General features: G+C 35.6%; 5 protein-coding genes across 5 annotated transcripts; 1 reads left to right on the forward strand and 4 right to left on the reverse strand.

The window, feature by feature from the left end:
- Positions 1 to 25082: 25082 nt before the first annotated feature.
- Positions 25083 to 26648, forward strand: LOC112005389 (protein SODIUM POTASSIUM ROOT DEFECTIVE 2). Its single transcript, XM_065773386.1, has 3 exons — positions 25083 to 25678; positions 25902 to 25977; positions 26277 to 26648. Exons 1-3 carry the CDS (start codon positions 25217 to 25219, stop codon positions 26438 to 26440), a joined length of 702 nt encoding a protein of 233 aa, XP_065629458.1. The 5' UTR covers positions 25083 to 25216; the 3' UTR covers positions 26441 to 26648.
- A 5948-nt stretch (positions 26649 to 32596) lies between these two features.
- Positions 32597 to 38514, reverse strand: LOC136067471 (pentatricopeptide repeat-containing protein At1g07740, mitochondrial-like). Its single transcript, XM_065773387.1, has 2 exons — positions 36473 to 38514; positions 32597 to 33088 (listed from the first exon to the last, which is right to left on the reverse strand). The coding sequence occupies exon 1, from the start codon at positions 38451 to 38453 to the stop codon at positions 37587 to 37589; it is 867 nt and encodes a 288-aa protein (XP_065629459.1). The 5' UTR covers positions 38454 to 38514; the 3' UTR covers positions 32597 to 33088; positions 36473 to 37586.
- LOC111994424 (pentatricopeptide repeat-containing protein At1g07740, mitochondrial) lies at positions 33638 to 35302 on the reverse strand. The gene has a single exon (XM_024026299.2). The coding sequence runs from the start codon at positions 35188 to 35190 to the stop codon at positions 33763 to 33765; it is 1428 nt and encodes a 475-aa protein (XP_023882067.2). The 5' UTR covers positions 35191 to 35302; the 3' UTR covers positions 33638 to 33762.
- Positions 38515 to 43018: 4504 nt separating the features above from the next.
- LOC136067481 (uncharacterized) lies at positions 43019 to 45448 on the reverse strand. The gene has a single exon (XM_065773417.1). The coding sequence runs from the start codon at positions 45446 to 45448 to the stop codon at positions 43019 to 43021; it is 2430 nt and encodes an 809-aa protein (XP_065629489.1).
- Positions 45449 to 64284: 18836 nt separating this feature from the next.
- On the reverse strand, positions 64285 to 68642 carry LOC111994448 (DNA repair protein RAD51 homolog 4). Its single transcript, XM_065773388.1, is given in 13 exon segments — positions 64285 to 64642; positions 64792 to 64941; positions 65606 to 65676; positions 66832 to 66922; positions 67009 to 67122; positions 67245 to 67306; positions 67309 to 67338; positions 67341 to 67377; positions 67683 to 67720; positions 67723 to 67763; positions 67901 to 68016; positions 68158 to 68237; positions 68485 to 68642. Coding segments are annotated over 13 exon segments (957 nt in total). The 5' UTR covers positions 68573 to 68642; the 3' UTR covers positions 64285 to 64603.
- Between the last annotated feature and the right edge of the window lie 2376 nt (positions 68643 to 71018).

Raw genomic sequence — 71018 nt, forward strand, 5'->3', positions numbered from 1 at the left:
GAGCAGATTACAAACATTTTTTAGGCTGATGCTAGAATGATTATTGATTATGCTAATTTAGATGATGTGGTGACATTTGACACTACATATGGTACTAATAAAGAGTTAAGACCGTTAGGGGTGTTTACCGGTTTCAATCATCATAGAGGGTTAACGGTTTTTGGGGCTGCTCTTTTATATGATGAAACGGTGAATTCATTTAAGTGGCTTTTTGAAAGCTTTCTAGTTACACATGCAAGAAAAAGATCTAAAACAATTTTTACAGATCAAAATCCTGCAATGGCAAAGGCATTGAATGAGGTAATGCCTAACACTTATCATGGATTATGCACTTGGCACATAATGCAAAATGGGATAAAACATTTGAGGAATTTGATGAAAGATGGTTCTTCTTTTCTTCAAGTTTTTAAAACTTGTATGTTTGAGTTTAATGATGAAATTGAGTTTGAAAAAACATGGGTGGACATGATTGATACTTATGCTATTCATGATCGTAGTTGGTTGGATAGTATTTAGAAATTGAAAGGAAAATGGGTAAAGTGTTACATGAAGAATCAATTTACATTTGGAGTACGAAATAACCCAACTCAGTGAAAGTTTGAATAGAGATTTGAAAGATTAATTGAAATAGCAAAGGTAATGAATGAGGTAATGTCTAACACTTATCATGGATTATGTACTTGGCACATAATGCAAAATGGGATAAAACATTTGGGACACTTATGCTATTCATGATCGTAGTTGGTTGGATAGTATCTAGAAATTGAAAGGAAAATGGGTAAAGTGTTACATGAAGAATTAATTTACATTGGGAATGCGAAATACCCAACTCAGTAAAAGTTTGAATAGAGATTTGAAAGATTACTTGAAAACTAATTTGGATGTAGTAGAATTTTTTGCACATTTTGATTGGGTGATTGAGCAAAAACAAGAAAAAGAGTTACAAGCTAAATTTAATGCTAGCCAAAAATTTCCTCAGTTGGGCTTAAAAAATTCTTCCTTGTTGAAGCAAGTAGTACAAGTGTACACACCGACAATATTTTGAATGCTTCATGATCAGTATGACTTGGCATCAACAGCAAGAATAAAAAATTGCCAAGAGGACTTGTTAGTGCATACATACACTGTTGAGTTTCTGCATAAGCCTGGTGAGTACATAGTATCTTATGACACTGCAGATAAGACATTTTCATGTAGTTGTAGAAAGTTTGAAATAGTTGGGATTTTATGTTGCCATGTTCTGAAAGTCTTTGACTCCTTTGATATAGAGACAATTCCTGATTTGTACATTTTGAAAAGATGGACAAGAGATTGTTAAACAGGTAACATGTTAACTTACATAGTAATTAGATAATTTCTTAAAACTCTCTTATAATCATTATGATTACTTAGGCACCATAACTCCATTATTGTCTCAAGTATCAAATCATGCAAATGTTGGTCAGGTAAAATGTAAACATTGTCATATTTTGAATAAAATAACTTTTTACTTGTTTATAATTATAATTTATAAGTAATTAGATGATTTTGTAAACTGTTTCTCTTATAATCATTGTGATTACATAGACACCATTAACTCCATCATTGTCTCAAGTATCAAATTATGCGAATGTCTGTTAGGTAACATGTAAATTTACTTGTTTATAATTTTTATGTTTTGTAGTCATAAGTAGCTAGAATATTTCTTAAATTTTTACTCTTATAATCATTGTGATTACATTGGCAGCATTCATTACTACCACCTTCACTCCATTGTTGTCTCAAGTATCAAATCTTGTGAATATTGGTCAAGTAAAAAATAAATGTTTTCTTACATGTTTATCAAATAATATTATATATATATATATATATATACAGGGAAATGAAGTTAGGTTCAATTCTGCGCTAACTCCATGTGTTGAAAATACAAATGCTTGCATGCAAACACATAACTTTTTTGGTATGTAAAAGAATAATAAATAGTAAGTTCAATTATAGTGAAATTTTCTCATGTTTGTTAAGTTCAAAATGTAACTTGATTTTGTTGACATTTCTTTTAGGCTAATATTGATTTTGTAGTATGAAGGACAACATTTTTTTGCAGTTTGTCTAATAGTATATTGCAGTGGACATGGCTTGGACAACATTTTTTGGCAGGTTGTCTGAGAGTATATTGCATAATGGACATGACATGGACAACATTTTTTGACAGGTTATTTGAGAGTATATTGCATAGTGGACATGGCTAATATTGCACAGTGGATAGTATTTTTTGGACAGTTTTTTGAACAACGTTTCTGACAACTTAAAAACTGATTGCACATGTAGCAAATTTTTTGTAACTAAAGAAGCTACTCAAACATGTTAAACATGTTAGATTGTACAAGTGCATGTTTGAGTAACTTCTAGTTAGACATTAATTATATATACAAGTGATTAATATTTTTAAATGCAATGGCATGTACTAAACTGTTGTTCATTTTTTGAATGCAAGTAATTAAGGTTGCTAATGGTTATATAGTCAAGTTTTCAACTTTTCGTAAGGTTGCTAATAGTGGGTCAGCTATGTCATATGGCTTTTGTTGAAGAGAAAAGATCCTTATGAAAATTTTATAAATTTGGCCATTGATAACGAACTACGTTATGCATCAAAAGATGACCTTTTGTGGAAACATGCGAGTTTTTGAACCTTGAGTCAAAATTTCAATTGTTTATTGAAATATTGATGACACATGAAATTAATAAAATAACAATGCAAAGACATTGGAAGTGTCTATTTGGGGTGCATTTGATATTCTCAAAGAATTGGATTGATCCCATTTGTATTTCATTTCTCTACTATAAGGCTAAGTTACATACTTTATAAATGGTGTCATTGCAGAAATAGGAGCCATAATGGTAGTAAACATTGTAAGTCTTGTCATTCTGTAAAATCTTAGTAATGAGCATGAGCATGCAATGGAAACCAATCCACTTTGAAAATTATGAGAACACAATGAGCTTATCAAAATTCTTAAGTATAACATGGTGCAGTGGTTTCTTTCCATCAGATGTTAAAAAATGCTTATATAAAAGGCACAACCAGAGCACATAAAAGCTAATAATTTCTTCTCAAAGACAAGCTAATAATTATGGTTCTCATACCATCTAGTAATAACAAAAGGAAATAACCATTTATGCTAGTAGTAGGGCCACCAGATTCACTTGTTATAAACAACAAAAATTCATTGAAATTTTTATCCACGACCAAATGAATAAAACCCAAAACAAAAAGGCTTTATAGCTTAGCTAAATTGGCTTCACAATATAAATATCTGATTTCAGTGTTTCAAGAAAGCCAAAATAGCTACATCTTGATTATGACCCCAACTAAAATAGATATGAGTCATGTTCTTTATATCTGAAATTTCATGAAAAATTTCTCGAAAAAAAAAACCATGAACAAAGCTAGCTTCATGGTCTTCACTAATCCCTCCAGCACCCGCCTTTTTTCGCTCTCAGTGATCAAAAGAAGAATAGCATACCTATAATCATGCCATTCAACCTAACAAAAGAACAAAAGAGTGATTTCATTGATAAACATATACCAAAATTTCCAATTAGTAGCAAGCATGGGTAAAGCCATAAGATCATTATCATTACTAGTTATGTAAGTTTGTTGAGGGTTTAGCTTAGGAACTTCCATCTTAAGAACTCAGCTAAGGGACCAAAATTAAAAGTGAAATACACAGCAAATCATATAGTCCAAATGTTCATGAGATGCATTTAATTTGAGATGACTAATTTCCTAAATGTGAGAGAGACAGAATTTGATTGAAATTTCAGCTTGCCTCTTATTCATTCCTTGTTGTATTTAAATACACTTCTGATAACAATAACAACCAATTCAAATAATTCAATCAATTCAAACAGTTGTAACAATTGGCTAAGTAAGATAACAACAATATCCCACAACCAACCTAATCACCTAATCTCTCTAACACAGATTGAAAGAATGCAGCTGAAAGATACTTTGAAAATATGTCATAACATAAGTTATGAGATTTCGGCCAGTCACATTTTGTATAAAAACCAAATTTTTTAACAGCAAATATGATATTATTGTTATTATATAATTTGTTTTCTGCTAAAACAGAGCAAATATGATATCAAGAATCAAAAGAAGACAAAGGTAGAACTTAGAAGAAAGCATAGAACTTAGAAGAAAGCAGAATAGGGACACGAAAGATACTTAAACTGGCAAATAGTTTTAAATCTGTAATAGGCAAACCAGTTATTATTTATTTATTTATTTATCTATTTATTTTTTAATCACAATAAAATGCCATTACCTTACAAAACTTGCATTGATAAATATTGATGTAATTGTAACAAAAGAAATTTTAAAATTTAATTATAAAAATGATAAGTACCTTTCGAACCCTTGTAACAGATAAACCTTTGCTAACAAGTGTATCTGCAATCTACCCTCCGAAATTTGCAGAGAATGCCATTGTAAGCCAGGGCAAAACACAAACAAGCCCCGAGTTTGTAAGATTGAACTTCAGGACCTAGGGAGGGATGAAAGGAAATATATTTATCCTACCAACACCATCAGTATTCTTTGTAAATATCAATAACACAGTGCAGAAACGAGTGTCTTGTGCTATGTAGAGGGGTTTTCTCTCTGTTTTTAGTTAAAGAAACTGTAGTAATCCCAATCAAGATGGATGATCATTAGATTAAAGAAACTGTGGATTAGAATAAACATTAGGCATAACAATGGCTAAGATGGGTGATAATTCTAACACTTCATAGATAAAAAGTAAAACAGATTTTATGGCACATCCACTCCAATTCCATGCCAAAGAAATAAAACCTACTTGTATGATAGACAAAACAACAGCATTTCCTTTTCTTTTTTTAATAGAAGAGCAGCATTTCCATTTGAGTATATATTGAAATGAGAATATCAAAGAATCACTACAAGACAAAGCAAAAGCACTTGTGAAATCAACTAAAAGACTAATTTTAAAATCATTGTAACAGGAATCATAAGCAAACAGCTTATACAACACAAAGCTTAAATAGAGCTGAATACAGGTTTCCTAAAACTTAAAGCTCAAATGACTTGAAACAATCTCAGGAAACCACTTTTAGACAAAATGGCTGTTATAACTATGGTATCAATAATGCTTCTACATTGAAGATGAAAAAACGCAATCTTATGAAACTTAATTTACCTTATCACAACAGAAACTTTCCGAAGGTAGCCGCTGTTCAATTTGTCCGTAAAAAACTAAACAACCAACTACAAGAAAAAGATCTAGGAATTATATTGTGGAAGGATAATCTTGCCAGTTTAAAGTCACAGCTTTTAATAAAATTAAACCTTACACAGGTTTCCAGCTAGGAAGCACGGGTGCGTTTTGAGACTCGGGTGCGGGTGCGGGTACGGGTGCGGGACTCGACAATTTTTGAAAAAGGTGGGTGCGGGTGCGGCGGGACTCGGCGATTAAAAAATTATTAAAATTATTTTTATTTATATTTTTAATATATTACTAAGTATATTTTTTCATATTATATATATGCATATACTAAATTTAAGAACAATAATAAATAATAACTCAAATATAATATTCATAAATTAAATAAAACCCACAAAATTAATCTTTTTATTTTTATACTCTCCATTCACCTGCCAGGTGCCAACAAGTCAACAATACATTAAGTTTGGTCTCCTCATAATATCAATTTTACCTTTTTTTTTTTATTTTTTATTTTATTTCCCAAGGCTTCCATTTTCCAAAGCCTCTACACCACACGTCTACTCATTTTAAAAAAGGTCTCTTTGCCTTCTGCGTTCTTCTCCTCAGCTTCGTTTCTTCCTTTCTACATTTTTTTTCTTCTCCTCAGCTTCATTTCTTCCATCACTCCCCTTCCCAGTTCATACCTTTTTTTATTTTTTTTTGTTCTTGCTGGGCTCGCGAAAAACAGAGAGGAAGAAGACGATCCGATTCGGCGCGAATCGGTCCGGTTTGGCGCGAATCGGCGCTCGTCGAAGCCGAGTCGGCGCGAGTCCGGCGCTCCACGTGGCAGGACGCGGCCCGACGCGGCACGGACGCGCGGTCTGCGGCGTCCCTCCCGCGTCGCCGCGTCCTGCCGAGTCCGACGCGGGTGCGGGTCCTCCGGAGCCGTGTCGGTGCTTTCTAGGTTTCCAGTTATAAGAAACCGAAGTCTCAACCTCAAATTCATGACATCGGTGAGCATCTGAAAGCAATTCAATCCAAGGGACCGTAATTTGAATTTCTAACCTCGGTGCCAGTCTGGACTTCGCTTATCCCAATTTCTCATTGGAATACAAGGAGCAATCAACTTTATCACATGACATTATCAAGCATAGAAGGATTGATTGTCTATGCTGTCGTTCCACAGGGAAAAATTTAGCAATTTCCATTTTTTTTTTTTTCCTTTTCAAATTGGTGAGTTACACATGCATCAAGTTTTTGGGTCCTCTATCTTACCCTCTATCTCATTATTAAGCCAGCTCCATCGACACCAAATCATGCTCATAGTCTTCCCTAGTAGACATGCCATTTGAGCTAAAGTTCATTAGCTCATAGTCTTCCCTAGTAGATGTTCCATTTGACATTTTTGTCTTAAGGCAAACAATAAACTATCAATATTCAATAATTATGCAAAGACAACATTCCTTATAAATTATCGATTGTGTTAAAAGTTTAGGTTATTAAGAAATTAAGTATCACCCAAAAGCCTGTGACCCAATGCAGTATTCCACCAATTCACTTGGTAATTAAGTAGGTCAGTCTGGTACTATTAGGACCTATGCGTAGCCAACTAACCCGGTGGGTAATGTAGCAACCTGCTGGGCTAGCAAAACTAATAATTTGTAAGAATTTTTTTTAGGGGGTCTAACTTGAAATAAAGGAGGGAGACTCTTGAGATCGTGTGCCTAACAATAACTAAGATACCTAAGTGGTTGTATTAAGTTATGTATAATGTATATAAATCTGTATTTATAGTTTAATTTTTAATTTAAAAAATAAATAAATATGGACCATTGGTAGTTTTTACCGTTGGCAACAAGGAGCAATCAAATATATATATATATATATATTTTTTTTTTCTATTAATAAAAATAAATAATGTCATATTTATCCTAAATTCAATAATACCCTCTTGTTCCTTTTATTTTTCTCACGAAAAATCTCTCAACTCAAACTTCAAGTTCTAGAGTACTCTCATCTTTCATTTTATTTCTTTATCTCATATAGTCTTTGTTGAAAGCATTTGCTAATATGAAGCTAGAGAGACCCGAGTGGATACCAGACAATCTACCATCTAAAGATAAAAATTAGTTGTAAAATTTATGTAACAAGTTATATTTCATTTTGTTTAATGGATAAAGTTATTTAATATTGACAAATGGATTGAGAATTGCAAATGGTACACGAATGTAGATTCCAACCTTGTTAATCAAAAAAAAAAAAAAAATTGTTGGGATGTGTACATTTTGTAGTGATGTAATTATTCTCACCCAAATATGAATAATAAATACACCAATATACTTGCCTATTTCAAGCAATAAAAGTTAATGAATGATCCTTTACGTAATTTTAATAGTTCAATTTGACAGTTTGTGTTTTCTAAAATATAATATAAATATAATTTTTTAATTAAATTTATGAGACAATTAAACACCAATTAAAAGCCCAATAAATGCCCCTTAACAGCCCATGGATAGGTCATAAAAAACCATTAGATTCGTCCCATCTAGGACTACCCAACCACTTAAGGTCCAATACACGTGGCCCATGGTCTGAGCCTTGGGCCAGGTTTTTTCTTTCCGCCCATCTGGTTTAACACATTGGCTCAGTAAAATTGAGTTGGCCCAGCCCAATGCAGATATTTATAAGAATTTAATGATTTAATCTTACTACTCTTCACATGTGGGCTTAAAATTCTCTTGTTATATGAGCTCAAAACATGATTTTTTTTTTTTTTTTCCAAAATAGGAGATAATAACATCCTAATTTAATATCAGGATAAATTATTAATTGTCCAAAAAGTTTACTAAAAATCATTCGAAATCCACATTAAGTTTTTTTTATTTTTATTTTTTTTTCCTTAGTTTTAATAAAAGCCCAGTCTGGTTCACGGACTGAGAGGCTGGGACAGCAAAATATATATTATTAAATCACAAGTCTAATCAATAGGTGAACTAAATCATGAATTAAATAGACTAGAGGTTTAAACATATTGTATCTTTTCTTCTTTTATTTATATATATATATATATATGTGTGTGTGCGCGCGCGCGCGCACACGCGCGCTCGAAAATCCTGATTTGGTCACACATGTCAAGAATGACTGCTCGTGTAGTCATTATTTTTGGTGGGTTTGGGTCTTACTCGTTAAGCCCAGTATCTTCAGAGGGTTCTACGGGCCTAAACGGCTAGTTTGGGGGGTTTTCGAGGCCTATGTTAGTTATCGTATCCACATGAGCGCAGGAAATTTTGTTCAGGTAATACAGACAAGGGATATCTTGTGAAATTAAAGGGGCTTGTGGAATACGGCCCATCCACAAAGATTGATGGTGAGTTGGTGACTATACGCACAATATTGAAAACAAAACTAATCTATAAAAAATAAACAAACATATATTAATGTAATTTAGAAATTAATCTAAATACATAGAATTTAAACAAGTAATTTGATTTCTTAAAATAAGTTATTGTAAATATATTAAGAAATAAGAAACCTAAGAAATAAGAAAAAGAGTGGAGGCTAGGGTTTTAGACTTTTAGAGCTATATAGGAATATATAGAGTCAGCTTGTGAATTTTTTTGTCAACTTTTAGAGCTACCATTTATATAATTCACAGTGTCAGCTTGTGAAAATTTTTGTCAATTTTTCTTTGTCTATAGATTTTCTGAAGAAAAAAAAATTATACGTGGTTAATTAGTAATTTTGCTTCTAAAATAAGATAATAAAATTTAAGTAATATTTTTTTTTTCAAAAAAATTCATATTTAAATATATAAAAAGCCTTAAATCAGTTTCCGCCTAAAGCTTCCAAATACATCAAGCCGCCTTTGGGCCTAAATGAAAATTGATGGTTCAACAATGGTAAAATTTATTATAAGAAATATTATATATAGTATTACTCTAACAATGGTGAAATTTGTTGTGAAAAAGAATTGTGTACAAATACATTATGTTTGTTAATAGTTTGGAAACCTATAAAAAGGACAATATTGTTAGTTTTAAGTGGGGCCATTGAACTTTGTTTTCATTGGAAAAAAGATGAAAATGTGCTATATACTTATACTAATGGATGGACATAAGATTGCTTTTTATTAGAAGTAGAGAAGTCTTCTTATTTATGCAAAGCCGATATAGGAAAAAATTGTCATGGGCAAAACGTGTAAGTGTATTATAATTTATATTGGAGTTTTGGGGGGAGATTGGGGACACTTGACCCCTCTTGCCCCCTAGCTCCGCCCCTACTTTTATGTTGTAAGATGTATTGAGGAAAAACGAGGTAATGTAATGTCTCCTAATCTTTTCTCTATTCTGATTGTGAAATACAACTTTGGTCAAATAAGATCATATAAAGCATGGTTTAATAAAGTATGAAATTCCTTGTATTTGTTAATTCATGATCATAAAAATAACAATTTAAGGCAATACGTGTCGTATTTTATCACAAGATATAACAGTCTAACTACCGTTATCATTTCTTACTATTTGCACATTTTTGTATACCTAGGTAAATATAGTTATGAAAAGACTCTATATTTTTGTAAAGAGTAAGAAGAATTTTTTTAAGTAGTAAAAATAAAAAATAAAATAAAAAATATCTATTGGACATTATAATTTATATAGACTAATGGTGTATCTCTCTAATAGGTGAGGAAAGTTAACTTATTTATAGGCTTAGTGGACTAGTGAATTTATAAAAGGGATAAATATGTCCAATAAATATGAATTAATGGTATTGTGTATAAAAATGTGAGTTTAAAATGGTTATATATATTTATCGAGTGAGTAAAAAGACATGGTCAAAATAGGATTAAACTACCTTGGGAATAAGTCAATACAAGGTTCTATCTCCATCTCTTTGGTAATCTACGACAAAAAACATGGGAGACCAAAGCAAAGAGGGTCACTCCCATCAAGCAGAAGAACCTTTTCTATATGCTTTCTCAAGCATGTACCATGATTGGTTCATAATTAAACCATCTTGTCAAAATCAAGTACCTTTGATGCATTGATGGAGATTCCGGATTCAGGTGCTTTTCTAACATTTGGAAGGCTCAAATACTCCCTAAAGAAGGAGAAAATTATAGAAATCATGGTCATCAACCACCAATTAAAGCAAGACTGAACTTATATAACTTATAGTTATGACTATACTTTCAAATGTCTTAAAAAAGGATAGAAACAAGAGGATTTAAGCTGAATATTATTTTTATTTAATAAAATTATACAAAGAAACGACCACCGCGACATATGACTATATGATGCACATAGCCATAGGTTGTTTTTAAATTAAGTGAATTAATACCCAAAAAAAAACACAAAAACACAAAAAGAAGAAGACAAAAGGTCTGATGGATAATGGCAAAATGGAAGGGGTAATTAATTATATGAAAGAGCAAAGAATCAAAGGGAAGATTTAAAAAAGTAAAAAAGAGAAGGAAAAGTAAAAGGAAAAAGGAGGAAAATAAAGATAAACTATTAAACTAAGAACCTCTTAACCCATCCATTAAAAAAAGACCAGGTGATTGGTATCTTTAAACGCGTGATTATAGAATAAATAGTTTTGACTTTTTAGAGCCACAGACATAAGATACTAAGATTTTACAAAGGGCCATGAATGATGAAGCTGATAAAGGCTTAAAAAATAGATGGTCAGAGTTCAGACTAAGGATGGAGCTTTTGTAAAATATATAGGGTATACCAGCTGCGTGTCTGTACGTACTCTGTATAACTATATGTGTATATATATACGTTGACGTTTGTTTGTATAAAGCTCGAACGAGGAGGCATCAAGGAGTTTCTTATTGCTCATTTTCATAAAAGAGGTGACAAAAACCAACCCCATTAATTATACTTTTTTCACTAATATTATCAAAGTAATCACTTGAACCAAACACCCATCCCACCCAAAATCTCTATTATTTTCTCTCTATCATTTTCCATTCTCTCTATTTTCACTCCAATCAAATGCACCAATAGTCTTATGCATTAATGGTTGGAAAACCTAATTTTGCATCACATACAAAACAATATAGCGAAAGCAACACAAAGATTTACTTCATTCATGAGAAATAGCATACAATCATAAATTCTAGAATAAAGAATAAAAAACATACCTTAATTAATGTAGTCTTTGGTGCTAGCATTTCTTCCACAAGAAATACACTGAAATAATTATCATTGCTAGTTAGGACTACTAACAACATTTTTAGCCGCCGCCCGAAAAAATGTCTCAATAGACCATTTTGGTCTATAGTGACACCTTTACGGTTTTTGGTGGCATTTTTAAAATGTTATAGAAAACCTGATTTTTGTAGTGAGAAATAATGCCCAATTTGAAGTCCCCAATCTATTATCCATGTTCATTATATCTAATCCTACTTGGAGTGTAAGAAAAATACTTCTAATCTTGCTTGGAGTGCTAGTTAAGTAATCCTCATCCTATTTGTAGTTCAAAGATAGTAACTCTAGGTCAGTTAATGATTTAACGTATTATAAATACCTTTTGATGTTTTTTAGAGGGGGAAAATCCTTTAATGGGTTTACTATAAAATTTAGAGTTAATAGTGAATATGTAGCCATCAAAGACTTTATGCTATTGATATAGGCAGTTAAGGTCAAACCACTTTAATTTCATGCATTTTCTCTTTTTCTCCACCTTTATTTTCTTCTTCATATTTTCTTATATACATAAATTCAGTGTTACTTTCTTTCTATATAGTATCATGGTAATTTTTTACCATTTCTAATATGGTATCATGTCTCAATATCTTTTCTAATATTATCATTGTGTAATGTTGGGATACAACTATTTTCATAACATTTTTCACAATTTGTTAATGTTAGGTGCACGTGGATACCAAATTCTAGTCCAAATGAAACAATATCCCATTTAGTGGGTGTGTCCTTGTTAAACATGATTAGGTGTCCAATTTCAAATAGAAGTAGGAGATCATAACAAAGGTGCTGGCTGCTAATATTAAAAGTAGTTTTTTTTTTCCTTCACGTGAGTGTGTCACCTAGAATAAAAAAGAAGAGTAGTTAGTGAATACCACTAGAGAGAACAAGAAAACAGAAAGAGATTATGTGTGAGGGGAAAGAAAATCTTAATTGATTGATTGATTTTTTTTTTTTTTAATATCCTGGCTTTTAGTAATTTTGACGATTATAATTTTTTTATGATTAGCTAAAATTCTTGGTTTATTTTCTTAATTCACATAAGACTAGGTTGAGACCTAACAAATATTATCAGAGCTTGGTTGATTTAGTGAGTGTTTTCTTGTGTGAATTAAAGATGCATCAGAAGTATCAAAGCATGATAAAATTGACGGGTCCAAATTGTCCTACTTGGAATCCTAAGATGGAGTATCTACTTTATTGTAAAGATTTGTATTATTTTTATTGAAGTTAATACAACCAAACTAGAGGATAAATAAAAAAAAGAATGGGAAAATATGAATAGGAATACTATTTGGTTTATTTGACAATAGATTGATGATTGTGCATTTCACCGCACTGCAAGTGAGACTAATGCTCATACACTTTGGAAAAAATTGGAGAGTTTCTTTGAGCGAAAGACTACTTTAACGAATGTTTTTATAAAACCACTTTCAATTTGAAGTTTAAAGATGTTAGATTTGTTGTTGAACAATTGTTGGATATAGTAAAGATGACATTAGATGAGGAAACTTGAAGAAAAGATGTGGCCACAGACAACACAAAAGATCAAAGCTCTAGTGACAAAGAATAGGGGTATAAGTAAAAGTAAAGGGTCCAATAATTGAGTTGAATTCAATGATAAGTCTTAATCAAGAGATAAATCACAGTTTAAGGTGACTAGGAAGCAAAGGGTCGTATAAAAATAATCTGTTGGCATTGGAAAAGAGAACAAAATGAAGGTAAAGATAAAAGGAATGATAATGAGAAGAATAGTGTAGTTGCTATGATTAGTAAGGAAGTTAGTGGTGCTCTTTTTCTTTTTCTTTTTTTCTTTTTTTGAAAAGAAGTTGTGGTGCTCTTAGTGCCGGCTTAATGGGTGAGGCAAATAGGCAACTGCCTAAGACCCCCAATGATAAAAAGACCTCCAAATTTTTATCAATAGAAATATCCATGTGCCAATGGAAGTATTAATTATGCCCCAAATATTCACCAATTAATAAAAAGTAGTTTTTTTTATCAAAGAAAAACTAGTTAAAGAAAAATATTTTCATTGGATGTGGCAATAATTGTTAGCTTTTTTAGTTTTAGAGTGTAGAATTCATTAATCCCCCACACACAAATGCCAAAAGAACTCATTAATCTCCCACTAGTAAATAAATTTATAATCAAGTTTTATTTAGAGATATCAAATATATAATTTTATTAAAACTTTTTCAATCACAGTTTTTTAGTATTTGGTTGGTTCACTCAATAAATAGTGTTTATTTTAGTTGTATAGTAATTGAGTAATACAATAGATTCATTTTAATTTGTAGTTTTGCATCTAAAAAAATAGATTTTAAATAATAATAAAAATACCAAAATTTAAATAAATATTTTATTAATATTCAAAACATAAGAATAGTTCTCACTTAAAGTAGTCACCTTAAGCCCCTTAATGCCTTGAGCCACTCATGTGTGCTCTCTGTTGAAGGGCTAAAGTATGATCATGTTCCTAGTATTGAATTTCAGTTGTTGATTTGGGAACCTCCTTTCATGTTATCCTTACAAAATAGTTGTTTACCACGTACAAAGCAAATAACTTTGATACTGTGACGATGAGTATTTTCAATTATTCAAAAATAATGGAAATTGGTAATGTGTGTATCAAAACTAATGTTGGTTATACAACGATGTTGAAGGAAGTGCAACATGTTTCAGATTTATGTTTGAATGTGCTGTTTACATTGGTTATTGATTAGGTTGGTGATTGTAACAACCTTGGCAATTGAAGGTAGAAACTTACTAAAGGATCTTTATTTGTTGCAAGAGGCCAAAGATGCAACTCAAAGGAATATAATTATTCAAGGTATCGACAGCCACTCAATTGATGCTCAATTAGTTTAACAAGTGATTTTGACAGCCATTCGATCATTGTTCGATCAATTGAAAGAAAAATTTGACCACCCTTCAAGTGAACTTGATTGATCGAAAATTGTGAAGAGAATTTGATGTGTTTTTATTAAAGTACGTGTTGCCTAGGCAAAAATATAAAAGTCCCACTATAAGCACAACTACATAGAGGTTTTAGGAAGCTATCCTTGTACACTTCATAGATAGAAAATATATATCGAGAATTGATCAACCCTTAAGTTCAGAAGTCCATATACACAAGTAACACAACAGAGTTGGTTTTTTGGTGATCAAGTTCTGAAGCCATAGTTTATAATCTTAGTACTGTTGCTGTGGAGATCAAACCTTTAAGGAGGATTCTTGGAGTAGGTTAGAGGGTTTGGTTGTGATCACGGATGAGATTTATGAGATGGAATTCATATATAGAGAGTTTAGAACATTTATAGTTGGTGTGAGGTCACATCAATAAATTTATCTATCGAGCAAAATCTAGGGTCACATGTATAAACTAGATTGTAGAACTTTCTTTTACATAGTGAATTTCCTTATTGGGGAGAAGGTACCCTTGGATTTTTTTAATTTATTTTTTCGGAGTTGGTTCTTCATTGGCTTTTCACTTCGTTAGCAAATCTAGTATTGTTGTGTTATTTCCTTATATTTCATATTCAACAACTCTACGAACACACTAAATTTCACACTCAAATTCACAATATGCTAATGTGTCAAGTTGTGATTAAAGTAATATCACTTTTATATAAGTTAACCACTGACAATACTTTTATACTTTCTTTTGTTTTTTTTCATTTTATATTTGAGATAAAAAATTTACTTTAAGATAATTTAAGTATATATATTTGTAAAATTTCCTCATCAAAACTTAAACTTCGTCTCTTATCTTCTCCACTTCCACAAAAACTTATATTTATAGAGTGATTAGAGTGATCATCATGCTCAAAAATACGCAGTGACTCTTCTCCACTTCTTAATTACTTCCAAATATTACAAGGGGACAATTTTTTTTCCCATTTTTTGTACTTTTATTTCTTTTCTCTTCAATTTTTTTTTAAATAATTACAATATACCCTACTTCCATAACTCGAATCATGCTAATTCAGTTCAGGTACAGAGCCATTGAGCCAGTGCCGCCAATTAAACACAGTGAAAAAAGATATTATAAAAAAAGAAAAAAGTAAAAAAGTAAAGATTGTGTGACCGGACTGATTTGATTATCATTATCAACAATGTCTTGGCTTCTAGTAAGTGGGAAGTGACAGAATTTGTGGACAACCTTCGTTGTGGGATCCATCACCAATGCTCAAGAAGCCTTTTAAAGAAAAAATCAACGGTAGTTAAATGATTGTAGATAGTTACATCATTATTCTTAACTAATCAGAAGGTAATTGATGAGTGTACTTTGTGGTGCGGTTTCCAACTTGGAACAGTCGAATGTCTGAAAGCGCTTGGACCCATCGGTTCCTCATCCAATGGAAAACACCTCAGCCATTTCCAAGTTTCATCATTGCAACCATTAGACCGACACATATTATTCATAGATTTTGCTAAAGAAAATAAAGATCAAATGGAACTCTACCAAAAAGGAGAACATTATTCTTCTTGGCTTTTCCAAACGAATGCGGCACAAGTTGATCCATTACTAAAAAATAATTGCTTCATTAAATAAAATTTTTGTACAAATTTTTCAAATCAAATCAAACTACATGCAAGAAAAAAATTCTAAATTATAAATTACACTATTTAAAACTATTTTTACAATGTTTGGGTAAAAAGTCCACCCAAGACGCAGATTGTAGTAAAAATCGTGTAAAAAATGGTTGATCTAACATTTTTTATTTAATTTTACCGAAACTTTAATTCAACCCTAAACGTTGGGGTCCATCAACTTTAAGACATCAAATCAAATCAAATCAATCAATCACACCCTCTTTAATCACACTCGAATTTTCCCTTTTAATCATACTCTTCCTCTAATCACACTGCAGGCTTTTGAAAATGAAATCAGACTATGACCACACGATCCTTATGCATACACACGCTCTCTTCCTCTAATCACATTCAATTTTTGCCCTTTAATCAGAAATCATCATGGAAGAACTTATCGTGTCATACTACTTATCTACCGCTATAATTGTATTATTACTCATTGCTAAACTTCTATCATTTTATTGATACTTTATTCCTGAAGTCATAAATTTGGAGGAATTATATTTTATTATCTTAAACTAGATCTCGTATTACAATTTGTATTCTAAACTTTTTGAATGCATATTTTGCATTATAAACTATGACACTTGTTACATTATACAGTTTGATGTTAAATTTGCTATTAACTTGTATGAAAATTCAAGATTTATGGTGCAAAGTATAATCAGAAATATAATTTATGGTGCAAAGTGTGATTTATTTTTTGTTTTTAAAGCATTGAGAAGATGGGCAATTAAATCTTTCTACATGGTGCAATATTTTTTCCATCTAAGTTAACAGAAAACTCGATGTTGTGTGTCAAGTGTGGCAAAGATCATAGTTTAAGGTGCAAAACGTATATTCGAAAAGTTTATGGTGTAAAGTATAATTAGAAGTATAGTTTAAAGTGGTAAAGTGTAATTTTCCCATAAATTATATAAGACAAGTCATTGTTCCTCTATCTCCTACTATACATTACTGAATGTACGTTAATTCGTCAATTCATTATTACAGACCTAATGAATCCAAGTTACTTTGTTTCCCTTTCCATATCAGTAGTGGAACTAGAAACATTGGCAGCTGCAAAGGCTCTTGAATTTTCCATAGAAGTAGGATTTGATTTGGTTATTTTAGAGGGGGATTTGGAGATAGTTATGAAAGTTTTGATGGATGATTCGCCCTCATTGGCTTCTTTTGGCCTTCTAATCCAGGATGTTAAGACTTATGCGGAATAATTTCAATGTATTAGATTTTCACATGGTAGCAAAGGTAATTCTGTAGCTCATAACCTAACTAAGCATGCACGTCACGTCATTATATATATATATATATATTTTTTTTTTTGGATGGAAGATTTTCCATTGCACATCTTTGCTATTTATCAGGCAGATTTGCCTATTCTTTAATAATAATTTTAATCCTCCTTCTCCCCAAAAAAATTTTTTTTTTTTTTTTGTTACCTTAGTGTTTTCTTGCCATTTGATGTGCACTGCTTCACTAACACCTCGATACCAAATATAAATTACTCAACTTATCCTTTATTGCTGAACGTACATTATTCTGGTTTATATCACTGGTGGACATAAATTATTTTGGTTTTTCTCATCGTTGGACATTTATCATTTTTGTTTATATCTTACTACTAGCTTTATACTACTCGGCTCTATAACTTACTGCTTGAAATAAATTAAATTTCCTTTATTGTCCATATTCTATTGCTTAGGATACGTTTGGTACATTGAATGGGGATTACAACAGGAATTGTAATATTTATTACTAGTAATAAAGTGTGTTGTAATGTAATAATTAAACATATTCATTAGTTTGGTTGTAAGTTATAACATTAGAAAGAAACTTAACATTTATTTTAGAAAATATCTTACTCATACAATTATATCTTCTTAGAAATTGTTATTTTTTAATTTAAGAGAGATATGTGTTATTTTTTATGATTTTTTTTTTTTTTAATAATTGTTAGATGTATATAGAAAGTTTGTTTATTTAGAAATGTATTAAATTTTGAAATTATTGCACTTACTAAGGAATAACTAATACAACTTTTTAAAGAGGAATAATTATTCCTTATTTTGAAGAATAGCTATTTATAAGGAATGACTATTCCTTGTAATAAAAACATAACCAAATTAAAGAATAACTAAACTATAGGAATACCTATTACATTACAGCGTCTATTACAGTCTACCAAACATGCCCTTAGACTTTGAGCTTTATTTCTTTCATAAGCCTAAAAATGCACAAGTAACCATTGGTCTTCTTTAGGCTGATGTTAAGTTTTGGGCTTGACTCCCAAAAACAAACTTGAATGTATTTTAGGTCATCCCTCTGGTGACTGACATGTGACCATACACAAAAAATGCATGCCCTAACACCATCTATAACTTTTAGAGTATCCGCATCAGGAGATGTAAAACTCTGCAAAATACAAAAAATAACAAATTTTACACATTTTGCCCCAAAAATCTTCCACATCAATATTTCTAAAACTGTGTATAAAAACATAACCAAACTAAAGAATAATTAAACTATAGGAATACCTATTACATTACAGCGCTTATTACAGTCTACCAAACATGCCCTTAGACTTTGAGCTTTATTTCTTTCGTAAGCCTAAAAATGCACAAATAGCCATTGGTCTTCTTTAGGCTGATGTTAAGTTTTGGGCTTAACTTCGAAAAACAAACTTGAATGTATTTTAGGTCATCCCTTTGGTGATTGACATGTGACCATACACGAAAAATGCATGCCCCAACACCATCTATAACTTTTAGAGTATCCGTATCAGTGGATGTAAAACTCTGCGAAATACAAAAAGTAACAAATTTTACACATTTTGCTCCAAAAATCTTCCACATCAATATTTCTAAAATTGTGTATAAAAACATAACCAAACTAAAGAATAACTAAACTATAGGAATAACTAAACTATAAGAATACCTATTATATTACAGCATCTATTACAGTCTAACAAACACGCCCTTAGACTTTGAGCTTTATTTCTTTCGTAAGCCTAAAAATGCACAAGTAGCCATTGGTCTTCTTTAGACTGATGTTAAGTTTTGGGCTTGACTCCCAAAAACAAACTTGAATGTATTTTAGGTCATCCCTTTGGTGACTGACATGTGACCATACACAAAAAATGCATGCCCCAACACCATCTATAACTTTTAGAGTATCCGCATCGATGGATGTAAAACTCTGCAAAATACAAAAAGCAACAAATTTTACACATTTTGTTCCAAAAATCTTCCATATCAATCTTTCTAAAACTGTGTATAAAAACATAACCAAACTAAAGAATAACTAAACTATAGAAATACCTATTACATTACAGTGCCTATTACAGTCTACCAAACATGCCCTTAGACTTTGAGCTTTATTTCTTTTGTAAGCCTAAAAATGCACAAGTAGCCATTGGTCTTCTTTAGGCTGACGTTAAGTTTTGGGCTTGACTCCAAAAACAAACTTGAATGTATTTTAGGTCATCCCTCTGGTGACTAACATGTGACCATACACGAAAAATGCATGCCCCAACACCATCTATAACTTTTAGAGTATCCGCATCAGTGGATGTAAAACTCTACAAAATACAAAAGTAACAAATTTTACACATTTTGCCCCAAAAATCTTCCACATCAATCTTTCTAAAACTGTGTATATTTACACATGTGCTACAGTAACCATGCATATATGTATGGTTACGGTAGCTATATATACTATTATTTTATTAATTAATTTCACATTTTGCACTTTTTTTTTCTCTCTCTTCTCCGTGCAAAATGAACTCAGTGTCAAACTCTCCTCACCTTATCTTATTTTTCCTCAGATAAACACAAACACACCCACATAGACAAACCAACAGAGAGATAGATCGGTGCTAGTGTTGGTCGCTTGTGGATCGGTGGATCAGTGCTGGTGGCACTAGATTAGAGTTTGTGGGTTGACGAAAATAGGTTTGGATGCTTGTGGATCAGTGTTAGCGGCGGAGATCGATGCTTGTGGGTCAACGGGAATGGGTTTTGATGCTTGTGGATCGGTATTGATGGTGGAGATTGGTGCTTGTGGGTTGACTGGAACAAGTCTTTGCATGTGCATCTGTTGTTGTGGGTCGGTGCTTGTGGCGGAGATGGATGCTTAAGGCAGCCTAAAGGTCGAACACAGGTAGAGGAGACCTGACCAAGAGGGAGTGGAGATTAGAACGAGAAGGAGAGGAGATCTGAGTAAAGGATTGTCTATGGAGGTCTGTGTTCAAAAATGGGTATAGAGAAAGCAACAAAAAATCTGTGTTCAGAGAGAGAGAGAGAGAGAGAGAGAGAGCATGTATCTGTGTACAAAAAGGTAAAAGGGTAGTTGATAGAAATAATAAAAAAAAGTGAGAAAATTGATTATTTAAATAAAATAGATTGTAGAATAGATTGATTGATGTGGATTATTTTGAGAAGTGAGTATGTAAAATAAAAAAAAAGTAGGTTCTTAATTAGTCAGAAAAAGCAGGTTCTTAGTCTAAAATAGACAGAAAATTTTAGCCGAACTAATGCGAATACTCTTATGTCTCACAACCAATTGATAATTACATATATATATATATATATATATTACACCGGATCCAAACGGACTAAACCCCTCAAGAACTAAGCCAATAGTTGGACCTCACAAAAACTTGAGCAGCAATTAGGAGCTACTAGACTTTGTGCTCAAAGGCTCACTAGTGTTGATGTTTAAACTTTTAATTTAAATATGACCCCCGTTTCTATCAAAAAAAAATTAGGAGGATTAAGACGGAAAACAAGGAAATTGTTAGCAAATAGATTGTTGCATGTTGACCAATAGAAAAATTGCATGTGTAAAAGAACGATGACTGCCATGTACCGCACACAATTCAATTTTTCCTAGCAAAACAATAATAAAAGCAATACCCGAGATTAGAGTAATTCTTTGAACATCTAATCATGATCTTTTTATATTATTATTATTTTTCCAATTCTTGTACCCAGGCATAAGAATTTTCCCCGTAAATTAAGTTCCCTGTGTTCTCGATCATCTGCATTACTTATTTTACACACAATCATTGATTCCAAAATAGCAGTCAAATGTCGCGGTTGCTTGGACATGCAGTTATATTGTCCTAATGACCGATTATCTTTATAATTAGCTGTCGAACTTTTGATAAACTTAACGCAGTCGACATTTACTGACTATTTGAACGTTTCTTTTGTCCCATTTAAAAGTAATGCCCGAAAATAAGATTCCAAATTTAATTGTTTTTAACAATTTCTTTTGGATCATAGTTTGATGCTAACACATAACAAAAGGATTTTGATAACTTGATTACATATTTATGTACATCCAATGAAGTGAACAAAAAGTTGCAGTAGGTAAAAGTACCAATGTTCTATCACGAGACTTGTAGAAAAGTGATAATCACGCTTGCAAAATTCATGTAGTGTGATATATTATGTCGACTATAATACGTAACTATACTCATGTAAAGAAATAAAACTATATTCTAAACAGCAGCACTGCACAGCGCGGTTGTTATCTTATCTTATATAATATTTGAATATTAAGGAAAATTAAAAGAAAGATTAATTCTTGACTAATGTTAGATTGTGTAAAAGAGATTAAATCTAGGGGCACTAACTTTTTATTTTATTTTTTATTTTTTACAACCTTTTAAAATGGTAGATTATGAGTCATGAAAAATAAAAGCGGTCTCAGTATTATGTGCATGTGAAAGGCTGAAAGCATGGGTGGAGCTATATATAGCTAGGCTTGGGGGCAATGGCCCCTCCAAAATTTTTAAAAACTCTTTAATTTTTTGTATAGTTATTAAAAAATTTAAATATTAACCTATAAAAATAGAAATTGGCCCCTCAAATATTTAAGTTAGTTCAATGATACTTTTAAAAATAATAGAATTTGTTAATTGGTCTAGTAGTTATAGAGACATGATAGTTTTTTTTTTTTTTTCTCAAATTCATTTTTTATTCATGGTTATCAAACTAGAACTTTTGTATACTCATTGGAGTTTAGAAAATGATAAAATCCCCTAAAAATTATTTGGTGAATATACTTATGTCATAGTTGATAGTTTTGTATATACAATATATTTATAAATTATGATCTACTCTAGTATCACAATGTTAAGGTTTATATATCTGTATGTGTTTATGCATGTGTGTGATGGTTTGTCTTGACTTTTGAATAATATATTAGTACCACAATTTGGTCCCCCCTCTCCCAAATAAAAAATCCTAGCTCCACTCCAGTGTAAAAATGATTGGTTACTACTCAAAACTTGTCATCTCAACAAGTTGTGAAAAAATTGTAAAAGAAATTATGTCCATAGTAAAGGTGTGTAAAAACCACCTCCCTAAAGTAAAACAAATGCCCAACTGCCACTTTATCAATTTAGAGTGCGCAAAGAAATGGAAATAGAAATTGTAGGGGTGAAATTATATATATATATATATATATCACAATTTGGTCTCCCCCAACAACACCCACCCCCCCCCCCCAAACAAGCTCCACTTCTGCGTGAAAATAATTGATTACCACTCAAAACTTGTCATTTGTAAAAGAAATTTTGTCCTAGTAAAGGTGTGTAAAAACCACCTCCCTAAAGTAAAACGCATGACCAACTACTTTCTCACTTTTTTTTTTTTGAGAACAATACTACTTTCTCACTTCATAGTGTGCGAAGAAATTGTAGGGGTGAAATTATATATATATATATATATATATCACAATTTGGTCTCCCCACCCCCCCCCCCAAACAAGTTCCACTTTTGCGTGAAAATAATTGGTTATCACTCAAAACTTGTCATCTCAACAAGTTGAGAAACAAATTGTAAAAGAAATTTTGTTCATAGTAAAGGTGTGTAAAAACCACCTCCCTAAAGTAAAACACATGTCCAACTACTATTTTCTCACTTTTTTTTTGAGAACAATACTACTTTCTCACTTCATAGTGTGCAAAGAAATGGAAATAGAAATTGTAGCGGTGAAATATATTATATAAAGGAATTGTAATAAGGATTCAAATTGAGACAGAGGTTAGGATTCCTGGGATGCTCAAGGCGAGAACCTACATGAAGAAGGCATCATTCTCAATAGGCCAAAGATCAATTAGGGGGTTAGCCGAAGGAACTCAAAAGGTTAAGTTAGCACAAGAGTTTATAGAAATCTTGAGATTAAACAATAGAGTAATAGTAGTAGTTAGGATTACATATTTTTCTTGATTTACGAGGGTATTTATAGGGTTTCCTTAATGTAGGTTTGTGGGGGTTTCCCTATGCAATCAAGTGGAGGGATTGATAACACGCTACTCCCTTAGGTTGCAAATGTTAAGGGTGCCTTCCTTAGAGCCAACACTATAGAGGGAAAGCTCCTATCCTATTGTATTTAATGCAAATGATTGTGAGCCATAATAAATGTAAATGTGAAGAGTCATAATTCTTTGCAAATACTCTTTTTAGAGATAGCAATGGGATAGGGTAGGGTCGGATGAGGGATGTCTCATTCCCGCCCCATCTCTCTTCTATTGGGTGGAAAAAAACCCGTGTTGGGAGGGAGCAAGGTAGGTTATGGGCAGGCCAAGTTGAATGTATTTTACTATCCTTAATGAAGTGACTTCGACCTTAATGGGAAACAACTTTGTTAAGAATGGTAGAAGAATATTTACCAAAAATTAAATTATAATTAACTAGGACATGTATAAAAAAAAATATTAAATTACATATATATACATATACTCAGGGTCAGGTGAATAAAACCTATACCCATCTTGTTATCTCTTTGGAGCAAGGAAAACTTGCACAGGGCAAGACTAGTCTAGTGAGGCAATATGAACTTTTACCATTTGTGCTTTTAGGCAGGGGTGCTTAGCAGCTAACACACATATAGGCTCTTTCATGCCCTTTTTGGACCGAGGTTGTCTTGGTTGATAGTCTCGCTATACTAAGTGCATTGTTTGATCTTGCCTGGATGTCGTGGCCGAATAACCATACTTTGTAGTCGGAATAGCCAGTTGGCCTTGAGCTCAACAAGATGCCTTCAAGTTAGTTGATGGCTGCAAAATGGGGTCATGCTTGTTGGGTAGTCTTGCATGAGGGCTTGTGCATTTTTTACAATCCATAGATCATAAAATTTTGTTGGGAAAAATGGGTATTTGTTCCTACTTTACAAATTTATGCAGCAAAATGTTCCTATTTTGAAACTATTTAGTAAAATATCCTTATTTTTCAAACTCAATTTTAACAAAATCGAGTTACAGGTAGAACTCGACATTAAAAATGTCGATATTACTAATATCAAGTTTCACTTAAAAATATACATATAACTCAATTTTGAAGATATCAAGTTTTACACATAACTCGATTTTATTAAAATCAAATTTCAAAAATAAAGGCATTTTTTCTACATAGTTTGAAAATTACGGACAAATGCTCATTTTCTCCAAATTTTTTTTGCATATAGTTATCGAAACGTGAATTATATCGTAAATCTTTTTTTTCTTTTCTTTTTTTAATTTTCTCATATAAGACATACAAATTTCTTATATACCCAGTTTACAGTTACCTAAGACCACTAGTAAAATTTTCAGTAGTGTTTAGTTCATTTGAATGGAGACTAGCACAATTTTCAATAATCTAAGGTAAATTTCATATTAATGTAAAGGAACGTCAAATCCATGATTGGGGAACTAATTCAGTGCCAACACTACCACATAGTAACCACACACCGAGAAGAAGCATAAAGTCTAGGACAGAAGAAGTAGGCAATATGGCAATTATATGCAAAACAATGATTTCTAAATAATAAGAGTAGTTACTTTTGAGCCTTTCTTCATGCTACTAGTAGTGGTAGCAATCATATCACACAAAGATAAACCAAACTTTTAACCCCACCTGTCAAAAAAATTAAAAAATAAACAACTTTGAAGATCCAGATTAATCACAAATCTATTATTACCACCCCTAATCCCTTTTGTGGGACCTGGCTGCTCCTTTTTCCTCTCTCTCTCTCTCTCTCTCTCTCTCTCTCTCTCTCATATTCAACTTTAAAAGCATATTAGTTGGGCTCACCAGGAAGATACTTTCTACTACTCCCTATTTCTTTGCTGCTTCTGCTGCATTTTTACAAAGAAAAAGCCAAAACTTACAAGCTATTCTATTCTTAACCATTCCATCCCCTAGTCCAACCATGAAAAGAATGGATCTTTTCTGTGCTTCACCGGCCTCCACAGCCATATGCTCCAGCATGGAACAACGTTCCATGGTTCGCCGTGGCCCAAGACCCTATAATCGCCACAATCCACATCTCCATGATCGACCAAAAAGCCTACCTCATGTCCCATGTTCATCTCAGTTACCCTTTAATCCTAAGCCTTACTATGAAAAGCATAAGAGGCCCAGTTCCGTTAAACAAAGTGACTACTTACGTAGAAAAAGCTCAGCTAAGACAAATGATCCAAGTAATAATAGTCCTTCTGGTTCCTCTAGATTTCTCTTAAGTGACAGTGACACACACTTTATCAACTGGTTGTCCGAGTCTGAGCCGCCTGTCTCTGCATTGGTTCCTGCTGAATCGCCAAAGCTTAAGCGCCTCAGCTCAAATCACTCTCCTGCCTTGAAATCCTCTTCCTCAGCTCGCTCCCTTGATCAGGTACCTTTAATTGATCTTTCTGTGTCTTCGAACTTAAAAAAAATCTGAACTTGGTAATATATTTTGTGAGAAACATACAGCAACAAGCTTTATAAGTGCGAAAACTTTAGTCATATAGTCTTTGAAAAACATATTCCTAGAAAATTTATGGAGAAATCTATGTAGTTAGAGAGTTTGTACTTTGTTGTTGTTGTTACTTTTATTATTGATATTCAATATGCAGGTCGTGGTTTTGAGGGTATCACTGCATTGCAAGGGCTGTGAAGGAAAAGTGAGAAAACATATTTCAAAAATGGAAGGTTAGTTTGTAGTAGACATACTAGATTGTTTGTTCTTTAAAATTTTTAAATATTCCCCACCAAAATTGAATATATTTTTTGATGAACACCAAGATTGAATATATAATAGCACTACTTGTAAGCAAAACATATATTCAAATATTCAACCTAAACACCTCTAATTTATAGTACATATATTAAACCAACTGTACGACAGTACTTCTTTATAGTGTTTACACCCTAGCTTTGTGTCGTTCATCAATTATCAAATTGCAGTTCCCCATTTTTTTAAGGTAATGTTTCTGGCTAATTCTGTGCAGGAGTGACATCATTTAGTATTGATTTGGAGACAAAGAAAGTGACAGTCATTGGGGACGTGACACCTTTAGGTGTACTCGCAAGTGTTTCCAAAGTGAAAAATGCACAACTTTGGCCGTCTCCTACATCATCATCTCCAACACCATCTTCCCAATGGTCAGCATAAGAAATTAACTGCAAATAATATTAGAGTTTAATGTACAAGTTTCGGTGGTGTGTGTTACTGTGTCTGTATGTGGTTAGATGCTTAATCAACTTATCATGCATCAATATGTACCTGTAATGTAAATGTCAAAACTCTTTCTTCTATGGGATCGGAATCGTAATCTTTCTTGTTTAAAAAGAAAGTTAAAGTTAAAGAGGTGGTTTGGTAATTGGTACTCTTATGCTCCCTGAGTCTCTGATCATTATTTCTTGGAAGGAACAAATATGTCCTTCTAAGCTTTCCTTTTTCACTTTCTTTGAATTTAAAATCTTGCTTATTAGGCTGGCAACTCTTGAAATGTCTTTTTGTTTACTACTTCCAATATAAATCCCGCTTGTTGTGGGGTCAATTCTTTGGCAAACTAGTGCAAGACTGCCAGTGTAGAGTGTATCTGTAAGAGCACTCTCATCAGGTCTCTCAAATGTGCCAAATGCTAAATATTTGGCACATTTGACATACCAAACACAAAAATAAACCCTCATCAGGTATGTTAAATATGCTGAAATTATACAACACGCTACAGTACGCTCTCATTTTTGAGAGCGTACGGATCCGAATGCCATTTCTATTTATTGTTTTTATATTCATCTTTCTCTCTCCTCTCTCATCACTTTATTCCTCTTTTTTTCTTTTTTCCTCTCCTCTCTCATTCTTCCTCAGACAACCCATCTTTTCTTTCACTCTTTTTCGTTCTCATTGTTGTGGCTTTTCTCTCTTTCTGTTCAGCCTCGCCGATCTTTGCTGCTATGGCTTTTTTTTTTTTTTTTTTTTTTGCAGTGATTTGATTCGTGGTTCAGAAGTGGGTGGCTACTCTCTTCCGTTCAGCCTCGCCGCGCCACCTGAGCCGATCTCTGTTGCTGTGGGTTTTATTTTTTTTGCAGTGATTTGATGGGTGGGTTCGGCAGTAGGTGGCGACCTCTCTTCCGTTCAGCCTTGCCGCGCCACATGATGCCGATCTCTGTTGCTGTGGGTTTTTTTTTTTTTTTGTGGTGATTTGATTCGTGGTTCGGCAGTGGGTGGCTTTTCTCTCTTCCGTTCAGCCTTGTTGCGCCACCTGATGCCGATCTTTGTGTTTTTTGTTGTTGTTTTTGTTTTTCTGTGGTAGTGGTTTTGGTGTCCTGCTGTGGTGGTTCTAGTGTGAGACGGTGGTGGGTGTTGATGGGTGGGTGGGTCGGCAGTGGATGGGTTAGCGGCCGCAGTGGGTGGGTGTGTGGGATGCGGTTGGATTGTGTTTTTTGTTGTTTTTGTTTTTCTATGGTGGTGGTTTGGTGCTCTGCTGTGTTATTTCTGGTGTGAGATGGTGGTGGGTAGGATGTGGTTGGGGCGTTGATGGTTGCTGGCAGCGGGGGTGGCCTGTGGGTTGTGGTGGGGGTGGTTGGTTTTTTTATTTTGTATTTTTATATATTGTTGGTTTTTTTTTATGTTATTTTAATATTGGAATATATTATTTTAATATATAGAATTGAAAAATAGAAGATGTGATAAATGGTGAATTGTAAAATGATGTGCTAAAATGATAAAGTAGCTTTTTGATGTGTCAAAATGACATTTTTTATGAGAAAGCTGATGAGAATGCTCTAAGCTTCTATCTGAGCAATGCTTTTATTTTTTTTTTTAAGAATTGAAATTTTACCAATTTAGTAAAGTGATTAGTTATAATTAGAGTAATAACTTATTTTCAGACTTATCACTAAAATCACTTTTATTATACACTAATCACAATTATTATGTCAACGATTGTAAAAAAAATTTATGTCATTAAATATATTTATAAAAAACACAATATTTTGTACTAGCCAACCCCTCAGGGATCAGTACTAGTTCAATTTTGGTTGCCTTTGTGTATGTGCTACAGTATGTGTTTGAATGATTATTCCAATGCTAACTTATTGTTTTCTTTATTGTTTCCTCTTTTATATATATATATATATACACACACACATACACATAGAAAGTTACAATTTATGGCATTTATTTTATGATGATTTTATCATTGAACCAAGATACCAATTGATTTTTGAAGTAAGCGGGGTTGAAGGTTTGAATCACTTATTCGACAATAAAATATTTTACTAATTAAACTAACCAAAATCCATTTTTTTTTAGTGTTACATTAATGTTTCTTACTTTCTTATTTACATTAAGACAACCAATATATTGGTGTCTTGATTTAATGATAAAGAACTATCATCAGGAGCCGACGACATAAGTTAAATCTCAAATTTCTTATTCAATCATTAAAAACTAATTTTACCAATCATTTGAATTATATTTTTCTTTAATTGTGAATGAATAAAGAGTTTTTGGGACCACTTGCTGAGTTATTGAGAATTGATGATCACTTGCCTGTAATTATAAACCCAATAATTAAATATCCTTGCCGCTTCTTTGTTGGATTTAGTTTTCTAAAATAAACGTCACAGGTTCCTCAAAAAAATAAATAAATAAACGTCACAGGAGAATTTACTGGTCACACCTTAAGACAACTATGATACTGTTAAGCAAAGAAAATTTTCTATTAAAAAATGTGCCTCACACCATCTTATTCTACGTATCTATCATATCATTTTTTTAATAAAAAAATCTGTACAAATTTTCTATGCATATAATAGTGGTGCAGATATAAATTAACATAGTAGAAAAAGAATAATCTTCACTATAGCCATAAATACAGTCTTAAATAAGATACTTTTTTCAAAAATTATTTTATATGACAGACTATGACTGATTTTCTATTACATTAAATCCACCATTTTTTTCTATTGCTCAAAATTGTGGTAAGTTTGTAGCAGAAAGGAGTGCAGTTCTAGATTTTTTTTCATACATCATGGTCTCCAGGCATGAGCAGCCTGCATTTGATTACAGACACTTCAAAATAGCATGTGAAGAGTCTGGACACATGGAAATGCATGCGGGGACATGGTCGCATTCAAGGAGGGGCAAGGTTATGGCTTGGGTCACAGACAGACTACACTTTTACTTTACTTTTTCTCTTGTCTTCTAAATGGTGCCCCATCAATTTGATTGGGTGGCTATTCTGTTTAGATAATTATCAGAATTTGTGTTGTGAGCTTTCCTCAACAAATTTTAGCACTCTTCTTTTTCTTTTTTTCTTTTTTTTAAAGATGAAAAAATTTTCCCAAATTGTGGGTTGGTCCAATTACTGACAGTCTAATAGCATGTATTTGAATTTACAGACTGGTTAAGAAATATGAGTTTGTGAAATTATTTATTGGCACAGTAGAGATCCTAAGATGTTCGCATACAAAATAAGCCTTCAATCTTCACATGGTGATAACAATTTTTCATATCTTTGCTAATATTAACACAAATTGACCTGCCTCGGTTTTGGTGCAATGACTTTCTCTGTGCATTGATGTGCCTTCCCCATTATAGGCCAAATGATGACAGCATGGTATACTTTTGGAAGTCCCTTTCATATTTTCCATTTGGTGGGGCTGCTTCACGATCATGGCTTTTTGTTTCTTGTTCTGTGTTTACTTTTAAAAACTTTATGAACTCTTAACCATTTGAAAAGCTAAAAGAGAATTGGAAAATCAGTAGGTATAGAAGAAAGAAAATTTCCAACTCTCTCTTTCCACATTTATATGAATTTCCCTCTTTGTTCCTAACTTTTTCTTTACTCGGGTGTTTGGTTGCTTTAAATTCTTTGACTATGGCTTGGACGGCTGGAAAAAGGGCCCACCTTTCAACTTCAAGGGATTATATTATGAATCTGGTAAAGAAATTTGATGATTTGGGACGTACACCAACCTTGGTCATAATCCTAACTTTTTCTTTACTCGGGTGTTTGGTTGCTTTAAATTCTTTGACTATGGCTTGGACGGCTGGAAAAAGGGCCCACCTTTCAACTTCAAGGGATTATATTATGAATCTGGTAAAGAAATTTGATGATTTGGGACGTACACCAACCTTGGTCATAGCATTGGGCATGGAAATTTTGCCTTGTGCATACTTGGATATAGGATTGTTCGTAGATGTAGCAGGATTTTTGTTACATATAGATGTTACAATTTCTTATGTGTCAAACATGTGTCAGTTTACTATTCTCTTTGCAGATATAAGGGTTTATAAGTCAATGTATAAAGGTCATAGCAGCCTAAGGTCATGGTGCCACTTTGTTAACTAAAAGTCTAAAATGCTGTAATAAAAAATGATGAACAATGACACATTTGCATAAGTCTCAAGATGCTTCCCTGTGGCTAATTGTGTTGGAAGAATAATTGTATTATCATCAAACGAGGAATGACTCAAAGATTCGGTATGGAATGGCAGCAGAAGTATTGGGACGATTCCAGATGATTCGGTAAATCCCAATCCACAGTCAGGCTAACTCATGCAGGGGAGACATGTATAAGGAACCAGTTATCTTTGGTCCAAACTCCAAACCATGGTCTCTATCCAAAAGTTTGACTCTTAAATTCTTATTTTAATTAAATGATAGCTTTATGAAGGAATTTCATAATTTACCTGGGAACTCACATTTAACCAAACAGAGACCTCTTGCCTAGATTAAGCAAACACCGATAAAGCATGAGTATTTGAATTACACTTTTTGAGAAAACTACTAGGAGAAGTCCCCCTATGGATTTCCCATCTAATATAATCAAGAGAGAACCCAACAGAGGAATAGCATGAGGTACAAAAGTGAGAACTAAAACTGAGAAGTCTGTAAATGCCTCGATGCGGGATTGGTAGCTGTTTGAGAAAACTACAAAAAGAAATCTCCCTATGGATTTCCAATCTAATATAATAAAAAATGAACCCAACAGAGGACTAGCATGAGGAACAAAAGTGAGAACTAAAACTGAGAAGTCTGTAAGTGCCTCGATGCAGGATTGGTAGCAGTATGGTGTGGGCCTATCCTAAACATTGATCCGGGAGTATGCTACTAGCCCAAAGTTAGGGTGGGGAACGGGACTTGTCACCTAATTTAGGTCCAAGAACCACTTTTGACACCTGTAAAAAGATCTAATAAACCAGACTATGAGTCCGGAGTTAGGGAACGGGATTGGGAAAATGTCACCAAACTTGCTCGGCCAAGTGGACCAGATTCAATAGTGTTGTTAAGCCATTTTTAAATAAGGATATTATTAGGGGAACCCTATCCTAATGAAATTTGACATTCTAATCTATAATTATATGCCCTGGATTTGGTAGCACATCTTAGGCGGCGTATGGCAGACCTAAAATAACAAATCCCACTGCAACACTAGGCCACGTGAATCCACAGGCCTAGGAACTTCTTGCCACTACAATGCAACATTTTATTAGCATATCAGTTTAACAATGAATGGAATGTAACAGATAAGAGTAACGCTAGAGTCCCACAGCTGGGGCCAAAAAATGTGCACCTTGACTTTGGAGAATCCATATCCAACCCAAAGAATTTGGGACTAAAGCTTGGTTGTCGTACTAATCCAGATCAAATACATACTAATCATTATAATACCTACACAAATGGAGTAGAACAGCTGCATGAATTATCATATGGCATAAAAACGTGCTGATAAGTGAATATATACTGAATAGTGTTAGTACTGCACATGTTCAAAAAAGAAACTCATTCTATTTTTTCATAATTTGATAGCTACAATGAGGGTGGAGGATTTAAACCCTAGATATCTCTATTAGAAATACCAGAATATGTCTATTAAGCTACAAGGCTCTTAGTATAAAAAAGAAAAAAAGAAACGCATTATGAAAACTTCCACGACAACTGATAACCAAGGCTCTGATTATTGATTCAGCCTCCATCTATTAGACAACATACAAATACTTAAATTATTGAATCCAAATTCCTCCAAATGCCAGACATTATGAAACCACCGTCTGTTAGACACAACTTTTATGAATATCTTAACCAAAAAATAGGAGTATCAAGCCGGTCATAAATATTCTCAATCATTTGGAAACACCTAGATCTTATGCTTGTTCCAGTTGAAGAGAAAAAACTCCCCATGTAGTTACCAAGAGCGTAGGAGTACGCCTAGCTCAAAAGCCATTCATTCATAGAAACAGAGATACAACTAAACAAACTCACGATTAGAGTCCCTATATTGGTTTTAGGATAGAACCTTAAAAATTCAAGAGCCATTCCAAAGTTAAATTGGTCTCTATTAATTTTTTATAGAAAAGGTGATGCAACAAAGCATACTCATAACTAGTCTGTATGATTATTAGAAAAACAATTAGAGGCCCAAGAGTGGTTGAGGACAGAGTCTAGAAAATTCAGGCAAACAGACAATCAACACAGATCCATGAGTTAACAATGATGAAACCTTCAACAACATTGATAAAGCCCATCAACAATCTCACTTCTCTAAGAGTGTAGAACCCACTGAAAAGGTGATGCAACAAAGCATACTCATAACTAGTCTGTATGATTATTAGAAAAACAATTAGAGGCCCAAGAGTGGTTGAGGACAGAGTCTTGAAAATTCAGGCAAACAGACAATCAACACAGATCCATGAGTTAACAATGATGAAACCTTCAACAACATTGATAAAGCCCATCAACAATCTCACTTCTCTAAGAGTGTAGAACCCACTGAAAACAATAATCTTGCACTTGTATAAAATTAAAACCTGTAACAGAATCAAACAAAATTATTAAAATAGGTAAAAGACCATATGAGATGGAAGGACAGAACTAGTACATGAATTATGAAAGTGTAACATGAGTATGCATTAACTACCACAAAGATTATGTGATATCAGAAGGCTAGACATGATCATTCAAAAAGTACCTGAGCATAAAGCTGTGAGGTCTATGAATTAGTATACAAAAGAATGTCCAAATTCATGACTAAAATGTTTAGTATATGTGTTCAATACATACATCAGCATTGTGTCCTCATGATTTTGTTTAGTTGTAAAATTATGATCAACAGAAAGTAAAAACATATACCGAGCCTCCTGGTCTTAGAAGCACAAGGCTTTATTAAAAGATCCTGGACTGTGTTGCTGTTGGTCATACAAAGTATATTGGACTTCACCGTAAGCCAAGGTAGTTGGATGCATTAAAGCAAATAAGAAAATGAAAGTTTTTTTTTTCTTTTTCTTTTAAAATAAAAACTGATAATTTAAAATATGTTTATATATATATATATATATATATATATTTTAATAACATTCACATCTCTTCAAAATCTCATGCCTCAAAGAGCTTGTCAATTATTAAGCCCAAGCACCAATTACACTGGTGATCAGGCCCTTGCCACCAGAAACTACCCAAACAACTATAAAATATTGGAGACATATCATTGAGTTATTGATTCCCTAAAATGACAGGACGAGATCAGTTCAGTTATAAGTCCACCTGCACCTCCATCCCCACTACATGCATCCCCGACTAGAGCTTCCCAAGCCTCCAAATCAAATTGAATCTTTCTCTTTTCCATCTCCTCCAAAACAAAGCAAGCAGCATCAATCTTCCCACATTTCAATAGTCCCATTATCAAACATTTAAATGTTTCTGAACGAGGACAATGCCTACTTGTCAACATTGCATTCAAAACATTCAAACCTCCCTCAAAATCTCCAACCCTGCAAAACCCATCAACCATCATTCGATAAGTAGCTGCATTTGGCTCACAACCTCCAACTTGCATTTCAGTCAAAACTTTATACGCCTCAGCCACTCTACCTTCCTTGCACATATAATTTATCAATATATTATAGGTCACAACATCCGGCTTAAAATGCCTTTTCCTTATCTCATGAAGTAAAGATTTTGCCTCCTCAATCTTCCCTCTCTTCCCAAGATCACTCATCAAAACACCATAATTCACCAGCCGTGGTTTACACCCTTGATAATCCATATCAAACATCATCTTTTTAGCTTCGGTATACTTTCCTACAGAACACAAACCTTCCATCAATAGTGCATATGTTATAGCATTCGGATGTTTTCCTTTCGGTATCATATCTTCAAACAAGCTCATTGCTTTATCTAAATCACCCTTTCTAGACAAAAATCCAATAAGACAATTATAAGTCACAACACTAGGTTCCACTTTTTTCTCAAGCATTTCATCAAACATCTTACACGCTTGTTCCCACTCACCCTTCTGAAGCCACCCTTTGATCAGTACATTGAAAGAAATCGAATTCGGACGAAAACCCATTTTATAAGAACGATTGAAAATCTCGGTTGCATCATTTAACAGGTCATTATCGACGAGCGCATTAAGAAGCGTATTACAAGACTGCAACGTACGAACACAATTAAAAGAAGGCATTCTATGAAAAAGCTCAACGGCTTTGTCCACCAAATGGGCTTTTCCATAGTGTTGAATCAAAACGATGAAAAGGGTATCTCTGCATCGAATGTCTCGGTCCTGTATAAGACCAAGAATGGTCTCTACAGCTTCAAAGTTGCGAGAACGAGCAAGCTTGTAAATGAGAGAAGAGTAAGAGGGATAGTCGTGCTTGAAGCCCATTTTGTGGTAGTCGTGGAAGAGAAATAAAGCCTCGTCTGGGTCTTGTACAGCTTTGACATCGGAGACGAAAGGTATGGGCTTGCGAGGCTTTGGGGTGGGTTTGTGATTGTGAGGTCTTTGTTGATGGTGTGATTTGGTCTTGGGAGTGCGGTGGTATTTGTGAGTATGATAATGGATGTGATTGATGAAATGGCGACTTAGAATGAGTTGTGTTTGACTGATGCCCTTTGCTCTTGAATGGATCATGGAAGCGGGAAGAGATAATCTGAGAAAACTCTATCTATACAGCGTCTGTTTGATGCTTGTACTAAAAATATACAGAGTCAGAGTCTGATATTTTTGTTTTAGAATCCGTTGATACTTTTTTTTTTTTAGAGAAACAGTGTGAAAATGGATTAGCCTTTTTCTTTTTTATAATAAAACCAAAATTGTAGTAATGTATTATCCATGTAACTCTTATAATAATAAAAATAAAAAAAAAATTGTAAATCTTAGAGTATTCAGGTCAGTAGATGTAAAAATTTTGTAAATTTACACATCCAAAACTACTTTTTTCATTTTACACATTTACTTATTCCAAACACTTACATCAATTTATCTATTATACACGCTATTTTCTTTAAATAATCATTTTATATTCTTTTTTTATTATTTTAACAACTTTACTATTTAAACCCACTTTCTCACTTTTCCTTTTTGAACCGAACGCTATTCTCTCTCTCTCTTTCTCTCACATGGTGAATCTTCTTTCTTTTTCTTCTTTCTTTCTTCTCTTTCATCTTTCTTCTCTAGTCAATATTTCTTCTTTCGCCCATTTCTTCACCAGAAAACTCCATTAACAAACCAGAAAACTTCACTTCAACATAAACCCATGTCAATCTAAGTCTGATCTAAGCACAATGCCGATCTGAAACTTCGATCCAAGCACGCCGATCTAAAACTCCAATCGAAGCACGCCGATCCGCCATAAGCCCCAATCCATTCTCTCTGTCTCCATTGGTGTGTCTGTGTATGGGTGTGTTTGGTTTTGTGGTGTCTGTGGTTGATTTTATTGTTGATTTTGTGGTCGATTTTTGATTTTGTCTGTGGGAGTGTGTGTATTAGAGGAAGAAGTAGATGATGAGGGTGTTGAATTTGCAATTGGAGAAGAGAGAAAAAAAAAGGAGCGAAATTAAAAATTATTAAAATAATGTATAGAAGATCACAATAACCGTGTATATATCCACGGTTACTATAGATCTTGTATATTTATGCACAATTTTGCACAAGTTTACACCCACTGATGTGGGTGTTTTTTTTTTTTTTTTATCAAAATGTGTAAAAAGAGCTGTTTTNAAATTTCAAATGTTAGATTGCATGTAAAAAATGCCCAACTTTTCTGTATTACAAACCCCAACAATTTTCATAAGTATATAGCCACTGTTAAATCTATACATGCTAGTAAGTAAGATACATAGTGAACTCAGCTCATTCTCCACTTGTAGTTGGAAAGGTCTTAACAGTGGCATAGCCCTTAGCATTGACATACCAGTACCACCCATGACTGCAAGATTGGATTTTGAGGTAGCAGTTCAATGGACCACCAAAGAAGCTGAGACTATCAGCATAAGCGCCACGGTGCCACTCCCAAACATAGTTGTGAAAGCCATGGTCTGGCTCTTTCCATCTTCAGAACTTGCTTTGTAGAACCCTTGTGCCTTACAAGGGTTCTACAAATACTGTTAGCTCATTCCCTTCAGTTAGCTCATCATCAAATACTGTTAGTGTTGCAAAACAAGCTTTGAATGGTCATTCCTGGAGGGAGTTGACCCCCATTCAAGGGTGGAATCCCATTGATCACGTTGGGAAGATTGATGCTGCCTGCTTTTTTTCATCTTACACTCCATGATCTATCTTGTGCTTATAGGATTTCCACCCTGCCCAATAACTGCACTAAATGCAGCAAACAAGCTTAGAATTTCAAAATGTTCAATTTTCATCGTCAGCAATAAATAAAACCTTTTTACATAATAATCTCAGATGGAAAAAAAATAGTTAAAAGACATGAGCCAATATTCACTCATGTATGATGAATATTATTGTTCCATTGTTCTCAACATAAAAATTAGATGAAGGATTAAACTGCTGCTGTAGCCTCAGCCTGTAAACTCCAAGCACACTGGATGGACAATGGCTTCTTCAGAAAATGAAACCAAACCCTAGCTGTAATTTAAAAACCAAGACCAGTGTCTTGGCATCAGCAAACCATGAACAGTTACAAAATGGTTCAGTTTTTCAAACCATTGATCTTTTTTCTCTTCCTTGAAGCCCATCAATGGGAAAAAATCAGTTTAATTACAAGCCTCCTGCACCTATATTCAACCACAAGCATCACTGAGCAGGGTTCATCAGACATGTCCAAGTGCATCTCCTACTCTTTATATTTTATGCCAAACAAAGAATGGTCTACCTACCACCAAGAAACAAGGAAATCCTATTCATGACAATCTACTTGTTGCCATTTAAAGGATAACATTCACATCTCTTCAAAATCTCATGCCTCAAAGAGCTTGTCAATTATTAAGCCCAAGCACCAATTACACTGGTGATCAGGCCCTTGCCACCAGAAACTACCCAAACAACTATAAAATATTGGAGACATATCATTGAGTTATTGATTCCCTAAAATGACAGGACGAGATCAGTTCAGTTATAAGTCCACCTGCACCTCCATCCCCACTACATGCATCCCCGACTAGAGCTTCCCAAGCCTCCAAATCAAATTGAATCTTTCTCTTTTCCATCTCCTCCAAAACAAAGCAAGCAGCATCAATCTTCCCACATTTCAATAGTCCCATTATCAAACATTTAAATGTTTCTGAACGAGGACAATGCCTACTTGTCAACATTGCATTCAAAACATTCAAACCTCCCTCAAAATCTCCAACCCTGCAAAACCCATCAACCATCATTCGATAAGTAGCTGCATTTGGCTCACAACCTCCAACTTGCATTTCAGTCAAAACTTTATACGCCTCAGCCACTCTACCTTCCTTGCACATATAATTTATCAATATATTATAGGTCACAACATCCGGCTTAAAATGCCTTTTCCTTATCTCATGAAGTAAAGATTTTGCCTCCTCAATCTTCCCTCTCTTCCCAAGATCACTCATCAAAACACCATAATTCACCAGCCGTGGTTTACACCCTTGATAATCCATATCAAACATCATCTTTTTAGCTTCGGTATACTTTCCTACAGAACACAAACCTTCCATCAATAGTGCATATGTTATAGCATTCGGATGTTTTCCTTTCGGTATCATATCTTCAAACAAGCTCATTGCTTTATCTAAATCACCCTTTCTAGACAAAAATCCAATAAGACAATTATAAGTCACAACACTAGGTTCCACTTTTTTCTCAAGCATTTCATCAAACATCTTACACGCTTGTTCCCACTCACCCTTCTGAAGCCACCCTTTGATCAGTACATTGAAAGAAATCGAATTCGGACGAAAACCCATTTTATAAGAACGATTGAAAATCTCGGTTGCATCATTTAACAGGTCATTATCGACGAGCGCATTAAGAAATTTTATCAAAATGTGTAAAAAGAGCTGTTTTTTGTATTTTGCAAGATTATTCATGAGCTGATGTGAATGCTCTTATAGGGTGAAACTTTCTAAAAAATATATAAATATTTTATTTTATAAAAAAAAATGTAAATCTTATATTATAAATTTTATAGACTTACAATGTACTACTAAGTACTAACAATATATCTTATAAAAAAAAATGTAGTAATGTATTGTCAACCTAAATCTTATAGGTTGAAAATTTCTAAAAAAAAATGCAAATCTTATATTTTATCAAAAAATAATAATTTAAATCTTATATTATAAATCTTATAGACTTACAGTGTACTACTAAGTACTAACAATATATTATATATCATTCTAAAAAAAAAAGTACTAACTGATAAATTCAAAGGAATCAATGGGTTGAAAAATCTCCGGATACTCTTGATCTAGTAGAGTGAGTCCTGAAAAACCAAAGGAAATCAGCAGAGAAGACTGGTGGAAGCCGGCCTTTAATTCTCCGATGGTAAAGTTAGTAGATTGAAGGAGAGAAGAGCCCTCAATACTTATCTAAAATTTTACCAAAGAGAAAAGTCCCCTTACCTCTGCGCAGAAGGGCCTTTATATAGCGTTAGAAATCGGTTATTTCTCTTAATCGTCGTAGAGTTTGGAGGATTCAGAGGGTAACTTCCTTAACTGTCACGAAGGTCACCTCTTCGGGAACTGTGTCGAGATTCAGGCAATACAACTTTTGGTTGGAAGTGTGCTTAGTCTAACTCTTGGTGAATTTACCTCGTCCGTCACTGATGAAGGACGAGGTTCACAGCCCACTCGTCCTTCATTGGACGAGTGTGTAGAAGGAGAAGAATGATGGTAAAGGAGGGACGAATGTACTAACCACTCGCTCTCAGCTCTGAACATTGCTATGGACGACCATATGGACGAGTGATTGACTTGGTGTTTTTCTTGCACCATCAGTTGCCCCCTTGTCCATGTGTCGTCCAAGGACATGTAGTAATTTACTCCTCTAGACGGATGAGCTTTATTTATTTTTTTTTTTTTTAATAATCAGAGATGCCATGCGTCACAATCTAATTGGTGATTCATTTCGTCGGTTCATTTTTTCGAGACGAATGCCATGTGTCAGTGTCTGATTGGTCTTGTCGTTTCATATGCTCAGGTCAACCATCTATAAATAGTGGAATGCCCCCATTACCCTCTTACTTCTGAGATTTTTCCTCCTTGACATCCCTCGTCTAGAGCCTCATCTAAGACTTTCCTGCGTCCATAGTTTCAGTGCGTCCTAGATCCAGGTATTCCCTCTCTCCTCGTCTTTTAGGTTTTCAAAAATTTCCTTTTTAGAAAATGTCAGGAATCACCATTTCCTCGTCTAATGATAGTACAGAAAAAGCCATAGACGAGTATTACGACGGGAGTAGTAATAACTCTAGTGATACTAGTAGTAGTAGCAGTAGGGGAAACACTACTGACGAGGAGTATGTTTCAGGGGTCCCTGGGGTTCCTTTAGAAGAAATACAAAAACAACTTAGGAAAATTGTGGGGTCCCAGGTAGGTACCTCGTCTTCCATCCCTCCGTCCAATCCTTTGGACGAGACGGAGGTAACTGTATATAGCTGTGCTATAGATATTCCTTCAAAGACGGATGAGGAAAGATTAAACAACCTTAGGGAGCGGTACCAAATCCCAGACGAGTTTAATCCTAGATTACCCGTCCGTGGAGAGTGGTGTTGCAACCCTCATTTTGGAATAGGTGTATACGAGGCCTACCTTCTTGGAGGTCTTAGATTTCCTTTAAATTCTTTTACCAAAGAACTGCTATTTAGGTTAGGTTTAGGGGTGTGTCAGTTTAACCCAAATGCATGGAGGTTAATCGTCTCTATGCAAATTTTGTGGAGGGAAGTGTTTGGAGGGGATCGTCCTATTACTGTGGACGAGTTCCTCTATTGCTATAAACCTTCCGAGATTCATCAATCTCCTGGCTTTTATCAATTCACAGCCAGGAGTAAAGACTGTAGACTGGTGAAATCCCTGGCCTCGTCTGACAGAAAATGGAAGACGGAGTTTTTCTTCGTCTTTGGATTCTAGGTTGGAAATCCTATAGACGTTGGCCGGGATTCTTTTGGTCGTTTTACTGGGGACCTAGGGAACCTTCGTCCTGAGGGTAAGTCCCTTAGCTTTCCCCTTCTTTTCACTTGCTTTTCACTTATTAACTCATTTAATCTTGGTTTATTTTATTACAGTTGTTGGACAACCCACTTTGAGCAAGTTGCACCGTGACTGCGTCCACAAGGCTCGTCTACACGTGGACAGGGATTTCCATTCTTTGGTCACCCTTAGACGACTAGCTAAGTGGGGTTTAGGTCCTAACCCATCTGATATTACCCTTCCACACGAGATCACAGTGAGAAAAAGTAAGTAAATTCTTTTGCATTCCTTAGACTTTTGCATTCCTTACATCTTTTATCTTCATTTTTCAAAGTAAATCATCTTCGTCCCTTTACAGGAATGGCAACCATAAGAGGTAACAAGGGGAAGGAAGTAGGTGTAGAAGGGAACCGTCCTGAGTTTGAACGCCAGGCTCGTCCCACTGCTGGGGAAAAAAGGAAAACTATCTCCAAAAACTTGGACTTGGAGAACCTTCCCAGCAGGCGAGGTAAAAAAGTTAAGCATGGCTCGTCTCAGGTGATCAAGCCCACTCCGTCCTCTCAGCAACCTGCCAAAGTTTATGAGGTTGACTCGTCCACTCTTGTGGAGTCTACTCCGTCCAAGACCCCTCCATCCAAAACTGCACCTTCCTCGTCTCAACCATCCCAAAGGGCCTTCTCTAATATCATTGAAAATGAAGATTTGGCCTGGGAGTGCTTTAAAAGTGCTGTGACGGACGAGGAAATTAACGTCTGCTATGACATGTCCCTAAAGGACTTTGAACACTCTGGTGTTCATGACCTCTTCAAGGTAACTTTTTCCCTCGTCTTGACTAAATGTGCATTTTTCTCCTTTTTCTTTTTGTTTAATCTAAACCTGTTTTGTTGACGACTTTTTCCAGGGCATGTCTAAGTTCATCGCTGCGTCCAGACAGGCCACTGGGTTGGACAAGACGAGGATTTTACTGGAGACGAGGATACAGGAGCTAAAAGAAGATGCTAGGCAATGGGCTGAGGTGGTTGCCAAGACGACAGAGGAGGTGAAGGATCTTAACGCTTTGGTTGAGGAGTTGAAGGTTAATGCCGTAGAGAAAGATGCTCGTCTTAAAGACTTGCAAAAGAAGATCGACGAGCAAAGCATTCTCCTTTCCAAGGCTAAGGAAGATGCAGTGGCTGAGTTTAAAGCATCCAAGCAATATACAGATGCTTTGGACACCAACTACGCAGCAGGGTTTGAAGACTTCAGGATGGACGCTATTGAGAAGTTCCCTGATGTGGACTTCAGCTCCATTGTGCTGAATCTGAACCCTGCCACCACTAGCTTTCTCCTTGGTCTTGACTCTGAGGATGCCAACATAGAGGATGACGCCACAACTCAGCCTCAGGACGACCCCAATCCAGACTCAGTTTAGAAAACACTGATGACATTTATTATGTTTGAGTTTAGTTCTCTTTTTCTTTTTCTTTTTTTTTTAAGAAAATATATGTAACTCAAATACATTCAACTCGTCCATGTTTAAGGACGAATCTTGATAAAACAGTTAAAAGGGTGTTTAGGACGTTTCTAGTCCGCCCTTATAAACAATTAAATGTGTACTGTTTGATTTATGTGCATGGACGAGTGTTTATTTTTTATACTTGATTTTGTTTTACTCGTCTATATTTTATACACAAACTCAAACCATTTTTATTGGAATTCTCACTTGAGTGTAATTTATCCGTGTAAAATGATAACAAAACTTCACTCGAAATGGTTTAAGTAAATAGGCACTACTCGTCCTTAGACTTGCCTGTGCTTTTATCTCGTCCATGAGATACCCTATTCTTTGAAGTAGGTGATTTAAACAAGTTCAAAACGCCCATGTTGTCCCTCGTCCATGGTATGATTAGGTATCATCTTCTATCCTCCCCCATTCTATGGACGAGCATGCCCTGGTTTTGCTTGTGATTTGATGTGCCAGCTCTATCTCGTCCTTAGCTTTGGACGAGAGTGCTTTATTTCATCCTTAGAAGGAAAACTTGAGATTACATCTCTACGTCCAGAGAATTTTCTCGTTTTGAGCTTTTCAGCTGTTTTCAAGTCATCATGAACAAAAAGCAGTGCTTGAATCATGGATTTACACAACATTATGTACATTCCACAAATATTGTTCACAATACATTGTTCATAGACGAGGCATGTTTTAAGAAACTAATGCCTGCCTTAAAAGGAAAACCAAACACAAACCAAACCATAAACTTGTCCTTAACACAACAACAAGACAAATTAAATAAACAGTCTTTTATGTAGAATAGTTTATGTAGTCTTCAGACTCGTTCGAAGTCATGTTCATCTACGCTTGAATTTTATTGATAGTACTTCCTCAAGTGCTCCACATTCCAAGGATGCTCTAACTTCCTCCCATCCAGTGCTTCCAAGTAATAGGACCCTTGTCTTTTGCAGTTGACGACTCTGTAGGGGCCCTCCCAATTTGGTCCCAACTTCCCGTGAGCTGGGTTCTTTGTTGTCAGGGAAACCCTTTTCAGAACGAGGTCTCCTACGCTGAAACGCCTTGGCTTCACCATTGCATCATACTGCCTAGCCATAAGGTTTCTGTACCTTGCCATCCTTTGTTCAGCGTCTATCCTTACCTCGTCTATGAGATCAAGGTTCAAACGGAGTTGCTCCTCATTATCTTTGTCTTGATACGCCGCCACTCTATGATTAGCCATATGCACTTCTACAGGTATGACCGCTTCTGCTCCATAGGCTAGCTTGAAAGGAGTCTCCCCTGTAGGAGTTCTCGCAGTCATCCTATATGCCCACAAAACACCTGGTAGCTCATCTGGCCATACTCCCTTAAGCCGAGTCTTGATCAACTTTAGAAAGGATCGGTTTGCAACTTCTGCTTGGCCGTTAGCTTGTGGGTGGGCTGGTGAGGAGTAGTGATTTTGAATTCCAAAATGTAGGCAAAAGTCTCTAAAAAGTGCATTATCAAATTGTCGTCCGTTGTCCGATATCAGCACCCTGGGTACTCCAAATCTGCACACAATGTTCTTCCACACAAAGTTTTTGACATTCTGTTGCGTAATGTTAGCCAAGGGTTCCGCTTCTACCCACTTGGTAAAATAATCAATACCAACTACGAGGAATTTCATTTGTCTCATGCCCAGTGGGAATGGACCCAGAATGTCTAGTCTCCATTGTGCAAAAGGCCAGGGGGCCGTCATTGGAGTCAAATACTCTGATGGTTGCCTGGGGACGTTGCTGAACCTCTGGCATTGGTCGCATACCTTGATGTAGGCCTTAGCATCAGCTTGCATGCTAGGCCAATAATACCCTGCACGAACGATTTTGTGGACGAGTGATCTGGCTCCTGAGTGATTGCCACACGCTCCTTCGTGGATTTCCCTTATTATGTAGTTTGCTTCGTCCGGTGCCAAACACCTTAGATAAGGCTGGGAAAAACCTCTTTTGTAAAGAATCTCGTCCATTAGAATGTACCTGGCTGCCCTTACCCTCAGCTTTCTTGCTTCGTCCTTCTCTTCTGGGAGTCGTCCGTCTTTCAGGTACGACACAATTGGAGTCATCCAACTCGTCCTGCCTTCTACCTGTTGTACTTCTGGGATGTCTATACTTGGCATATATTGAATTTTATCAATTTCGTCTACGGCTTCACTCGCTGAGGCTTCTTTCGCCAAAGCATCAGCTTCCATGTTTTCTTCCCTTGGGATCTGAACGAAGTTCACTTCCTCAAACTTTTTTACAAGGCGCATCACTCTGTTTAGATACTTCCTCATCCGCTCTTCCTTGGCCTCAAACACGCCATTCACTTGGCCTATGATTAGCTGAGAATCTCCCAGAACGAGGAGCGACTCTGCTTCAACGGACTTGGCCAATTCCATTCCTCTGAGAAGAGCTTCATACTCGGCTTCATTATTAGTTTTCTGGTACTGCAAACGAACCTTGTGTTTTAATTTGTCTCCCTTTGGAGATTGTAACACCACACCTACTCCTCCTGCGTACTGTGTAGACGAGCCATCCACATAAACCACCCACTTAATGCTTTCCTTCTCATCCATCTCGTCACAATTCAAAGTAAACTCTGCAATGAAATCTGCCAGAGCTTGAGCTTTTATGGCATGCCTCGGTTGATACTTTATGTCAAACTCACTGAGCTCGACGGCCCATTGGATCAAACGTCCTGCAGCCTCTAGTTTGTTCATTGCCTTCTTGAGTGGGTGATCTGTCATGACATTAATGATATGAGCCTGAAAGTAATGCCTTAGCTTTCTGGAGGCTGTTATCAATGCAAAAGCCAATTTCTCCATCAACGGATATCGTCCTTCTGCTCCCCTCAGTGCTCTGCTGGTATAGTACACAGGCCTTTGTACCTTGTCTTCCTCCCTCATTAATGTCGAACTCACAGCATGTGGGGTAACTGCTAGATATAGATACAACTTTTCCCCTTGCACGGACGGGCTTAACAAAGGGGCCTTGGTGAGGTATGTCTTCAAATCTTCAAATTCTTTCTGACACTCATCATTCCATTCAAATGCTTTTTTAAAAACCTTAAAAAATGGTAGGCACTTGTCAGTAGCTTTGGAAACAAACCTGTTGAGGGCGGCGACTCGTCCGGTAAGTGATTGGACTTCTTTAACACTGCTCGGAGGCTTCATATTCAATATTGCGTGGATTTTATCAGGGTTTGCTTCGATTCCTTTGTAGGAGACCATAAACCCCAGGAATTTTCCTGATGATACTCCAAAAGCACATTTGCTAGGGTTTAACTTCATATGATAATGCCTCAATGTATTGAATGTTTCCTACAAGTCGTCCAGATGCCTGTCTTCGCCCTGAGTTTTTACTAACATGTCGTCTATATAGACTTCCATATTCTGCCCAATCTGTGGACGAAACATATGATTAACCAACCGTTGGTATGTTGCCCCAGCATTTTTCAAACCGAAAGGCATCACTTCATAACAAAATAATCCCTGACTGGTGACAAAGGACGTCTTCTCTTGGTCTGCTTCGTCCATCTAAATCTGATTGTACCCAAAGAAAGCGTCCAAGAAACTGAGTAATTTGTGGCCCGCAGTAGAATCTACCAGCTGAACAATGCGTGGTAACGGGTAACTATCCTTTGGGCAAGCCTTGTTTAGGTCAGTGAAATCAACACACATTCTCCACTTGCCATTCGCCTTTTTGACCATAACTACGTTGGCCAACCACTTAGGATAGTATACCTCTCGAATGAACTTCGCCATAATCAGCTTCTGAACTTCCTCCTTAACAGCATTATCTCTCTCTGGGGCAAACACCCTCTTCTTTTGTCGCACTGGTTTGGAGGAAGGGCATACACTCAGACGGTGGGTAATGACACTTGGATCTATGCCCGGCATATCTTCGTGACTCCATGCAAATACATCCCTATTCCTTTTCAAAAAACAAATGAGATCTTTCTTGATCTTTGCTTCCAAATCTGCCCCAATCCTGGTACACCTCTCCAGGTTATTATCGTCTAAAGGAACATCTTCCAACGCTTCAATAGGTTCTGCCCCAACTTTCTTTTCTTCAATAGTCATAGTTTGAATTTGCTCGTCCGCAGCCAACATGGCCAGATAACACTCTCTTGCCGTTAGTTGGTCTCTCTGTACTTGGCCTATCCCATGCTCCGTCGGGAACTTGACTGACAAGTGGTAGGTAGATGTTATGGCCTTCCACCTATTTAGAGTTGGCCTCCCAATTATGGCATTGTAAGAGGATGAACAATCAACCACAAGGAAGTTTACCTCCTTGGTAACTTGCTGCGGATATGCCCCCACTGTCACTGGTAACAAAATGCTGCCTACAAGTTGTATCTTCATTCCACTAAGTCCCACTAGAAGGGAGCTTGCTTGCTGCAGCCGATCTCGTCCTAACCTCATTTGCTGAAAGGCTGGATCATACAAAATATCAGCCGAGCTTCCATTGTCTATCAACACCCTTCTGGTCTTGTAATCAGCAATAAGGAGAGTGATGACAATAGCGTCGTCATGGGGGTGGTGGATTTTCTCTGCGTCCTCGTCTGTGAAGGTAATCGTCTGCTCGTCCGTAGTTCTCTCACTTGGTAATCGTCCAGAGAGTTAAACGTTCTATACTACTTTCAAATATGCCTTCTTCGACTTGGACGACTGTCCTGTAGGACTTCCCCCTAGGATGATCCTTATTTCTCCAAGCGGTGGTCGTGATGTCTCCTCTACCTTTGCTTTCAATTTCTCATCCTTGTGGTCTCGTCCAAGGAAATTCCTCAACTTTCCTTGCCTGATGAGATTTTCAATTTGCTGCTTCAAGTCAAAGCATTCATCCGTATCATGCCCATGATCCCTATGGAAATGACAATACTTGTTCCGATTGTGTTTGTTGGGATCCCCCTTCATCTTCTCTGGCCACTTCAAAGAAGGCTCGTCTTTAATTTGCATAAGAACTTGCTCAAGTGGCACGTTCAAGGGGGTATACTGTTAATTTCGTACTGAAGTGCCTGCTTTCTTTTCTCGATCCCTCTTATCTTCCGTCCGTCCCCTCTTAGGACAAGGACCTTGTTCCGACTGACGCGTTGTGTTGGCTTCAACCTTCCTCTTCTTGGCTATGATAGCATCCTCTGCATTCATGAAGTTCCGGGCTGAATGAACTAGCTCAGCCATAGTTTGAGGCACCTGTTCATATAACTTATGGATAAATAGATCAGAATGAACGCCATTATAAAATGCTGCCATGAGGAGTTTATCATCCACCTTGTCCACCGCCAAGGCATCCCTGTTGAAACGCGTGATGAAGGACCGCAAACTCTCATTCTCCCCTTGCTCTATGGTTAGCAAACTGGACGAAGAACGTTTATGCCTCTGCCCTCTAATGAAATTATTGACGAACAACTTGCTCAGCTCTTCAAAGGACGCCACTGTATTAGGAGGTATTTTGCTGAACCACACTCGTGCTGGTCCTTTCAAAGTAGTAGGAAAAGCTCTGAACATTATTTCATCCGGAACTCCTTGAAGATGCATAGTAGTCTTGAAGGTGGCAATATGGTCAAAAGGGTCTCGCGTCCCGTCATACGAATCTAAAGAAGGCATCTTGAACTTAGGTGGCAAAGGATGAGCATTGACAGACGCCACAAAGGGGGAATCAGTCCTGTGAACTAAGTCTTCCACAGGGTTTGTTTTTCTCATGTTTTCCCTCATCTCGTCCATGACCCTTCTCATTTGATCCATTTCTCTTTCTAAGTGAGGTACCCTCCATGAAACAGTACCTCTTGATTGATTGTCAGTTTCAACATTCATTTCCTCCTTTTGACTCTAGGCCCGTTCTCCAGCATTCCGTTCATGAGGCTGCTTCCTTAACTCAAGTTGTCTAACCAACTCTTGGTTTTGACGAGTTAATTCTGCCATAGTGGCAACCATGGATTGCACATGTTGGAATGAGGGTGGTTGCATGGTGGGTGCTGACTGACGGTCGCGGTAAGGGTTACTAGATGCGTCCCTACTATGTTGAGGGCCTGGACTCGTTGCCCTAGATCTTGTCCGAACCATTTCAACCCTTGATTGGAGAAAGAAACTATAGAACTTAATAAATTAAGTCCCAATGACAACATATTTTTTACGTTTTTTTCTCCCCACAGACGGCGCCAACTGATAAATTCAAAGGAATCAATGGGTTGAAAAATCTCCGGATGCTCTTGATCTAGTAGAGTGAGTCCTGAAAAACCAAAGGAAATCAGCAGAGAAGACCGGTGGAAGCCGGCCTTTAATTCTCTGATGGTAAAGTTAGTAAATTGAAGGAGAGAAGAGCCCTCAATACTTATCTAAAATTTTACCAAAAAGAAAAGTCCCCTTACCTCTGCGCAGAAGGGCCTTTATATAGCGTTAGAAATCGGTTATTTCTCTTAATCGTTGTAGAGTTTGGAGGATTCAGAGGGTAACTTCCTTAACTGTCACAAAGGTCACCTCTTCGGGAACTGTGTCGAGATTCAAGCAATACAACTTTTGGTTGGAAGTGTGCTTAGTCTAACTCTTGGTAAATTTACTTCGTCCGTCACTGATGAAGGACGAGGTTCACAGCCCACTCGTCCTTCATTGGACGAGTGTGTAGAAGGAGAAGAATAATGGTAAAGGAGGGACGAATGTACTAACCACTCGCTCTCAGCTCTGAATATTGCTATGGACGACCATATGGACGAGTGATTGACTTGGTGTTTTTCTTGCACCATCACTAACAATATATCTTATAAAAAAAGGTACTAACAATATAAAATGTAGTAGATTTATACTGATAGTGAGGTTTTTTACTAAATTTAGCTAAACTTTTGAAAGCTGGCTCGTAAAATGTTAATTTTAGCAAAAACTTTACATAAGCAACCATAAAATTCTAAGCATCAAGCTCAACAAAGCAAACTTAAAAAAAAACATTAAAAAATAACAAAGGCATAATAGTGCCTTAATACCATAATTGGGCTATTGTTTATCAACAAAACTTAAAATAATAATAATAATAATAATTTGGCCGCCACTAGAATGCATAATTACCACCACCACCGTTGCAGTCCATTGACCCACCGTTGTCACCCACCAAAAACTCTGCCTATTTGGTGGTGATTGTTATATGACAAAGAGAGTGAGGAGAAAAGATGTTAGGACATATGTGAGAATTGTTAGAGACATATGTTATGTAAATTGGTTAATCCTTTAACAAAACGCATTTTACTTGTAATTAGGTAGATTGAGAATGGGCTTAGTACTTCAAGAAACAAGTGTTCAAGTTTAGTATTGAAGCCATGCAAATCTGTCTAACAAACAAATGAAGAAGTGTTGTTCATTAAAACTCGACAGATATCTCGACAGAATCATATCTATTGAGGTTTAATATTGAAGCTCGACAGCAGCTGTATCTGTCAAGAATTACGAAATTAGAATTTTCAGATTTGATTTCACGCATATACATGAGTATTTGTGTAGAGTTTCTTTTTTCACAACCCTAGACATATATAAGGATTATTTTAAGGGTCGTCACAGGGATGCAACTTGATGCAAAGTGATAATACATGCATATTGTAACCAGAGACAATTTTGCCCTAGTTTATCATATTCTCTCTAAAAACTACTATGTCTTTGTGCCAAAGGTTTTGTGACCAATGAGCTTCTTGATCTTCATTGTTGAATGCAGCCAATATCTTCCTCTAATTGGAGTGTTAGTCACGTACTAGGAGCTGTGTATTAAAAAGAGAGATTGCCACTGTATTACAAGTCCAATTGGATATTAGGGTAAGGGTTCAACTGTAAGCTGGTATTAAGTACTGGGATTTGTTTTATTTCTAACTGCTTGTTTTGATAATAGTGGATTCTCGGGAGTGGTGACCTTAAATTCACCTAGTGAGGTTTTGCCTCAGTGGTTTTCCCCATTCATAAACAAATCACTTATGCCAAATTTATGTTTCGCTGCATTTAACTTAGTTCGTGATTTGTTTGTGCTAACTCGCTTATTGCATGTAATTAAATCTAATTAATTCACTTGGTTAATTAATTAATTAAGTTACTAAATGGGTCAATTCATTCTTGGCCTATCAAGTGATATTAGAGCAGGCACACTCTGATTAGGTTTAATCTTTGTTATGTGATCCATTGACCCTTGTTTGTCATAGATAGAGGACAATTTCTTATTATACCTTATTTATTTGATGGCACTAACTATGCATATTAGAAAGTACGCACAAGAGTTTTCTTGCAGTCTTTAGAGGAAAATGTCTGACAAGCTGTGGAGATTGGCTAGACTAAGCCAAAGGAATCGCCAGTTGAATGGGATGATGCCAAGATCAAAGTGGTAAAGTTCAACAACAGAGCATTGAATGCACTATTCAGTGCGGTGACCAATGAGGAGTTTAAGAAAATATCCTCAACTGAAACTGCTAAGGAAGCATGGACTATCCTCCAGACAACTTATGAAGGGACTAAGGCTGTCAAGGATTCAAAGTTTGAAAGACTCACTACTAGATTTGAGGAGATAAAAATGGAGGAGGATAAGTTTTTTGATGAATTCTATGCCAAGCTAAAGGACATAGTCAACTCAACCTTCAATCTTGGGAAAACTATTCTCGAACCCAAGGTTGTAAGAAAGGTGCTAAGGTCTCTGCCTGAGAGATTTCATGCCAAGATCACTACCATTGAAGAATCAAAGGATATTGACTCTATTCCTTTGACAAAGCTAGTTGGTAATTTGCAAGCCTATGAATTGGGTTTTACTATAATTGGGAAAGGAAGCAAAAGTAAGAGCATGGCATTGAAGGCCAAAAGTAATGAGACTGATGAGTCTTCTGACAATGAAGATTCCAAGATGAAATTCTACATCACTATGTAGTTCAAGAAGTTCATGAAGAATGTCAATGCGAAAGGATTTGATAAGGACCATAAGCAATGCAATTCTTCTCATTTCAAGAGCCAAGACAAAGGAAAGAATGATGCTAAGGATGGCGATCTGTACACTGTTCCCTTCAAACCAAAGTGCTTCAGATGTCAAGGTTTTGGAAATATGAAACAAGAATGTCAACATATCTCAAGACAATTGGGAAAAGCAAGGCCCTTATTGCAAGCTTGAGTGACACCAAGCCTAAGGATGAGTTAGATGATAATAATGACGATGGAATCTTGAGTGCTTTCACTGCCACAATGAATCCTACTGAGGGGATCATAGAAGAGGTAGATGAAAAAGAGGATTTAGTGGATTCTAAGTTTAAGAAAATGGATGCATAAGATGACATCCATACGGCCTATGCTAAGTTGTACAAGATTTCTGAAAAGCATGATAAACTTTATAGGGTGGCCACCAAGAAGTTGAGTGATGTGGAGCTAGATCGAGAAGAGCTCTCTACAAAGGTTGACGAAGCAAATCAAACCATTGGAGATTTGCGATTCGAGAACAACTTCCTTCCTGAAAAGACAAAGAAGCTTGAAGCAAAACTGTTCCAGGTTAGAGCACAATTGGAGAGGACTTTTAGTGCAAAGCTCGATGAGATGCTTAGCTTTCAGAAAGTTGCTTCTGACAAAACCGGTTTGGGGTATGATTTCTTTTCTCTTAATATTGCCTCTTATACTACTACTGGGCTTGTCTCACCTGCTAATAATGTTATTTCTAAAAATGATGAAATTAAAACTAAAATAGTTAGTGAGAACTTCGACAATAGCAAATCTATTCTTGGAGCACCCCCTAATTTTGAAAAGAAAGAGATTAGAAACCCTATGACTAAGAAGGTTAACAACAAAAATTCTCAAACAAAGAAGCCCCATCTCTATCATCACTATGGAGCTTCAAGGCATACTCGTCCAAATTGCTATAGGTGGTTAGCCATTTAACAAAGCAATAGTATCCTCTCATCCAAAAATTAGAATCAATTTTCATCCTCTTTTGCTCCACTTGGAGATCTTCTCAAGGCCCTCATGTTCCTTTCAAACTTGAAAGGTTTCAACTCTTCCCCCTCATCACCAAATCAAAGGTTCGCTCAAAGGAAAAGTTCTTCCAAGGTGTGGAAGGAAAAAGACTCAAAGTGATTTAGTCACTTTTTCTCTCTCTCCCCTTTTGTTTATGCATTACTTATTTGTTTTACTTTCTTGTTTTGAGTCAATCTAGTTATATGCTTTGCTTTATTTAACATGTTTTTGTTTGTTTATTTTCACTTTTGCTTTATTTTGTTTTTCATTAAAAAAAATTTTGAAAAATCAAAAATAATGTGTGTTTGTGTACATTGGTACTTGTGTACTTTGGATTGCCATTGAAACAAAGTTTCTTAACTTTGTATCTTTTGTAGGTTAAATAAGCATCTTAATGCACAACTAAACAAGTAAGTTTTGTGGCTCGTGTTTGTGATGAGTACGATTAAGTAATCTCTTATACTTAATACTCATATCACTCTTTTTGACAAGAATGACTAAAAAAATCCTAAGAGAAAGGCATAAATAATCATCTCACTACTAAAGTCCGTCAATCATGTATAACATTTGTGTGCTTCGGCATATTAAAATTGTGATATTTTTGGCTTAACATAATTGGGTATTTCTTCTCTCGCTCTTATATGTCCATGTATGATATGCTTAAAAAGAAAAAGAATATGCAAAGAAATCAAAAGCAAAAAGAATCAAAATGCTTTTAAATATAGTTGCAAGCGTGTTTCTAGGAGATGTAGGATTTATAGGATGTACTCCAAATGTGATAGTCCCCATCAAGTAATTATGATTGTGTGTGAGTGTATTTGATTTTCTTATATCTCAAATCGTCATAATATGAGACACTTATGCACTTGTGCTATGTTTTCACACACAACACACAAATTCTTTACTACTTTTGACATGTGCAGGTACAATGTGATTTGGCCATCACAAGGAATACATGTGTTAATATATGCTCACTAAACTGTCTTAACTTGTTTTTGAAATATAAAATTGGTTAGACTTGTTTAGTGTGTGTGTGTGTGTGTGTGTTTTGGATATTGAATACTTTGCATATATGTTGAAAGGTGTTTTGAGAGCTTAATATGTTGATTGGATCTATGTTTGAGTAGCTTACTTGATGCATTCATGTTTTTGTGTTTTTCCTCCTTGAAAAACTCATTTTCTTCAAGCTCGACAGTTTCTCGACAGATTCGTATTTATCGAGCCCCTCTTTCTTCTTTTCTCGACAGAAGTTGGCACATTTTCGATCCATCGAGCTTTCTGGAATTTGTCTCGATAGCTTCTTGACAACTTCTCAATCCATCAAGAAACTTTTTGTCTGGCCAATAAATTCTCGATAGCTTATTGATCTATCGAGGTACTTTTGCCGTCGACAAATCCTCAACAGCATCTCGACAAATTCATTTCTGTCAAGAATTAGTGCTTGATAGATCTTGACAGATACTTCGATCCATCAAGCTACGATTTTTATTTAAAGGTTGAGCATGAAATCAGATTTCATTTTCTCTTTTCTTTTTCAACAGAAACACTTTTCTCTCGCCCCAAACACTTCTCCCTTACTCAAATCTCTCTACCCACTACATTTTCAGCCTCTAACCTTCATTTTTCAAGCATTCATGCATTTTAGACCTAGATTTTAGGGTTTTTGAAAATTATTAGGTTTTTTGAGAATTTTGTGAAATTTGTGGGTCGGGTTGTTTTGTTTTGGTGTAATATGCTCATGCATTGCATTCCACTAGCATTTTAACAATGTTTCATGCATTTAGATGTGTGCTTGACTATTGAAAATCGTGTGCTAGTAGGTTTGGATTGGGTTTCAACCCATGATGCAATATATTTTTAGCACGTCACATGTTCATGCGTATTTCATGCATACGTACTCTTTCATTCCTATATTTGGTTGTGATTGTCATGCATATTTCATGCATATGTACTCTTTCATTCCTATATCTGGTTGTGATTGTGTTCTCTCTCTCTCTCTCTCTCTGTCTGTCTCTCTCTCTCTCTCTGTCTCTCTCATACGCAAATCTACTCCGTCTTGAAACCCTCTTGGTTTCGGGTCTTCTTCTTTTGATCTCGTTCCCCCTCTTCACGTTCGGTTTCATGATGGGAAGGCCCAGCAGGACTTCTTTGAGAACTTTCAGAAACATGGCGTTCATCTAGAGTGCCATGTCATTCTGTCGGACTTTTCTAACACTCCTCTACCTAGTGTCATTCGGACTCGGGAATGGGAATCTCTTTGTGAGATACCCTTGAGGTGCCTTATCGTGTTTATACAGGAGTTTTACGTCAATATACACGATATCGATACCTCTATACCTCAGTTTGCCACGACACTTCAAAGTACACGTATTGTAGTCACTCCGGATCTTATATCTGAGATACTACACACCTAAAGGTATCGCATCCTGATTACCCCAGTTGTTAGCGTCTTAGGACTGTGTCCATAGATAAGCTTTTGTCTCATCTCTGTGAGACACCTTCTATATGGGGTGAGCGTCAAAACACTTCATGCTCGGGCTTTGCAAAAGGTCTGAGATTCCTTAATATGATGATGACATTTGTTCTTACTCCACTATCTCACATAACTCTATCACAGAGCCTCGTGCTCGATTTTTTTTGTCTCTCTTAGATGATCTTACTATTGACTTCCCCTCTCACTTCATCACTTCCATCATTGATGTTTTTTAGGATATGACGACTTGTGATAAGCTTATCTTTTCTTTGGCTATTATGCGGATCACTCGCCATTTTTCTATCCTTATTCCTGATTCTCCTTATTACACTATTATGGGTGCCATCAACGCAACTTCTGTTTGGTGGAGCGAGGTCCAACTTCAACCAAAGCGGCCACAGACAAAGTCGACTAATCCTGCAACTTCTGCTGTTCCTTCCACCTCCGCTCCTTCTTCCTCAAATGGTGGTGTGACCCTCGAGCCAATCATAGTGCAGCTTTAGCGCGTGAATGCTCGCCTTGAAACTCTCACTGATAAGTTGTGTCAAGTGAACACCCCATGTCGGTTGTATTACACAACGACATGCTTGCCTTAGTGGTTTTGCCGCTTTTCCATCTCCTTCTCCCAAGGCTTCAGCAGATGAGGATGACGATGATGGTGATGACGATGAGGATGAAAATGTTAGCTCTTCCAGTGATGATGAGATGACGACCTCTCAGTGAATTACCATTTTTCATTCATAACAAAAAGGGAGAGTAGTTTGGGATGAGAGTATTCTTGTATTTAAGGGGAGAGTTAGCATAGAATATTTTTGTTAGGGGGAGTGTCTATACATTTTGAGGGATGTAAGGATTTTATGTACTTTTCTTTTCTTTCTCTTTGGTTATATTATCTTCTTGTATACCAGTCATGTGACAATTTATTTATGACGTACATTGTATTTATTTCATATATATATATATGATGATGTATGTTGTTTTTCATCTATCTCTCCATGTGTTATTTCTTTTTTCTCTTTATACACATGTTTCTTTATGTATGCAATCTTTATTTCTGTTTCACACTAAGATGCCTTAATGAGTTTTGTTTAAAGTATTTCAAAAAGACAGTTTGTGAAAATCTATTATGTCATAAACTCTCTTCTTGCAAAGTGTTTCAAGAGTTTATGTTAAGGTTAGATATTTTTGTACCAATAAGTGGTTATGAGTTTAGTGATTTAAGACTTCTCTCATTATTCATTTATTTGTTGTGATTTTGTCACAGATTGCCAAATGGAGAGATTGTTAGGACATGTGTGAGAATTGTTATAAATATATGTTATGTAAATTAGCTATTCCTTTGACAAAATGCACTTTACTTGTAATTGGGTAAACCTAAAATGAATTTAGTACTTCAAGAAACAAATGTTCAATTTTAGTATTGAAACCATGCAAATCTGTCTAAGAAACAAGTGAAGAAGTGATCTTCATTAAAACTCAATAGATATCTCAACAGAATCATATCTATCGAGGTTTAATATTGAAGCTTGACAGAAGTATGACAACAACTGTATCTGTTGAGAATTACGAAATTAGAATTTTCATATCTGATTTTATACATATCCATGACTATTTGTGTAGAGTTCCTTTTTTTACAATCCTAGACATATATAAGGATTATTTTAAGGGCCATCACAGGGATGCAACTTGATGCAAAGTGATAATACATGCATATTGTGACCGGAGACAATTTTGCCCTAGTTCATCATATCTCTCTAGAAAGCTACTGCGTCTTTGCGCCAAGGCTTTTGTGATCAATGAGTTTTTTGATCTTCATTGTTAGATGAATTGAAGAACTTTGTAGCCAACATCTTCCTCAAGTTGGTGTATTAGTCGCGTACTGAGATACATGCATCATTAGTTAGTCACGTACTAGAAGTTGTGCATTGAAATAAGATATTGTCGTTACATTACAAGTCCAATTGGGTATTAGAATAAATGTTCAACTGTAGGTTGGTAGTAGGTACTGAGATTCCGTTTACTTGTAACCGCTTGTTTTGATAATAGTAGATTTTCGGGAATGATGACCTTAAATTTACCTAGTGGGGTTTTGCCTCTGTAGTTTTCCCCATTCGTAAACAAATTACCTGTGTCAAATTTATTTTCCACTGTATTTAACTTAGTTAGTAATTTGTTTGTACTACCACGTTTATTGTATGTAATTGAATCTAATTAATTCACTAGGCTAATTAATTGATTAAGTTACTAAAGAGATCAATTCATTATTGGCCTATCAAAAGAGATAGATAAAGATAACGAGAGAGAATAAAAGAGAAGAGAGGCAATAGGACGAAGAGAGAGAAGAGAGACAATTAGACGAAGAGTGAGAAAAAGGGAGAAGAGAGATAGACAGAAAAAGAAAGAGAGAGAGAGAGAGAGGGAGAGAGAGAGAGAGTGAGAGAGGGATGTGAGAAATTGAATAAAAAATATTTCTTTTTAATGTAGTGATGATCAGTGCCTTACTACAAGTAACAAGGACACTGTACATTGTTAAAAACTTTGTTAACTTAGTGAGATTGACGCACATTTGTTTTGGTTGGGTTTAGACAAATATATGCTAAAATGTTAAATTGGTGAGGTTGATGATAATTCTCTAAAAGCATTAGCATGAGTCCAAATCTTATGTCTTATCAATTGTGCTTCACTCCATGCTCCACCAATAAAACTTAGACAGTTGGTTTCTCCAATTAAGTGAGATAACCCTTGAGTTAATGTACATTAAAATCAGACTTTTTTCCTCTCTCTCTTCTCTTTATGTGGTCTCAATCTCAAGTGTTCATCTTCATCCTCACTTTGCACCAGTTACAAGCACATCTAGGGGTGTTCACCAAACCGCATAAACCGCACAAACTGCAAAAATCGTACCAAAATCACCCACAAAATGGCATAACCGCACCGCACCGCAAGTAATAGTGCATCGCACCGCACCACACCGCATGGTGCAATGTGGTTTGCAATTTTATAATAAGAAAACCGCACAAACCGCACCGCATCGCACCGAACCCTCTCTATATATTAATATATTTAATTATTTTTAATATTAAATATATTATTAATAGTTTAATAACCCTAGTTTTCAAAAAAAAAAAAAAGTTTGATAACCCTAGCAAGTGTTAATTAGGAAAGCCAACCCAAAATAAAGAAAAACTAACTCAATAGTTTAAAACTTGAATCAAAACAAAGGTAAAAATAAGTTTTGGGCTAGGTAGAAAAATCCCAAAATTTGAGAAATATACCAACTTCAAATGATTCAAACCGCATCTTATACATTACATCGCATATGTGACCGCAAAAATAAGGTGCGGTGCGGTTATGATTTTGGCTAAAATTTAAACCGCATTACACTACACTGCACCGTACATGTGACCGCAAAAATAAGTTGTGGTGTAGTTATAATTTAGCTAAACTACACCGCAAAGTGCGGTGCTAAAAATAACCTAAAACCACATTGCACCGCACCGCGAACACATCTAGACACATCCATCTCTTTGAAACTTTTGCTCGTTTTTTCAAAAACCAATTCTGCTTCTATTGGTTTGTGGAAAGGAAATCTTCTGGGTTTTTTTGTTAATGAATGTTTTAAGAGTTTGATGTGGGAGTAAAGTGTGGAGAGAAACAAAGTGATAATGGTGTTTGATTTTTGTTCCATTAGGAAATATGTGGAAAGAAAAAAAATTTTGGACAATGTAAAGGTTGTAGTCAATAAATAATTAGGGTTGTTGGATTTTGTATTTTACATGTTTGTTGAAATTCTTGAATGAGTGGCTAAGACGAGAAGCTCCTCCATAGAAGCTTTCTTGTATATATATTATTGTAGAGATTACAATTTGATTTGAATATACGGATAACATTTTATTTAAATTTCAGATTTCATTATTTTATCGAACTTTATTTGACAAAGGACTGAATGTATTAATGGATATCTGCTGAGAATGCTTGGACTGAAATGTTTTGGTTTTGTGCTTCAATGGAGATAAGGTCGGATATGTCTCAATAGATTTTTTTTTTTTTTTTTAATAGATGAAAGATAGAAATTTTATTAAATAAATATGAGAAACAGTACATAAGAAGCCTGTACATAGGGGAAACCGGACCTATTCTGCAAGAACAAAATATTATGTAGGAAAAACAGTTTCTACAGAAACAAAAACAGGAGAACCATACCAATTCTACAAAAATAGAAACATTATGCAGGAAAGCAATTTTTGTAGAAAACGAAATAGAGAAACCAAACCTATTCTGCATAAATAGAAACATTGTTATCTACTTGAAGTTGTACACATCCTTTGATGATGGTGAATTCTCATTTGATTGCTTAAAAAAGCTTGTCACCAAACATTGCACTGAAATTCACTGAAATTCATAGTGTATAAATGAAAATTATCAATTTTGTTTTTGCACTTACAACTTTGAAGAGATTAATTTTAGTTCTATAAGAATGAAGTATTGTCTCAATGACATCATTTTCTTCAGCTTCAAATGGACGACACAGTGTTTGTTTATGTGTGTGTGTTTCAAAAACTCTTCTCTTTGTGCTTTTATGAAAAAGTCCTTATCATTCTAAACAATATTTTCAATTACATAGTAAACCATCTTAGGAAAATTATAGCAAGCATGAATCCCTTTTTTTTCCTCTTCAGCTAGGCCACTTCAGCCACCTCCTCTGTTTCCACATTCACCACAGTCATTGGAGTAGGCTGTTTTGGCTCTTTTTCTATGGCTGGTGTGTTAGCTAGAATGCTGGTAGGTTAGGCCGAGGAGGAGGTGGAGGCAATGCTAGGGTCCATGGGGGGCTGAGGGGAGTTGGGGGCCAAGCATAAGGCTGGAGGGTAGTATACTTTATCAGGAGTCCTAAGCTCTGATTCAGTGTCTACCCCAGCCGCGTTAAGGGCCTAACCCTATACCTCGAGGTAGAAGGTCCAAGCGACGTCCCTGAGTTGGAAAGTTAGACTCTGGCAGTCTTAGTCACACTCACGTCATAGGCCACCTGCTCGGCCTTAGCCATCTCGGCATCCTTGACTGCTAGCTATTTTTGGGTTTGTTTAAGTTCCACCACAGTCAAGGCTAGCTTGTTCTTGGCCTTCCTCTGAGCCTCTAGAGACTCTGTAGCTTGTTTTTCAAAGCTGGACAGGGCAGCTTCAACGTTTTTCCAAGACTTCTCCGCCTCGATCAATTGGGTAAAAGTCTCTTTAAGCTTTTGGCTAGTCTAGGTGTGGGCCTTCTTAATTGTCTTCGCCCTGCCTTCGGCCTTACAAACTTGGTCCAAAGCCTGGTCCATTTATTCTTCAACCACGAAGGCTGCTTGTACAGACTACAAGGTTAATGCATGTAGGGTTGTCCATGGGTCGGGCGGGTCGGGTTTTTGCCCAACCTGCAACCAACCCGTAACAGTTCGGGTGGGTGGTTTTTCAACCCACAACCGACCCGTAGCAGTAACGGATTCGTCGGTTCAGGTCGTTGGCGGGTGGTGGTTGGTTTCGGGTGAAACCGATCTCACCGGAATCCTTCAAAATGTGGCGAGATTTCGCCATATCCGGCGAGATCTTGCCAAATCCATCCAAGATCCAGTGAGATCCTGTCGGATCCGGCGAGATTTCTGCCGAATCATGATGAGAAATCACTGGTTCGGCTAGATTCGGTGTTTATTGTGCCAGAAATCGACGGATTTAAGTGAAAAAGGGGCCGGAATCTAGAAAAAAAGTGGCCGGAATCTGGAAAAATAGCCGAAATCTGGGAAAAAATGATCGGAATCTGGAAAAACGGCCGGAATCTGAGAAAAAAAAAAATGGCCGGATATTGAATGGTTAGCATAGTTGGGTTAGCATAGTCGGAAACTGCGTCCAACTGTCGGAGTCTTTGGATCGGGTGGCGGTGGGTCGGACCGCGGCGGGTTGGACGGGTTGGGTGGGTCGCCGGTTTGCCTGGACACCCCTAAATGCATGTTAGTGTTTATATATGTGTTATCTGCTTTAGGTAAAGAAGGAAGTGATCATGTACCTTAGCAAGGTCTCTCTTCAGAGACAGGAAGACCTCGTGTTTTCTGAAGGACCTAAGCTCCTACATGTCCTCGGGCAGGAGAAGGGCTTCCTCTAGACATTCAGCCACTAGACCTGACCTGCGCTTCAGGTGGTCTCTTAGGTTGGCGTCGTCCAAAACCGGGCCCCCCGAGTTCATCGTGAAGGAGGGTGTCCAAAGGGAAGGTTTTTGTGGCTATTCCCCCTTAAGCTCTTTTGAGGTACTGGTGGAGGTACCCTTCTTCTGTTGGGCCTTGGTGGTTCGGGCCTCTTTGGTTGAGGCTGCTGAGAGGAATGGGTGACTTCTTTTTCCTCAACATCCTTGAGGCCTTTGCCTCTTTGGCCCATCCTTTCTAGAATATGAGCTTCTTCTTGACCGGAGGTAGTTTGGGCAAGATGTGGGGGGAGGTGTGAGGTGCTAGGAGTGTCTTTAGGGTCTTCTTGCTAGTAGAAGACCTCGAAGTCCTTATCTGTCACTTCTTGCTGGACAAAGTCTGGTGTGGGCTCCTTAACTTCGACGTCTGAAGGGATGGGGTGTTCTTGTGAGTAAAGGAGCATGGTTACGATGGGGGCTGGGAGCAAAGCGTCCCGAGTGCATCTATGAAAGAAAATTTTCATACTAATGAACTTAGGTAACATCCTATGTGCATCTATGGTCCTTGGGAACCTTACCTGGTTCCCCTTCTTGGGTGGGACTGCAGTCTATCGTGGCAGTCTCCTGAGACAATAAGGAAGTCTTCATCCATACCCTTGCTTGAGTCAGGTAGGTAAGAGATTAACCTAACAGTAAAGACTCTACATTTGATGTAATATTTAGTTTTTTCTCCTTTTTGGCAGTTGTATACCCAATTTATGTCATGCCAGGTAAGGTTGGTCCCCATTTTTCTATTTAACATATTTACACACCCGAGGACTCTAAAGACATTTGGGGAGCATTAGGTAGGGGTCAACCTACACTTTATTAGATAGTCCCTAGTAACCCTTCCCTTGGGAAGTTCCATCCCGCCATCAATGAAGGCAATCATAGGAATGACCACGAATTCAGGAGGTCTTTTCAAGACCAGCCATTCACCGTATTCACGGTGTTGGATTTCAACACCGTTAGGAATCCTATATTTTGCCCTAAAGACAGCCCTAGCCTTGGGAGCATCTACTAACTTAGCGTATCTACCCAGAGAGTTTTATGGTATGAAAGAGTAAACTTGTGCAAAAATAGAAACAGGAGAATGAACACACCTATGAGCAAAGGGAAAATTCTCCTTGGGAGGTTGCTTCAACTCAAATTGCCAGAATGCGTAAATGAACTTTAGCCAGCCCTAAATTCTCCTTTTATAGGGATAAAAAAATGGGCAGTAAGTTTCCCGCCCACAAATGAGGAAGGATAGGAATCATAGGATCCTGATTGAGTTGTAGAACGTGGGGGGACAAGCAGCCGCCTGATGCCATTATTGTGAAATCGTGGATTTCAAAGCGTCAAGAGCGTGCTAGAGTTAAGTGAAAGGACATTATCACGTGGGAACACACATGGCACGTGTATGGTTTACTTATGTAGCTAAAACTTTGCTTTTGCCTCAAGGTCAATAGCAAAAGTTTTAAAGGGCTATTGTGGGTACTCGAGGACCGAGGATGAAGTTGAAGAATTGCAGTACAAGTGTGGGGATGCCGCGGTCCACAGGCCTGAGGAAGGAAGTCACTTGAGGAGAGGAAAGGATGAGTCAAAGGACTCTAAGGCGTTCCAGGTGGAAAGAAGGATATGAAGAGAGAGAATCAGTGATCATGGGGGAAGTTTCTAATTTGGAGTAGCTTGTTGCCTCCGCATTAAACAGTGGGCAACAATTTTATCAGCTGCATTGATGAGGAAGTGACCTGAACAATGTAAGTCACAGCTAAGCAAACTCCTTCTGTCACCTTTTCTAGATTTAGAAAGAGACAAGTGTCATGAAAGGAGGTTTGTTAGATAAGGATGGATGATTGAGATATGAGGGAATGACAAGTATATAATCAAAGGAAGGTTTGCGGAGAAAAGGATCTAGACATAAGTACCAAGATATAGAGAAGAAATGAGAAGAATATTGAGAGAAAAGAGAGTGAACAATAATGTTTCTTATGTAAATGTGGCCTCCTCGGGCCAGCTTGTATTGAAAAAGTGGTTCATCCATTTAATAATATCTGCCTTTCCTTCCTTATTTTCCTCCTCTTGTTTGTTTCCCTCTCTTACAAATTCATTGTTTTGGGCCATGGTTGGACTGATCTAGCCACTATTTTAAGTGAGCTTGGGCCGCCAGTTTTTCCAGTCCCTACAGAAGTTATATGAAATTTTTTATGAATAATAAGATAGAAGAGGAAGGATTGAAGGAGATGAAAGGTTGAATAAAGTAAAACAATTAAATTTAAAAAGATACAAAGAAAAAACTAATTAAGAATGCATAAGTGGAATGAAAATGGAATATTTAAAATGATAACGGTTGGAGGAGATGAAATATTGAACTAAAAAGGGTTGAAGAAAATGAAAGGTTGAATAAAGTAAAAATTGCAAAAATAAAATTAAAAATAAAAATAATAAAAGATGTTGATTACATTGCGTAACAAGATCTTTACAAAAAGCAATATTTTCACCCTTTTTTTTTAACAAGCAATATTTTCACCTCAGTTTTGAATCTAATAGCAGAAAATCCATATTTTAGGGCTTGGATTAAATATTAGAAATATGTATATTTAGTATCATACTATTCATAATTTCAAATAATGTCAAACTTTGTAAATGTGGACTTTTGAAAGTCCACTTTTTTCAAAGCCATTATTCTAATTTTATTTAATTGGATATAAATTTTGTGAGGAGTTCGTATAAAACCTCTTATTTTATATATTCATTAAGATATTTCCGCATCATATTTTATTTGAATGGTGAAATAGGTCGATAAAAACCATACTAAGATCTTTACAGGAGTGAATGTTTTTCCATTCAACATCTAAGTAAGAAACAACTTCTATGGCAGATCGTGGTAACATAAAACCAAATTAGATATTCAATATTGCTGTTTAAATTAATTATGCGATATTGTTGTTTTGTGTTTTAAACTATATTCATCACTCTCTCCCAAATTTCCTATGTATATATGTTCACCTTAATCCCATTCATGGTTATTTGTAACCTGACTTTTGCATTTGCCATTGGATTTTGAGTAATTAAGAGTCTGTTTGAGAACAGTTTATTTAGTTAAAACTGAAAACTTTTTGTTAAAAGTACTGTAAATAAAAGTAATAGCTAGCTGAAATAGTAATTTATCACTTGTCTCTTATCCACTGACCACTGTTCTCATTTAGTTTTCACTTTATGCTCTCAAACCATCCCAAAAGTCCAAAACTAAAGTCTCATTTACCAGATAAAAATAAACAAACTATAAACCATATAGTAGTTTAGTACAAATATAATTTTTCACCAGCACGAGTAATATTTCTCCATAATTTGGAAAGGTTTCCACCATTTATGTTACTAGTAAGTATAAGGAAAAACAAATATCATGCAAATAATTGGAAAACTCATGAACATTGTGACCAAAAAAAAACACTTGAAATACATATAGTTAACTATCAGTTTCACTATATATATAATCAAAGCTAATATGTGTTTTTGACATACAGCTCCCTCAATCTAAAATAAAAATGAACTACTTAAGAAGGAAAAAAAAATCTCCACAAAAATTGATAATATTCTTGATATCATTACAAAACACTTCACTTCCACAATAGAGGCATAATTTAGAATAAAAATCTTCTATCCCATTTTCGGTTTTCCACTTTATGTCTCACACACACACACACACACACACACACACATATATATATTCTTTATAAATTAGCCAAAATTTAAAATAGAAAAAAAAAAATTCAAATACATGACATATTGCAATGGGTGAATAAAGTGGAACACCCAAAGTGGGACAGAGAATTTCTATTCCATAATCTATGTCATTAGTTGTGAATCATAAACCTTGCAGCCTTACCAACAGCCTGAGGAAAAGAAATTTTAAAAGGGTGAATAAAAAAATAAATACGATATGGAGTAAACATGGTGTGATAGAAAGGCTGAACAGAGAGAGAGAGAGAGAGGTAAGTGAGTCTATGGCACACATTGTAAATAAAGATGCAAAGGATTCTACCATGGATGGGTGTTTAAGTATGGAAACATTACAGATGCTGCCTCCATGATCATGGGAAAGCAGAAGCCGAACATGTGGGATGCTTTTCCAACTCTCTCCAAGAGACGGTTTAGAGATACCTCCATCTCCACCCACTGTGTGATTAGTCACCTTCAAAAATCCAATTGCAGTCTTATTCCAAGGTATGCTATACCCAGCAAAATCAATAATTGAAAGCACTGGAAACTAAATTTTCTTTTCCAGAAGTATAACCTTAGCTCTCCATTTTTTATGCAACCAGTCAATGCCATGACAATTGGACTTCAATAAACTGAAAGGATGTAAGGCGATACTAGGGCGGAAATAGGCTATCCTTTCAAGTTATAGTTTTAGCAATTTATTATTATTTTTACAGGTCAAAATTAAGTTTAGGAAGGTGCCAGTCAATGAAAAGATTATATTGACAAGCTGGATAAAATACATTATTCTTTTTGCATTAGCAACTGATACATTGGATCAAGGTCTTCTAGGAAGATTATGTTAAATAGAGAGGACTACAACTGTGAACAAATGAACAGTAAGAAATATATAACATGCAAATAAAAATGACAAACTATCTTTCGTCCTTTTTTCTGATTCTTCCCTTTCTTGTTTCTAAACCCATTCTTAAGATCACTGGCTTTTAGCTTTATCCATAGAGTTGGATCCTATTCAAAATAATTTTTTAGCAAGGAGAAAATTGGGTTTAAATTACTGCATTGATGAATACAATTAAAGAAGCTGGGATTCTCAGTTATCGAGAAAATAAAATAATAAATATAATTTTAAAACTTACCAGTACTGCAATATTATGCTCATGTGCTAATTTCTTCAACAGGTATCCAGCAGAAATCATTAACGCATGCCCTGTATTAATTGACCAATCCAGTCAATTCCTAAACTGAAGTTAGTTGAACATCACAGATCTCCGACAAAGCAACATCCTAAAATGACAAGAAAAAAATAATATACTTTACTTAAGATAATAGAGTTGAAAAAATAGAATTCCTCCTACAGAATCAGAGAAAGAAATTAAAAAAAAAAAAAAATCAAACAAAAACAAGAAAAAGAAATGCCTTCTCATGTCCCAATTTTGTTTTTTTTTTTTTTTTTTTTTTTTTTTGGGGGGGGGGGGGGGGGGGGGTGCTGTGGGGGTCTGTTGGGTGAGTGTGGCACAATAGGCTAGGGCTTTAAAACTGCTATGCTGGAACACAATGGTACATTCAAGATAGTTGTAGTCTCTTTACATTCCCCCTTACCTAGAGACAAATAGTACTTTCAAAAATACTTATTTGGTTCATACAAATGAAAGTTTATATCCTCTCCAAGAAATATTTATACCAAAAAAAAAAAAAAAACAGTTAGAATAAATAAGCCCTGCTCAATGGTTATCAACAAACTTGCATGATTTTATTTCAAAAATTGACTGTAATTCTAAAACGTGCAGTGTCAGAATATTTGGAATGCTTCACAAGAGTTTAAAAGGAATAAAAAATAAAATAAAATCTGTCAACAACTCCCCTGATAACTCAAGAAAAAATGTAGGTAAAATCTGAATTAAGATTTACAATTAAGTGATTAAATGTATGATAGCTGCATCAATGTTTAAACTCGACTGAATTCTTAAAGTATGAAAAACTTGGCACAAAATGTTTATATTTAAAATGTAGATGAGAAAAATCATAAAATAATTATCAAACAATCACTAGGAAGAAAGAGAGACCAGAGAAGAGAGAGGAATATTAAAATGATACTGACTGAACACAAAAACATTATATTGAAAAGCTTTGCCAACACAAAGATATATTGCGTACTGAACAGATAAGAGAACTTGTTAGGAACCAAAGAGTATCAATCAATTAAATCAAGCTGATGAAGTTTTGCAGTCATAAAAGTAATGCTACAATTACATTTTGAGAGAAAGAGCGATTATAAAACTTTGGTGAAGGAGTATAATTTATTTCTTAAATTTATTTTTATTTTTTTAAAAGGTGACACTGATTTCCATACAAGAATGTATACCCTGGGAACCACTGCCTCCAAGGATTGGTGTAACCATTGATGACACCGAATCAACAATAAGCAACTGCACCTTACAATCTCCTCCCTGCATCTGAAACATTTCTCATATGTTTAATAATCCAAAAATGAAATTCTACCAAAATAGGCCAGCCAAAGCACTTCATGTCCGATGCAAACCTGAGATCTCAGATTGAACTCTAGCTGATGTAGCACATCAAACATTGTAAATATGTCAAATACTGATTTGCAAGATATGTTGTTCATTACCTTCTGGAGAGTTCTGTGTTTAGCCTAAAACATAATTTCAAAAGGAGAAAACTAGTTAAGACAAAAAGCTTACACTGCATAGCAGATTAAAGATACCCCCCCCCCCCCCCCACTCCCAAAAAAAAAAGAGTGATAATATGTTTAACCTGATCAATGGCAGGATCAGAATGCTGACAAATAAAGTGTGTAACACGTTGGGGCGAAAAGAGTTGCTTGTATCTAAGTATACAACACTGCCGAATGTTTCTTTGCAACATTTGATGCAGCTAGTAGGCAAACCTAGACATTAACGAGAGTGGATAAGTTTTACACTAAATACAGACTGTACATTTAAAATTATGATTTAAGTGCTTATGCTATAACTAAAAGAATACCAACCAAAGTGTTTAAATCCAAGAAATATCCATGCCATGGGAGAAGAGATACCATTGCATCATGATGTCCAGCTCATATAGTAGGTTTAATTTAAGCATACCACAACAAAACAGTGACTAAAAAACCCAAATAGATTCATGAAGACATGATCCAGTGGAATTTGTATTCATCAAGAAAACTAATTGTTATCATGAATGAAGTGTCTCTACTTGTGTTTTACCAGATGACGATGGCCCAACAAGTTCCTGAACTGCCCCACACGCAATCCACCATGAAGCAACAAATCGATCCTAAAAGTCACACAGCCCGAAATATTTTTTTTTTTTTTTCAATCAGGGCCAGACCCGAAACATTTGATCAAGTATTCAAATAGAATCAAACTATCATTGAAGCAAAAGAAATAAGACAATGTCTATGCTCAAATTACCCTTCACATCCAGTGGACAACACATGTTTATTCCTTTGAGCATCTTCCAAGAGCTCCATACCATTCAACCATGGCTGATGCTGACCATCAATGATAGAGAGAACTTGGGTAATCCCCTAATTGCTCAAAATGATCAAACAGGTTAAAAATTACCTACTTATAATGCTAGATAAAATTCTAAACCCCACCCCAAAAAAAAAAAAAAAAAAAAAATATTGAAATGTAATCCTTAACAAAAAATTTCTGTAGAAGCTAACCTGCTTTAATCTCTCAGAGCTAGATTCTTGTTCCGCAAAAGCAGCTAATACGTAGAGGTCGTGCAAGAGTAAATCCTCAACTGTTAAAAAAAAAATTATAAAAAAAAAAAAAAAAAAAGACCAGAAATGGCAAAAATGTAAAAGATTGAGCCAGAAGCAAAATTATAATTCATATAAGAAGGGAAAGAGTTCAACATTTCTTATATTGCTGGCATTGATTCATTGTGATTTATCTGAAACAACTGCCCTAAGCTATGTAACAAAAGTTCAATTTATATATGGTCTATAAAGAATTGAACCCCCAAAAAAAAGAAAAGAAGAGATGACCTGAGAAAATGTCGTGCGAAGCACAGAATGACTGGAAGTTTGAGTCTAAAATGGGATACTCTTGCTCCAGAGATTTCAACGGTGCCATCTCTCACTCTCACCCTCACTCCTCTCAGAACTAAGAAAAAAAAAATTGCTGCTTTAATGGTGTTTAGTTTGGATCTTTACGTTGGTTTATTTTATTTAAATTTTTTAAGGTATAAAAGTATATTTGTGATTTAAAAAATATGTGAGATTTTAAAAAGTATCTAACCAAATAAATAATGCAAATTAAAAATTATAAAATTTAACTACAAAATTATATATTGTTTAACGTTATAATCTTACTTAATAAAATAAATATTATTATATATTTTAAAAATTTAATCGTTGAATTATATGTTTTTTACGCTCTTAATATACATATTAAATTTTGTGTCAAAAAGATATTATTTATTATATGATTTATAAGTTTATATTTTATACATAACTTTAAACTACAAAAACTTGTAATTAAAACAATTTATTAATGACATAGTTATTGATTATTAATTTTTTAGAAATTTTGCAAGTATGAAGGATATAAGAAGAAGATGTAATCTAATGGTAGATTTGTCAAAATTCATATCCAATTAAAAGATGTAGGGACTCAATTTGGATTTGACCCTGAGTATGAATAGGTTTTCAGCCCAACAAGCCTAAACAATAAATTTGTAGAGAGTGGGTTAAAGGTTTAGGCGCTGGCCGTCGTTCACTAAGCATGAACTCTTTTTTTATAAAAGAAAATACTTAGAATTTATTTACAACTGGGGGGATGCTCCTCGGCCCGTGGCCGAGGAGCCCCTTTTCTTCTCCCTTTTCCCCCCCTCTCTTTTACTTTACTTGCTTTTCTTATATAGTCTTCATCTTCCTATCTCCTTCTTCCATCTGTTGATCATCCATTCGCCTCTCTTCTGGCCGTCCGTCCCATCAGAGGCCTTATCAGTACTCAAGTGGTTAGTAATGAAACATACGAAATAACCGTTAAGAATCCTCAAATCAATATGAAATATTTTGTTATTTTTTCTTAATTGTGGATTACAATGCGTTCACTAAGACGTGTTACAAGGTCCAAATAAACTCAAAAATTACAGACTTAGATGGTTATCTAAGCCTCTAAGACTTGCAAAGTTTAAATCTCTTTGAATCCAAGTATGTTCTACAGTGACTGTTTCTGGGATACCGTGCGATATTTCACTGCTTTCTTTGAGTTTTTGACAGAGTTTTCTCAATGATTCTATTGTGATTTTCTCTTGCTGAATGCCCCTCCAATGTTGGCTGCTTATCCCTTTAATAGTGTCATTCTAGAGTTCCGAGGTACCATTAATTCCCCTCCCCTGCGCCACTGGGTAAACTAGAGTCCACGTTGTGCTAGCCCTTTTGATGACTGGTACTTCCTTATTTCTCTTAGTTTTCTTCTTTTTGTGCTATTTTCCTAAAAGTTTCTTGCTGACTTTCCATTCCAGGATGTCCTTAAAGGGCTAACCTCCAATCTCTCTTCCCTCAAGGCTTTTAAACCTTCCCTTTTCAGACTCAGCTTTTCGGTTGTCCTTCCTATTGCCATTTTTCCTAGTTGAGCTGAATCCATTCCTGCCAGATTAAAGGTTTTCCCGACTACTTCTCTTTATAGTTCTTCTTTCTGGGTTGCCCGAGGTATCAGCCCTCTTGTTCATGAATTGTTACTTTCCAAGCCTTCTGGCTTCTCTCTGCATCATATGGCGATTGAGAAGGATGCATCTGTCCTTCGTTTCTTGTGTTTTTGGGTACTCTTTTTGAACTATCTCAGTCTCCTTCTAACTGTGGTGCACGCTCTGAGAATCCCGACCTCCTGGCAGCCTCTGGGTATCCCAGTCCAGTTCTTTCACTAAACTCTCTTTGATTTTCTTATTCTAGATAGGCTGTGCTTTTTTCCTTCCTCTCTTCATTTCATGGGCCCTAAGGCTTATCCCTTCATGGGTTTTAAGTTTCAAATTTTTTGGGTTTACCATATTTTTCCCTTGTGATGAGCTCAACCACTTTAATATTACTTTCTATGGAGTTGGCCCAGTGTGCTATTTTTAAGTCTTGGTGTTATGATTTTTTAAACCTCAACACATTCTTATCCTATTCTTTATTTTTTTTATTAAAAAAAAATCATCAATTAAAAATGAGGTGACTTGAATCCTAAAGGTATGTTTGGTTAGAAATAGAATAGGGAGGATACAAAATGAAGGAGAGAAAACAAGAGTAAAAACTCCTGGTCCAACACAATAACTAAATTGCCCCCCAAATTTTTTTTTTTTTTTTTTTGAGAGAGTTTTGACCTATTATTATTATTATTATTTTTTGGGTGCCTATTCTTAAAGTTAATGAAGTGTTAATTGATGATAATTAAATTTGATTATGTCAAAAGCTTTCCAGTTCAGTATTTTTATTTTTAAATTTTGGCAACTGAATGTTATTTATCATATATATTATAAGCCTATAATTAAACCAAAAAAAAAAAAAAAAAAAGAAAAGAAAAAAAAGGAAAAAAA

This window comes from Quercus suber, unplaced genomic scaffold, assembly GCF_002906115.3.
Source record: "Quercus suber isolate HL8 unplaced genomic scaffold, Cork oak 2.0 scaffold_74, whole genome shotgun sequence".
Lineage (NCBI taxonomy): Eukaryota > Viridiplantae > Streptophyta > Magnoliopsida > Fagales > Fagaceae > Quercus > Quercus suber.

What these genes read in the sequence shown, in the direction of transcription:
- LOC112005389 (XM_065773386.1), top strand. Translation starts at nt 25,217, where the DNA reads ATGAAAAGAATGGATCTTTTCTGTGCTTCACCGGCCTCCACAGCCATA. An exon ending in CAGCTCGCTCCCTTGATCAG is followed by an intron (nt 25,679 to 25,901) that starts GTACCTTTAATT and finishes TTCAATATGCAG; the next exon opens with GTCGTGGTTTTGAGGGTATC. An exon ending in ACATATTTCAAAAATGGAAG is followed by an intron (nt 25,978 to 26,276) that starts GTTAGTTTGTAG and finishes AATTCTGTGCAG; the next exon opens with GAGTGACATCATTTAGTATT.
- LOC111994424 (XM_024026299.2), bottom strand. Translation starts at nt 35,190, where the DNA reads ATGATCCATTCAAGAGCAAAGGGCATCAGTCAAACACAACTCATTCTA.
- LOC136067471 (XM_065773387.1), bottom strand. Translation starts at nt 38,453, where the DNA reads ATGGGTTTTCGTCCGAATTCGATTTCTTTCAATGTACTGATCAAAGGG.
- LOC136067481 (XM_065773417.1), bottom strand. Translation starts at nt 45,448, where the DNA reads ATGAAGTTAAACCCTAGCAAATGTGCTTTTGGAGTATCATCAGGAAAA.